The 72,089-nt window shown below is 40.4% G+C and overlaps 2 protein-coding genes and 1 long non-coding RNA gene across 3 annotated transcripts; 1 reads left to right on the forward strand and 2 right to left on the reverse strand.

Moving 5' to 3' along the window:
* Nucleotides 1-22,608: 22,608 nt before the first annotated feature.
* On the forward strand, nt 22,609-23,875 carry LOC121051428 (transcription factor GTE11-like). The gene is made up of 2 exons (XM_040513788.1): nt 22,609-23,643; nt 23,780-23,875. Exon 1 carries the CDS (start codon nt 22,713-22,715, stop codon nt 23,313-23,315), a length of 603 nt encoding a protein of 200 aa, XP_040369722.1. The 5' UTR covers nt 22,609-22,712; the 3' UTR covers nt 23,316-23,643; nt 23,780-23,875.
* Nucleotides 23,876-25,882: 2,007 nt separating this feature from the next.
* Nucleotides 25,883-28,910, reverse strand: LOC112186012 (DNA-directed RNA polymerase V subunit 5A-like). The gene is made up of 5 exons (XM_040513526.1): nt 28,897-28,910; nt 28,287-28,366; nt 28,065-28,210; nt 26,671-26,784; nt 25,883-26,367 (listed from the first exon to the last, which is right to left on the reverse strand). Exons 1-5 carry the CDS (start codon nt 28,908-28,910, stop codon nt 26,365-26,367), a joined length of 357 nt encoding a protein of 118 aa, XP_040369460.1. The 3' UTR covers nt 25,883-26,364.
* Nucleotides 28,911-29,115: 205 nt separating this feature from the next.
* LOC121051538 lies at nt 29,116-30,023 on the reverse strand. Its single transcript, XR_005806042.1, has 3 exons — nt 29,887-30,023; nt 29,639-29,804; nt 29,116-29,479 (listed from the first exon to the last, which is right to left on the reverse strand). It is a non-coding gene; the product is annotated as an uncharacterized LOC121051538 (long non-coding RNA).
* Nucleotides 30,024-72,089: the final 42,066 nt, after the last annotated feature.

Here is a 72,089-nt window from a genome sequence, read left to right on the forward strand (position 1 = left end):
ACCTCAGACGAACAGTACGTTGTAACTGTTTGTTCCAATCTTAAACTCAATGAACAGTTGTAACTGTTGACAACTGTTGTTTGATATTTATCCGAAATTCAAACAAGAACCAGAAACAAAACGCAAAAATTTTTCCTTGTTTGGCCCAAGTCCCAAGTGCCCCAAGGCCCAAGGCCCAAGGCCCATCTATGATATTTAAATATATATATATATATATATATTTACAACAGGGCATAGGTCTACTTCCTCCCAATTTTGGGCATTGCCTCTCTTTGTCCATTTAATAAGTGTTTTAAGAACTCTTATTTAAAGACATAGTCCTTAAACCATTTCTTAGATGTGGGAGTCCCTCCCACATTCTCCAACAAGTACTGCACCTACCACGAGGAAGTAGGCCACCCAACCAATATTTGCTATGCACTAAAGAACGCCATCAAGCACCTCATCTAAAATGATAAACTCTACCAGTATCGCACTCCTACTACAGGAGCCAACGCCATCGAGGTCTATGGACAGATATTGACAATACACGACAACGCATCATGTGCTGAGATCCTTCACCTACCCAAGCAACAATGCCCTCGTGGGCAAGAAATACTGGGACCCAGCTACTGTTGCTATACTCCCCAAGTGGAATGGACTCGATCACCTTTAGTCGTTAGGAAGACACCATAAGGAATCACCACAACGACCCTTTCTTAATCATTATGGTCATAGACCACTATCGTTGCCACATAATTTTGATCGATAGTGGCGCCGCGGTAAGCGTCATGTTCAGTATTTGCTAAGAAGGCTTACAACGAGACAAAAAGAAGCTCACCTAGGATCACAAGCCCTTGATAAGTTTTGCAGAAGAAATCACACAACCCTTGTGATCAGACAACTTACGCATCATACTCGGAGAAGATAACATTATCGCTATAATGACAACACACTTCATCGTTGTCAATTGCCCATCGTCCTACAACGTCATCTTGGGGTGAGACGCCATCTAGGGACCAGGGCCGGCCCTGCCTATGGGCAACGTTGGCGATAGCCCAAGGCCCAAGATTGAGGGGGCACCAGATTTCTCTCCCTTTCTCTATACTACAGTTTTCTCTAATAAATTTTTTATTATCTGTTAAAAAAAAAATTTATTATAAAATACAAAACTATGGCATCCCATTTCTCTATGTCTCTGTCACACCACCGCACTACCCCCATCTTTTCCTCTTTCTTTGTTCTCTTTTTCTTTTTAATTATATTTTATACTATATAATATTTTTTTCTCTAACAAAATATAGAACCTACCCACTACACTCCCATTTCTCTGTCTATCTACCCCCCACACTCCTTTCTCTTTCTTCGTTCTTTTTTTTTCTTTTTAATAATTTAAGACTTTAAGTATACTTTATAGTTTATATTCCCTCTTCTCTTTCCACTTGGCTACAAGCCTGCAACCATATTCTTCTTCATCTCTCCAGATTCTTCATTTCTTTTCCTCTTCCTCCTCTTTCTTCTTCATTTCATTCGTTCATCGTAGCAGCTAGTGAAAAGAATAGTTTCAAGTTCTGATTTTCAGGTATTATATTCTATGCTTTAGTTTTTATCAATTATTATTCTAAGCGATTTCTAACAAGTTGTTGATTCATTGGTTTTCAATTTTCAATAATAGGTGCAGTTGGATTTGCAGGTCAATCTTGATCAGAAAAGAAAAAAGAAGGAAAAAAAACTTAATCCAGATTTCCAGGTTTGTTCTATGCTAAAGTATTTATCATTCAAAGTTCAGTGTTTTGGCTTGCTTTGATTTTTTTTTTATTTAGCCAGTTTCAATAATGTTTCCTCGGAAACAACTCTCAGGTTCTCAAAAAAGAAAGAGAAAGAAAAGAGAAGAAGAAATTATTTAATCTCAAAGGGGATCTTTAGATAAATATTTTGTTAGAGATAAATGAAAACTTTTGAATCTATTTTTGGCTTCTTGTTTGATGCATCTAAGTTAGCTTATTTGGATGATGATGAACTGAAAAGCTGTTGTAAAAATCTTGAAACTGCTTTGAGAAGTGGTGAGAGTTCTGATATTGATGCAAAATATTTGTTTATGGAGTTACAAATTTTGCAGGAGATGTTGCCGAATGAGGCATATGAAACAGATAGACCTTGGACATCCATTCAAATTATGGAGTTTGCAAAGAAAATGGATATGTTTCCAAGTGTTATGGTAGCCTACAGGATCTTATTGACTATATTGGTGACTGTAGCATCCGCTGAAAGAAGTTTTTCGAAATTAAAATTGTTAAAATCTTATCTGCGGACTACCATGACTCAAGACAAGTTGAATGGATTAGCTATTTTAACCATTGAAAGAAATATGTTAGCAAATGTTGACTATGAAAAGATAATTGATGATTTTGCTTCAAGAAATGCAAGAAGACACCATTTTAGATGATTTCTAAACTTTTTTATATGGGGTTTTGGTTTTATGTCTCCCCTATTGTGTAATGTTTCTTTATGTAATAGCCTCTAAAAAACATGTCTATTATTTTTGACTAGTTGGGCACACACAAAAAAATTCGCCTTGGGCATCAAAAAGCTTAGGGCCGGCCCTGCTAGGGACTCCAATGCTTTATGGCAGGACACATGTTGATGATGAAGATACCCACTCCAGGGTGTATCCTCATAATCAGGGGCGACCAAGAGATAGCAAGGCAATGTAACTCTCTGATAGTCGTGAGAGGGTACGACAGACACTAGGTATTCTTGGCCACAGACCTCCCCTCCCCATCCGAAAAACCCGATCACCCTAGGGAGGATCCCTAGACCCAGGAAGATAGCGACACTCGCAGTAAAAAGAAAGATGACAAGAAGCCCCCAAGGCCAAATACCTTAGAGGACCTGATATCCGTATCCATCTTCGACACCCTACCAGAGAGGAAAGTCAAAATTGGTTCCAAAATAGATCCACATTTTCAAGAAGAGTTGACCGCATTCCTCAAGTCTAGGCAGGAAGTGTTTGCATGGTCGTACGTCGACATGCCAGGCATATTGCCGACACTACTCAACCATAAGCTCACCATCTCGCCAGATGCAGCACCTGTCAAGCAGAAGAGAAGGACACAGAAGAAAAATACGAGGCCATACAGGCAGAAGTCAAGAAGTTCCAAGACATAGGGTTCGTCAGAGAGGTATCTCACCCGACATGGCTCTCCAATATTGTAATGGTAAAGAAATCCAATGGCAAATGGCGCATGTGCGTTGATTACACCATGTTAATGTTAGTGACCGAGGGGTGTAATTAATGTAGAGAATGAGAGAGTGAGAGAGAGAGAAGACACAAGAAGTATAGTGGTTCGTCTCCCGCTAAGGCGGGAGACTATGTCCACTTGAAAGCTTAACTATGTGTGTTGGGCCTTACGGCCCAAGAGAATTACATGAGATATAATGGGATGTTGAGTAAGTAGGAAGGAGTCTCCTTTTATAGGGGAGGGAGGCTCCTTCTTTTACATGTTTTCCAATGTGGGATGCTAAAACCACTATTCTAGTGTAGAAAGACCTATTATGGAGGCAACTTGGCAAGGCAGGGAAGGTGGCTTCCCGGCGAGGTATTGGCTGCTTTCGACTATCGTGGTGTAGCTTGGACATTGGGCTACGGGATGCATGTCTCGGTTGGGCCCCACCATGGCTTGTGGGCCCTCCAAGAGGGTGTTACTTATGCTTGGTGACATAGAAAATAGCCTTGCTAGTAGAGGTATCTACACACCAACTTGAACAAAGCTTGCCCCAAGGATAGCTTTCCTTTGCCACGAATTGACCAATTGGTCGATTCCACAGTCAAACACAAGCTCCTGAGTTTCTTCATGGACACCTTCTTGGGATACAACCAAATCGCCATGGAACCTTCTGACCAAGAGCACATAGGTCAGTATTACTACAAGGTAATGCCATTCGGACTGAAATAATGTAGGGGCAACGTACCAAAGGTTAGAAATACCATGTTTGCAGATCACATTGGGAAAATCATGGAAGTCTATGTCAACGATATGCTAATAAAAAGCGTCACCATCGAAGGCCATATCAAAAATTTGAGCATTGTCTTCGACGTCCCACTCCAATATGGCATGAGACTTAACCTTGACAAATGTGTATTCCATGTCCTCGGAGGAAAGTTTCTATGTTTTGTCGTCAACGAGAGGCGTATTAAAGCAAACCTTGGGAAGGTCCAAACCATTCTAGATATGGCACCACCAAAAACAAGAATGAAGTCCAGTCCCTAACATGTAAAGTCGTAGCCCTTGCCCGGTTCATCTCTCACCTAACCGACAAGTGCGCACCATTTTTCAAGCTCCTCAAAAACCCACCACACTAAAACATAAATTGGGGATAGGAGCATGACAAAGCATTCAATGGAATCCGAACTACCTCGCGTCAGTATCTGTCCTCTCGAAGCCCATTCCAAGGGAGATCCTATACATATATCTCGCAGTATCGATCATAGCAGTTAGTACGACCTTCATTATGCGAGAGAGCACCGACGAGCTGCCTGTATATTACACTGGCAAAGGCTTCAACGATGCGGAATCCAAGTACTCCGACATCAAAAAATCTGCCTTAGCACTCCTTACGGCCGCTAGGCGATTAAGGCAATACTTCCAAGCACATACGATCCATGTACTCACCAACCATCCCTTGAAGCAAGTCCTCCAGAAACCACAGTCCTCGGTAGGTTGGTAAAATGATCTATCGAGCTGGGCAAGTTCGACATTCAGTACGTGCTGAGAACAGCTATCAAAGGACAGGTCACTGCAGACTTCATTGCAAAATTCATTCCTCTGGAAACAAGCGAACCCCCAAACGAGAAAAATACAGAAGCCACACACCCCAAACCCGATATGGACACTCCATGTCGATGGCTCATCTAACAGTAAGCTTAGTATGGCAGGCGCGATCTTCACTGATCCAGAGGGGCACACACACGAGTATGCCTTAAAATTCAAGTTTAAAGCCTCCAACAATGCAGCTGAGTACGAGGCACTAATAGTTGGCATCCAACTGGCAAGAGAACTTAGGGTCAAGAATCTGCAAATTTTCAGCGACTCGCAACTTGTTGTCAACCAGGTCGGTGGTGGTTTCCAAGCTAGGGAATTCCACATATCCCATTATCAATCCCTCACAACAATCCTACTCAAGCAATGTCTCGCCTGTCATACAATCGTGTTGATACCAAGAGCGCAGAACGCTAAGGCAGATGCAATCGCCAGAATGGCCACCTCGCCACCTGACACATATATCGAAAGCTTATAGATAGAGGTCCTGGACAAGCCAAGTATAGATAGACCATTCTTGAAGATATTCACTACAGAGGGCCAAAGGCCACCTTCATGGATGGACCTATTCATTGACTATCTCTTGAAGGGCATTGAGCCTACAGACAAAGCAGTCACTACCAGACTCCGCAGGAGAGTGACACTATACACCATCCGAGAGGGCAAGCTATCCAGGAAAGGTAGGTTGTTCCCCCTCCTAAAATTCATCTCCCTCTAGGAAGGACAACGAGTGCTATCGCAACATAGTGGAATCCACAGTAACCATGCGGGAGCTAGGAAATTGGCATTCAAAGCACTCCATATAGGGTACTACTGGGCCACAATCAAACATGATGCAAAGCGAATCACCAGCGCTAGCCTAAAGTGCCACCAATTTGCCAACTCTCCATCATTATCGCTACTTGGGCATACTGCTAGTGGGGACTGGACTTTATCGGTAAGTTTCCCACAATACCAGGATAGCTAAAATTTGTTATCGTCGCTATGGACTACAACACTAAGTGGGTGGAAGCAGAGGCTCTCACCACCATCACAGTTACCAAGGTCATCAACTTCTTATGGAAGAATATCTTTTGCCAGTTCAGAATCCCTGAAACAATCATCATTGATAATGGTTCATAGTTCAACAACGACACACTCAGGGAATTTGTGGGCTAGTATGGCACCAAGATTCGATACGCTTCACCCGCTCACCCCTAGACAAATGACCAAGTTGAGGCAATCAACAAGATTATTAAGCAGAACTTGAAAATGTGGTTCGATGATGCAAAGGGCCTCTGGGCAGCAAAGTTACTTACAGTCCTTTGGGTTATCAGGACAACACCAACATAGGCCAACGACGAGTCCCCCTTTTGCATGTCATTTGGCACTAATGTAATCCCTGTTGAGCAGGAAATCCAGAGCGATAGAGTAGCATGCTTCAACATGCTCATCAACTAGGAAGGTTTGAATCTTAACTTTGATATCCTAGAGGAGCGTCGAGAATGAGCACACCTTTGCAACATAAATAACAAACAGCGTATCGCTCGATACTACAATGCTAAGGTTAGGCTTGCCTCTCGCTGTCAGGGACTGGGTGATGAAGGAAACAATGCTAACTCCAACAGGATTAAAAGCCACTTGAAGGACCCTATGAGATTGTCGAAGCCATTGGGCCAGCCACTTCTTACCGGAAAAGAGTCGATGGTAATATACTTCCACAACCATGGAATGCTTAGCACCTTCGCAACTACCCCAAATGAGGATGAGCACACCTAAGCTCCTAGCACGACCTCTCGCCACCTAAACTCTACTCCAGCATCACCCACATCACCACCACAGTCAGAGGCGGAGCTACGTTGGGGCACAGTGGGTCCCGTGCCCTAGTAAGATTTTAGTATAAAATTCTTCTAGTTTGGCTGTACCATAGATAGCTGGTTTGCTGTAGTGGTAGATGTCTTTTTGCATGTGGATGTGCTCCTGGGTTCGAGTATTACTAGCAACAATGCACTTTTTTTTTTCAAACATTAATATTTTTCTTTGAGTTAAATATTGTTTACTCCCTATACTTATAGGGTTTCATCGTTTCAGTCTCTGACGTTCGAATTTCACCTAAAAACTCCTCTAACTCTCAATTTCCTCCCAATTAGTCCCTGCCGTCAAGTTCCGTCCAAATTGTCCGTTAATTGCTGATGTGGCATCCATTTCACGTCAAAATGTCTATTTTACCCTCATCACTGATTTTATTTTTTATTTTTTAATTTCTCTGTCTTTTTTTTCTTTTTCCTTTTTGTCTTTTTACCCCTTCTTCTTCCACCATGTCGAGATGGAAATGCAGCAGCTGCTAAGCATGGGCTTCCCTACCGACCTCACCGCCGGTGGCAGCAACTCCGTTCTCAAAGCCTCCGATTGGATTCTCAACCGCAATTCCTCCACAACCACCCCACTCCACAAATTCACAATCCCAAAACAAACAAGAACCAGAAGAACAATAGTCCACCCCAACCTCCCAACTCCCCAAGCGCCACAAACTTCTCGTCCCGGAAACCCCGCCGCCTACCACCTCCGATAAACCCGCAACCGCCGCGGCCCACCACCAACCCTTGTCGGAGGGCATGCGGCCCAGGACCCTCAACGATGTCGTCAGCCAAGACTTTCTCTTGCTCCTCTCTGATCTCTTCTCTCTCTACTTCGACCTCATTACTCTTTCATTCGACCTCTTCAAGCTTAACTCCAAAACCAACAACATCCACATAGCAGTACTCGACCCACTTTCTTAACCAAATCCCACACCCCAGATTCTGTACTACATGTTTGGATGGAGAGCGTAGTGGAAAGACGGCGTTAAGGAGGACGACGACGACGACAACCAGATAGGAAATTTCTCCAAGTCGAGATCGGTGAGGAAGAGGCTTTCACTTACTCTGAAACTCTAGGCAAATGGTCGATCAGTGACTCTAGTCTTTCCACCACGACCTCCATGTTCCCCGCCGCTACTTGGATTGCTTCGGCCGCCTCCCCTACAAAGACATATCGGAATCGGGATCGGGCTGGACCGATTTGTGATGGTAAGAATCTGAGGAGTTGTAAAGATTTGGACTTTGTTGGATTTGATCAATTTGGTTTAGGTTGAGGTTGGTATTGATAGGGATTTGATTTGGTTTAGGAGAAGGTAAGAATCTGAGGATGGTTTGGTTTGGATTTTTACTGATTTCATAATCGTCAGTGATGAAGATGGTGAAGCATCCAACAACTTCGAGCTCCATGAGGTGATGGCGAGCAGGTCCAGATTCTCCTCCATTTGAAAGAAGAAGATGGAGAGAGAGTTGGGTTTGTTTTTGGAGGAAGAAGAAGACGGAGAGGGGGAGAGAGAGTTGGAAGAAGAAGTGGTCAAAAGAAAAAAAAAACTAAAAAAAAAACCATGAGGGTAAAATAGACATTTTAGTGTGAAATGGATGCCACGTCAGCAATTTAACGGATAATTTGGACGGAGCTTGACGGCAGGGACTAATTGGGAGGAAATTGAGAGTTCGAGGAGTTTTTAGGTGAAATTCGAACGTCAGGGACTGAAACGATGAAACCCTATAAGTATAGGGAGTAAATAGTATTTAACTCTTTTTCTTTCTTCTCAACAAAAATACATTAAAACTATTCTCTCTTATGAGTTTAAATTCATAGATAAATTATATTTCCATTGTGAAAAATTGTCTAAAATCTAAACACTATAAGTTTGATTAATAAAATATGTAATTTAAAAAAAAAATATTGATCTTTCCGTAATATTATTTTAATTTTTTATTTTTATTAAAATTTTGATTTTGATTTTAAACTTTGGAGTGCCCCACCAATCTTAAATTTCTGGCTCCGCCACTGACCACAGTCGTAAGTTATATAATGTGTTTTTGTACCTGCCTTCAGAGCAGCACTTAATGAATTCCCTTTATTAGTACTACATATATCAATCTCCAAAACACATGCTCCAATGTGATACTAATCGATCATCTATACAGCCACAACGATCCCTCGTAAATCTCGTATCGCCTATCGCTATCAAGGCACAACATGACACCACAACAAAAATGATAATAAAATAAAATTATACTAAAGGCATGGGCACGCTGTATTGCAATCCCAAATCATTGCCTACATGTCGACAACGATACACCGAATCGAAATCACTTATGGTCGGTTCTGCTGATATAGCAAATGCTATCCCTTAGAAACCCTTGTGACATCTATAACGTTCAACTAATAAATCTCAAAGGCATATTGCCAAGGCTACACACCCCAACGCAAATCACAAACCCGGTAAGGATGAATGGCTACGCCAACGACATATTATCGCCAACATCACCTGTCTCCAATGTTAAAAATATGCTATCGCCAAGTCAGTAATCGCTAATGTTAGCCAAGTTAGTAATCACTAATATTAAAAATACACTATCGCCAAGTCAGTAATGGCCAATGTTAAAAATACGCTATCACCAAGTCAGTCGCCAATGTTAAAAATACGCTAACACCAAGTCAGTAATCGTCAATGGTAAAAGTACGCTATCGCCAACAATCAGTAATCAATAATGTTAAAATCACGTTATCGCCTATAGTCAGTAATCAACATCAATGCTAAAATCGTGCCATTGCCAACAGAGTATCGCCAATAATGGCCAATATTTATTACCAATCTATTATTGCCAAAAGTAATCACCAATATCTAATGCTATCGACAACTGATAATTGCCAACAACTCCAATTGGGCAACATTAAAAGAAGCATAAAGTCCAATAAAACAGTTCATTTACTATAAAGGCTTTGCGGCCAATAGCATTACGTCAAAGTCCATTCGTTAGACAATACGATACATAAATATCTTCTCCAGCTAACGTGAGACCACCTCTCCGATAAGACTGATCTTTGAAATTTGAGAAGCCCCGACTCGAGGCCTACCATCAAGCCACACTTTAATGTCATCAATAAGGTTACCATATTCCAAATTTTGGTAGTCCTCTAACTGAATTTCGAATACAGCCACAAGACAATTTGTAATTTGCCATATTTACAACATCTGCAAACCCACTTTCAGAGCTAACAATTCAACATGTTTGGCAGATGTAGCAAAGCTGACATGGTGAGCAAAAGCAGCTATGCAGCTTCCTCGATCATCTCGAACTAGACTAGGAGTACACCAACTACGCCTCATTCAGTTCTGTTAGGCAAGAAAGCCCCAATTCTGTTGAGTATGAGACCATCTCACTCTTCTTTGTAGCTGAGGTTTCTTTATTTGTCCACCATGAGCCTGCTGATACTCACGATACCATGCCATGGTGCTGCACACAATATCATGTGCAGTTTGAGCTTGATGAGACCAAAGTGTAGCATTTCTATTCTTCCAAATACCCCAGATGAGCATGAGTAACTTCTGAAAATCATCAGTTCTAAGATTCATTGCTTGCTCAAGTATCCACTCTTTAAAATTGAAAATTGGAGAGACAAAAACTTGAAGATAGAAAGGAGTACTCGAAATAATAGTCTTCGCAAAAGGGCATGCACAAAAGATATGACCAACATCTTCATTTGGATGGGAACAAGAAACACATTTTAACTCACCCTGATAGCCTTTTGTGGTGAGTTTTGCTCAAGTTGGTAGTAAATTCCGACAGGCCCTCCAAACACAATTCAATACCATTCCTAGCACCTTAGACTTCCAAGTCTTTGCCATAACAGCTTGTATGAGTCTCCAAAAGGTGTGGAAGCTAGAGCATTGTCCATAACCAAACTACTTGCTACCCAATATGCAGTTTTGACAAAGTAGAAACCCCATTTTTTCTGGCTGCCAAATAAGTCTATCATCAAGTACAACAAAATAGAGATATCTTAAGTTTATTAGACATCTTAAGTAAAAGTTTTTTAGCATTTACTGGATCCTTCCAAAAGATGATATTGTAAATACCCAGGTATTTTACAATAGTAGATGTGTGATTAATACCAAGAATACTTGAGATGTAATTCTTTTTGGGAAATCGTAATCTTATTAGAAAAATAGATAGATGGCTTATCTAGGTTGATTTTTTGACAAGAAAAACATTTATAAGATTGTTAGCAACAGTGGTAGTGGCCCTGTCAAAAATCAGACAATCATTAATAAACATTAAGTTGGAGATCCTTGGACCACCAGATAGGATAAATGACCAATATTTTGTTTTTGTTTAAGGAAAACTGAATTGGGAGAGAATTGAGTCACACTTTCATTGATAATAGGGGTCTCTTTATATAGAAGATTACAATCATAGAGAGAGTTGTACATGGAAACATAATCGTACATTTATTGGATATCTCCTAAGATTCTCCGAGAATATCTCTAATATAAACCCTATTTCAACTAGAGAAAGTAACCTCGAGTTTGGGCCAGACACATATTCTGGATTTACTTGAACACTCCCCCTTGTGTGGCCCAAACGTGTTGCTCTTCTCGTTGTCTCATTAAAAACCTTGCCAAGTAACAAAAACCCTGTGGGACAAAAATAACCTCGGTCGAAAGGGAAAAAAAGCACAACACACTCTTCACGTTTCAAGACCATACATGTAGATATCTCCCCCTGATGTCTACATCTCCCCCTGATGACAACGGTCATGGGAGTTTGGATAACTTCCATAAAAGATGCTACTAACATGTTTCTCAAAAGTGGAATTTAGGCAATGACTTAGTGAGCAAGTCTGCCACACTGTCCTCAGATCGAACCTAGTTCACTTTGATCGTAAGGAGAGTCTGTTGTTGCTGATTATCCTTGGTGTTGTCGCTTTTGATGTAGCCTTGCTTAATTTGTTCAAAATAAGTAGCATTATCCCAAATGCTCGTAGGCTCATCTGTGGTAGACTTCAAACCACAATTGTTCGAACATGCTTAATTATGGATCCAATCCATATACATTCACGAACCTCTTCGTGAAGAGCAATGATCTTTGCATTGTTCAAAGATATAGCGACTAGGGTCTGTTCTGTAGACCTCCAAGATATCATGGTCTTTACCCATGGTGAACACTTAACAATTTTGGGAATGACATTTGTATGGGTTAGAGAGATACCCAATATCAGCAAAACCTTCCAAAATACATGTTGTTTTGGGATGGGGATAATGGACGCAGGCCAGTGTTGGCGGCGTTCCTGGTGTGTGATGGGTTCGAATCCATCATCTTTCTATAGGGATAGAATGAGCTCATATCAATCATACATCTCAAGTACCTAAAGATATTTTTTACACCAATCAAATGGCGACGCGTTGGCCCAGAGCTATACCTTAGCTAACAAGTTCACTGCAAATGACATGTCCGATCTTGTGCATTGAGCTAAGTACAATAATGCACCTATTGTACTCAATTAAGGCACTTCTGCCTCTAGCACATCTTTGTCATCATCCTTCAGATGAAAAGGATCATTTTTAGGATCAAGACTACGGACGATCATGGGGATGCTTGAAAGTTTGACCTTGTCAAAATGCCTAAGCATCTATCGACACGATGCTCAAGTTCCAAACCGAAACATAATCGTGTTCTCCCATAATCCTTCATCTCAAAATCGGATTTCAAGTGTTCAGCAGTTTCCCTTAACTCTTTAAGGACTTCTAATGGAGATCATGTCCAACATGAACCATGATGGAATCCCAAACTTGTTATGAAAACGCGCGGGCATATCCCCTCCCAATAAAGTAGTCATCTTAGTGAGCATTTCAACCTTATTGTAAACACGCTCCGTTGTCTAGAGCCACTTGACTTGGGTAAATGAAGTTCACCATGAACCTTCATGTACTTTCCGTATCTAGATCCCTATAAAGATACGTAGTGACCACATTTGTAAGCTGCATTTTCAGTTATTCGGAAACTACCAAACTGACAGGGTAGTGGAGTGCAATGACATCCATTAAGAGAAAATATGTCTCATAGTAGTCAATTCCAGAGCGTTTTGCGAGAAGCCTTGCGCCATAAGGCGAGATTGCCATATCTTTTTCTCATCACGATTTCTAACGAAGATCCATTAGTCAATAGGTTTTATGTCAAGAGGTGTTGGCATTACTGGCTCAGAAAAGCTTCCTCTTCGTTAGAGAATCCATCTTAACCTGGATCGCATCTTTCCATTTAGGCCAGATTTCTCTACGTTGGTATTCATTCATCAACGGAGCGTGGTTCGATATCATCGTACTCAACAAACTCATGCGCATGCGCAACTACATCATCATTATGATGGAGTTTCTATCCCACGTCTCATATACACTAGTGTAATTTTCATAGAGCTCTATATTCTCAAGAATAGGTTCTGACGTTGAGGCGTCCCCCAACGATAACCATAACCCGGAAGATTCTTATGAGACGTATTTTGAGTGTCGATGATCAAAGGATTGGAGTGTGCCAAAGCATCCTTCGAACCTACGGGTCTCCCACGCATCCTATCTGGGGCCATGGTCTGTAACGCCAGAGTGCCACTCTCTTTGGTGTTGGCGCCATGCCTACCTCCGTGTAGGGTTGCGCTACGTCCTCTCGTAGGGATGTCCTTCCTTGCAGGCTTGTTTGCAGCATATTTATGTGATCTCGTCACTTTAACAAGGATCGAGATGAGACATAGTGGGGACATGTCACGACAATTCCTGTCGTTCCTGCTGAACATCCGTGTTCTTATCTCCCCTTGACGATGGGAAGACTGTCTCATCAAAGTGACAACTCACAAATCTAGCAGTAATGAGATCGCCTTGCAAGGGCATTAAGTGGTGGACGACTGTTGGAGTCTCAAATTAAACGTAGTTGCCTATTCGTCTGTAAGGACCCATTAGAGAGTGCTGTGGCGGCGCAATTGGCACATAAATGACATATTCAAATATGCGTAAGTACGATACTTGTACCCAGTCACTAGCTGTAACGCAGAGGTAAATTGAGTGGCGGTGGGTCGTAGACGAATTAGTATTGCTGCATGCGATATTGCATTACCCCAAGCGGATATAAGAAGATTGGTGCGCATTACCAATGTCCTGACTACCATCGTAGTCGTTTTCGCTAGACCATTTGGGTGTGTCCATGAGAATATGATGTCCAACATCAATTCCATTGCAATATCCATCGAAAGTCTTTGATGTAAACTTTCTAGCATCGTCAAGTCTAATTGACAAAATAGGATGATCCGGGGAGTGAGCCCGTTGTCATATGATAGTTGCTAGGAGTGTAGCATAAGTAGCATTACGAGTGAACAATGGCACAACACGTGACCAGCATGTTTGCATGTCAACCAACATCATGAGATATTTAAACGTCCGTAAGTTGGTTGAACTAGTCCACAGAATCCCTACGGATTCTACGTAAAAACATAATGAATATTTTCATATCCTTTGCATACGATGGTCTCAGTGCTAATTTCCCTAAGGAACGGGTTTTGTAAAACGAGTGAGAGGCTTTAGAAGCAACCAATGAGAATTTTGGTTAGGCCTGAGCGTCTAAAACGCTATTTGAAGCAAGTTGGTGATTGCAGCATCACCTAAGGCGCCATCACCATGATGGACGCCATCCATGGCATCATGGATAGGGACTGTGCCAGCCCTAGACTGGTGGTGGACGGAGGCGATGACCTAGGTAGCTGCGTCGGTCACACTTAGTCCAGAAATCAATTTTTGATTCATGCTTTATTTCGCTAAAAAGAAATGATGTCCATGTAAAGTCTTTAGTAGACGGATTATCATATCATGACTAGAATGATCTATCCTATCGTGACAAAACTAATATATGTCTAAATCCAAGAGATCTTCTCTCATAACTTTTATTGGATTAATAGCTCGAATAGTGATATAGAGTTCACAAGAGAGACACATAAACTTCTCTAAGATGCTCCTTTGTTCGCAATCATTAGAGGTATTGCAAAGGAACTCATTTTCGTTCTCTACATGCGTTTTCACATGAAATCCGTTGACTACTCATAGGCGCGATTTGCCCTAGGAGCGTAGAGAGTTTTTGTGACAGTAATCAAGGTGCCTTTTGGCAAGGGGAACTTGGGGATATAGGATGACACGGCTTCGATAATTTGAAAGCTGGTATGGTGTTGGTGATGAAGACGTTCTTGCTTGCTTTAAATATGAAACCCTGAAAGAAAGAACAGAAAGCATGACTATAATGAGGTATTCTAAAGTACCTCTGTTTTGTTTCTTTGGCCTGGATTCACTTGGCTTCTTAACTTCACAATATTTCTCTTTTTTGATTATCTGCATATATTATTGTATTTTATTTATTGGTGAAGGATGTTGGTTCTATGTTATTGGTCTTCAGTACTATGTGGAATGAGGTTTTGATGGAATGAGGATATTTCATACCAATTTTCAAAACCCCTTTTTCACCTGCTTATAAATGAGAATGAGGGTGGGTTTTGTTAGAAGGAAAAACAGTGGTCAAAGTTGGCTGCTGCTTACAACTTCTACTTGTTTTTCTTATAGCTATTGTAAGCTATGCATATAACTATAAGTGAGAGTGTAGATCGACCTGCTACATAATTACGCAAATGTACGTATTATTGTCAAGATAGAGAAGTAGTAAGCCCAAAATTATCGTACCACGGGGATTAGTGGCTAACCCACAATCCTTGGGTAGACAGTTTTGGTTGAGCTTTTCATTAGAGATTTAATGCATTCACATATGCATAAGTGAAGTTGTATAAGTTTACCATAGACAAAGCTTGTCTGGTCTTTGGTTGTAAGGTGCCTACACCATATGTTGTATGTTTCAGTAATCTGAATATCAGAAATAAGATCTAGAGGAATAATATTCTTCCTCTCATATTTTATCAGGTTTCTATGAAATGGTTTGGATTCAGAAAGGTAGAAGTTCGACATTTTACAAGAGGTTAGCCTTTTTCAGTGTCCTAGAATTCAGAGCTTCTGCAAATCCAAAGGTTTTCTTCAGTAGGGCTGAATGACCAATACATTTTCAAAGATGATCATATACCTTACACAACTTTGGAAGGCATGAACTGTGTTTTTAAGTGCATTGATCTAAAGTATATCTGGCATGAGACCTGATATTACAAATACTTGTGTATAGGCTTATCGCTGTATACAGGGGCGGATCCAGAATTTTTTTTCAGGTAAGGCAGGAAGGGAAGGGAGGAAAATGAGAGAGAAGCTGCAAATTTTGGAGGCAATTATGAAGATTTTGCCTTAGTTTTGCCCTGTTTCTGCCTTGATTTTGTCTAATTTCTGCCATTTTCTTCCCCAATTCACCTTGTTTTGCCCTATTTTGCCACTTTCACATCCCTTGCCTACACCAAATCAATGTAAAATCAAAAATCCAGTCTAGGCAAGTGCCCAAGCTGGGCTCTATATGGATCCACCCCTGGCTGTATATAGGTAAAAATTTGCCTAATCAAAGTTCACTGAATTCACTCATTGAGAAATGCTTATATGGAAGCATTAATGATGATGAATTACGTGGCCAATAATGGATTAGTGATATCACTAATCTTCAATCAGTTTTTTTTTTCCTTATGTTCCTATATTAGTAATAGTGACATCATTCACTATAATAGGTCTTGACTACAAAAAGTTACCTTCTGGTATATGTCATGTAAGAGAAAAGAAACAGTACAATTTCCTCACAAGTCGTTGTATCTTGAAAATGTGTAGGGTTACTGATTCCAGAAAAGGGTATCTTGTCTGTACAGTGATTTTGTTTTTACAATTGCATCTGGTTTATTGCAATGAGTAGCTAAACCGTACCATAATGGTTATTTTGACATTGATCCATGAGGTAAATTTTGTATTTAGTGTGCTCCAATATTTGCTGTACTTGGTTGAGTATTGAGGGTACGTACTTTTCAATGTTTCTTCATAGACAGCATTCAATTTAGACTGCTGAAAGTTTACATCTTGGAAATGAACTTATTCTTGGTTCACTTGTGTACAGAATTCTGTTTCCTCCAGAATGCATGGTGGCTTTACATTTTGTGTTTTGAACTTTTGAAGCTAGGAAAACTATGTTGTGAACTTGTGATGTTATATGAGAAATTAAAAAAAAAAAGGTTATCCTGTTAATGATTTTTTGTTTGAATTTCTTTTCGAACTATGTGATTCTATTTCTGTAGTTCCAGGAAATTAGATTTTAAACTTAGATAACCTTTTGTTTTGCCTAGTTGTAAGGGTTTTTTTTTGAATGTGTTGTTTTGGAGATTTTTTCTTCTGTTTTGTGCTTTCAACTTCAGGAGCTTCCTGAAGGTAGCTGGTATTGTCTGCATTGCACCTGTTGGATATATGGTGATTCTGCTGATGATAAAGAGGCTTCAAGCACTTCTGATGGATTTCAATGTTCACAGTGCAAGCAAAAACTTTTTGTTAGACTATCTTTCTTGCACCTAAATAGTTTTCATTACCTGTAGAGAAGGCTTAAAGTTGTTTGTTGTGGACCTGTGCTATGTACATCAGAACTGACAGGTAACTGATATTGGTAAAAGAAAATCACCCTTAGTATAAAGAGTTTCCATGAAATCAAGATTTTCAATTAACTTTTAAGTTGGCATGCTGAAGCTGGTTAAGTTTTTAGAAGGTGTATAGCATTAGAAGCTTATGAGATGGTTAAAGAACAGAAGTATTATGTTTGAAAGCAGACAATTATTTGCTATCATCTTTCAGCTTTGCCTTGTTATGAATTCTCAATTTCACATCCTGTCTATGTGCTATTATAATCGCTTTATCTGCTTCTACTTCTTAGATCAGTCGGAACTGGTTTTCAATTAATTATCTTGGTTTTAAAAATTATTTCCTCTCTGTGTTACTAATGACCTTGTGGAGAAGTTAAATTACCTTTCCATCTTGGTTTCACGGAAGTTCGATGTCTACCTTGATCATGAGTCATGTCTCAATAAAAAATGCCTTTATGTAGGAGCCATGCATACTGGATTCTTGGTTGTGTTGTAGAAGCTGGCAAGAAGTATGTTAGCAATTCTAAATACACTTGAGGAGGATCAATTGATTTTAACAAATGAGGAAAATAAGGATTTCTTTTTTATCCTGGCATGTTTTTATTGGTAAAGCAAGGACTTCATTGACAGCTTGCTAGTGTTCAATCCCATTGTTTCGATATGGAATATTGTGGTTTTACTTTCCTGAAGCTTCATTCTAACTTTAGGCAAATACTTGCAAACTGTTAGTGTCTTGTTAATTATATCAATGACTCCATTTTTTAACAACGAGGTCTAGCTTGGCTGTCTTCTGTTTTTCAGAGTCAAATAAGGTTATTAATATTCAACTTAATGAGTATATTTTTCTCTTGCCAGAGTTCTCTTCCAAGGCTTGACAGAGGGGTGGTAGTGGAACTCTATTGAAGATGTATTTCCCAGGTCAGGCATTTGCCAAGAATCATTATCAACCCTGCCCTATTTGGTGTCTTGTGAATTGTGACAGTACACGTCCTTAGTTCCTTATTCCCAACCTTTTGATTTGAGTCTGTGTGGTTGAAGCGCAAGGTATTTCAATGCTTTGTTCAAGTCCTCCTAGCCAACACTCTAGTTGCTGTATAATACATTAAACTGGTTGGCCTTTTGGCACTTGTTTCATAGCCAAAGAGAAGTTCTGGTTAAGCTAGATTATACTAAGAAGGCCGTAATTTCCAATGGGGGATGTTTCATTTTATCTTCTAGGAAAAAAACTAGCAAATATGCCTTGGTTTTTCATGGCAGCACTTGTTACATTTCAACCTCTGCAGACAATGTAAAGTTGAGTAAATAGCAGCACTAGTTCTGCATCTTCATTCTATTCTTTGGTGATGCCTCCAAGCATACAAAGTCCGATCTTAAGAATCAAAAGTATGCACTTCTACACGCTTTCATTTTCCTCAGATTCTCACATACAGTTTCTGTTTTCAACTTCAATTCTGCTTTGATTTCGTTTTCTCAAGCACTCATTTAGTTCACTTGATTTTCAGATGTGCTCATTCGACAGTGGCAGAAAGAGCAAGGTCCAAAATTTGCACTTGTCTTCTGAGTGTTGCCAGATGACAAAGTTATGGACACTCAAACCGTCTTTAACCACGACCCTTAAACATTACTTTGGTGATTTTTCTTTCTTCGAAGATTTCCAACACAATGATCCCATTACTATATACATCTCATTTTCTTGAATGCTCAACACCAATTGCATGCTCTGCAACTCAGAAAGCAATCGAGTTTCTATGTACTATATACATTCTCTAGATGTTTAATTAGACCCATTTCATCATCAATATGAAAGCACAAGTAAACCATGAAAGGATATTGAGATCTGTTTGAGATTGGTAATCTTAGAACTCTATGACCTCTGCCTTTGCATTTAATGGATACTTCAAGAAAGACTCATGAGACCAAGACTGGCTAAACAAACACTTTGGATATGCCAATCAAAGCATATGGCTCCAAGGACGGACGTACTAATTAACCCAACAGGGTTAAAGGATGAAAGAACTGTACACTAAGAACAACATTGGCGGATCAAAACCCACATAGGCTCCTTGGAAGGATTGAGATTGAGAACCGCCGGTCTCTCTTCATCATGCTCTTAGACAAGAAATGCTCAGAGACAACGTCTATATATAGCAATGATTAGTCGAGTACTGGCTGGGGTTAGCATGAAGGCGACAATAGGGTACGAGGCCCTCGCATATGAAAGCACTTCAACCAAGTAGCATTTAGTCTAGCTAGTACTTCTAAGGTATTCCCCTGCAAAAGGAAGCGTTAGTAAAGATGTCAAGTTCGACATCTAAGGTAACACTAAAAGAAGTTACATACTTAATATACTAATCATTTGACACGATCTTCACACGTGACAATTAGTCTTTTCATTTTATGTTATTTTTGGAACAAATATCGGTCCTTTTATTTGTGTAATAATTTGATTTTATATGTCTCACTTTGTTTGTTGGAGTAATGTGCTGATTATTTGTTTTGGAGAATGATTTATCCTGCAAATTATATAAAAAATTGATATTCCACCTTTCATTTCATTTTCTTGGGGAATGAAAGAAAACAACGCGTTTAGAAACGAGCTAATACATTGCACGACGCCGTATTGACCAAGCGAACCAAAGCACATTTAGTACTATTATTGATTTGATATATTTGCACTTGCTATAGAGCGGTGGCCTCTCGAAAATGGAGGTCTAGCGTGGTTGCACTACTGACATCACCTCAGGGTTCACCGTAGAAACGGATTCTACTATAATAATAATAAAAACCTGCAATCTCAACCATTTAGGTGATCCACCCGTCCATTGTTCATAAATGTGTATTGACGGTCAACGTTAATAGTTAAAACAAATCTTCTTCATCCATTTCCGGCAGCCGCGATGTTTCTCGACAACACTCTAATATCTTAGAGCTGAGCAAGAGGAGCAGCTGCGACCAATCCCCTTTCACTCTTTTTCTTGATGGACTCGGGTTTCGACCTGTTGCTCCACCAATTGACCAATTGCATGGTAGGATCGGAGTTTGAATATAAGTTCTGAAATAACCATCCAAAACCCAGATTTGAATATGAAGTTGTTTTGAAGGAGGTCGAAGAATGAGCAAATGTCTATGGTAACCCAACTCAGATAAAATCAAATTGCATAAATCCTAAACCTGAAGTAATATTATGATTGACATTGATGACAAGCTCAGTGGCCAAGTAGAATGCAACACCTTGCCTCCCTCTCTTCCCCGAAAACCACTCACCTTCATCTTCAACCTCTATCCTTCTCTAGTTCACTTTTTCATACCCGAAAGCTCAGACCCAGAACAGAAGAATTTAGGGTCAAGAAGAAGCGACGGCCAATACGAAGCGATGAGCCGTACAAGGGGATATGGATAGCCGAGATTCACGAGCCAAACAAGCGCTCCCGGATTTGGCTTGGGTTATACTCGACTCCGGTGACGGCTGCTCCCAATGAAGGAGGAGTGCAAGGGCATTTTCGTCAAACCCCCCACGGACCCAACTTGGCTCCTCCCCATTAATAAATACAGCAGATTTAAAACAAAAGGAAAGGAAAAAACCATTCCCCAACGCTTTATTAAATTATTACTAGAAAATGTCCACACACCCGATGGGTGTGAGAGTAGTGGGGAGTTATAATTCTGAGAGTGGAGAATTTGAAATAGTTATTTTTTTTTTTTGCTTTTTACATTTTTATCCCTGATGTTAAAATATAATCCATGATATTTTAATATTTGAGGGTTATAAAGGTAAAAAAATCAGTTTTGGCTAACAACACCTCTTATCTTAATAATAGTATTTAACATTTTGGATATGTTATATATATACTAGAAAATGTCCACACACCCGATGGGTGTGACGGGTGTGAGAGTAGTGGGGAGTTATAATTATGAGAGTGGAGAGTTTGAAATTGTTATTTTCTTTTATTTATTTATTTGCTTTTTACATTTTTATTCGTGATGTTAAAATGTAATCCAAGATATTTTAATATTTGAGGGTTATAAAGGTAAAAACAATCAGTTTTGGCTAACAACACATCTTCTCTTAATAATAGTATAGATTATTATTATTATTATTATCTTTTAAAATTGAAAATGGTTTTTGAAGGATATTTGAGGGTTATAAAGGTAAAAAAAATCAGTTTTGGCTAATAACACATCTTCTCTTAATAATAAACATTGATGACAAGCTCAGTGGCCAAGTAGAATGCAACACCTTGCCTCCCTCTCTTCCCCGAAAACCACTCACCTTCATCTTCAACCTCTATCCTTCTCTAGTTCACTTTTTCATACCTGAAAGCTCAGACCCAGAACAGAAGAATTTAGGGTCAAGAAGAAGCGACGGCCAATACGAAGCGATGAGCCGTACAAGGGGATATGGATAGCCGAGATTCACGAGCCAAACAAGCTCTCCCGGATTTGGCTTGGGTTATACTCGACTCCGGTGACGGCTGCTCCCAATGAAGGAGGAGTGCAGGGGCATTTTCGTCAAACCCCCTACGGACCCAACTTGGCTCCTCCCCATTAATAAATACAGCAGATTTAAAACAAAAGGAAAGGAAAAAACCATTCCCCAACGCTTTATTAAATTATTACTAGAAAATGTCCAAACACCCGATGGGTGTGAGAGTAGTGGAGAGTTATAATTCTGAGAGTGGAGAATTTAAAATAGTTATTTTTTTTTTTTGCTTTTTACATTTTTATCCCTGATGTTAAAATATAATCCATGATATTTTAATATTTGAGGGTTATAAAGGTAAAAAAATCAGTTTTCGCTAACAACACCTCTTCTCTTAATAATAGTATTTAATATTTTGGATATGTTATATATATACTAGAAAATGTCCACACACCCGATGGGTGTGAGAGTAGTGGGGAGTTATAATTATGAGAGTGGAGAGTTTGAAATTGTTATTTTCTTTTATTTATTTATTTGCTTTTTACATTTTTATTCCTGATGTTAAAATGTAATCCATGATATTTTAATATTTGAGGGTTATAAAGGTAAAAAAAAAATCAGTTTTGGCTAACAACACATCTTCTCTTAATAATAGTATAGATTATTATTATTATTATCATCTTTTAAAATTGAAAATGGTTTTTGAAGGATATTTGAGGGTTATAAAGGTAAAAAAAATCAGTTTTGGCTAATAACACATCTTCTCTTAATAATAGTATAGATTATTATTATTATTATTATCTTTTAAAATTGAAAATGGTTTTTGAAGGGTTGCACGACGCCGTATTGGCAACCGACCCTTTCCTTTTCCCTATATAGTATATATTGCCCAACCGACCCTTTCCTTTTCCAATTCGGAGTGTGAGGAGAATAAGAAGATCGCCCTCTGAAATCTGTGTGGGTCTTGCGTTTCATAAGGGATTTCCAATTGCACTCGCTTCGCTTATTTGTTTTCTTCTATCACTCTTAGTGTCTGCGTTATATCCGTCTCTTTCTGGGTTTTGCGCTTCAGAATTGCAGCTATGGGTTGCGATTCTAAAAGAAGGCGTAGAGAGGATGTGGGTGACACAACGATTTCATCATCCAAGAAGCAAAAGCTGATGCCGATGACAGGTTTGGAGCAGACCCAAAAGCTTCTTTGTTGCGGGATCTTGCAGGAGCTAATTGATCACCGTCATGGCTCTGTGGCTGTTCGAATCCCTGATTCTCAGGAGGTTCGAAGGCCTATGGATCTGTCCACCGTCAAATCCAAGTTGGAGAGAGACAACTACTCCAGTATTGATGCCTTTGTGGCCGATGTCAAGCTTACCTTCCAAAACGCGTTATGGTATTACGCTCATGGAGAAAAACAGCGTGCAATGGCCAAGAATCTTGGTAAGGTTTTTGAGGCTAAGTGGAAATTACGGTTTCCTGAAACTAGGTCTTCAACCTTGAAAGCTTCTTGTTGTGCTAGTTTGGATAGGTCTGTGTCTCCTATTAGTCCAGTGAGTCCATTAAGTCTTCAACAACTCAACAACAACAACAAAAGAGGAGGAGGGGCCAAGAGGTCATCCAGAAACCTTGACGAAGTGAAGGGTTCTGCTTCTGCTATCACTTGTGCAGTGGATAAAGATAAGGAACACTGAATCAAGCGCGGCCTTGACGAAGAGAAGGGTTCTGCTTCTGCTATCACTTGTGCAGTGAATAAATATAAGGAGCTCCGAATCAAACGACTAAGGGAACAGGCTCGTAAGGAAATTTTGAGGGTTGAAGAGGCTGCTCGATTGAAAGTCGAGAATCCTTTACAAGATCTTCAACAACTCAACTTGTTGTGCAGTGGTGGCATCAAACAGGATTCTTGTTACAGGGTGTATCGTTGGTTGACACTTGAGAAGTTGGGCATCTATTTGAAGAGGGATGAACTTGAAGATGTTGATGAAGAGGATGAATTTCGCATTGGAGATTGGGAAGAAGGTGAAATCCGTTGATGAAGCTCGAAGAATTTCCATTTTACTTAATTGATTATCACTTCTTTAACTTGAAATTAAAGAAACTGTTTTTTCTTCTCTAATTGTCTGTCTCTTGCATTGTGATTTGTTATGGTGAGCAGATGGAGAACAGAGTCCACAAACAACTAAATATTACATCCACATATGGTGGCATATCATCATCATCAAGTACATACTGCTACGTAGCAAAATTTATTCTATGTACAAAAATTCATGTAATGGTGACAGAAACTTTTGTAGGTGAGTATTTGACTGCATAGCTGGGTGGAGAGTTTGGTGCTGTGTTCCGAATTGGAATAAGTTCTACTATACGTGTTAGGATTTTGCTTCGAAGTGTTGGATTGCTTTCATTACATATGGTAGATTGCCTCATGAGTTGGCAAGTAGTCTAACCACTCTAGTCCTTAAAGTGGTAGATCTGAAGACTATGGTCCCCAAGTGAGGAAACTAATTAGTCCTACCCAAGTGCATAAGGTTCATTTTGGAAAGTTTGTTTCCGGCATATTGCTAGTTTTGCAAGAGATTCTTCACACCTTCAAGGACACTAAGATTTACAAGTTAAGGTCTATGTTAAACTAAAGTGGAAACTGATTGAAGGGGTACTAAGCGGGAGTGCCAATTCTGGGTTACTTGTACAGAACTCTCCATCTTTTCTTTCAAGGAAGACTTTCAGAGGTCTTCTGGCCGGTCTGCATACCAGACAACTTTATATTCAACGGCATACTACTTTCAAAGATTGGTGGAAGGAATTGGGAAATTTCTTTCATCATCAAGGTCATCAACTATGTGGAAACATACCTATCATTGCCTTTGCTTATGAAGAATTTGGAAGTGCAGGACTCAGAAGATATATGAGCGTTGCAAGCTGTGCGTTTATTGATGGCTCAGGTTAACCATCAAGTTTGTTGTTGCTACAGCTCAGCGTAGGAGCTAAGACAACTAAACAGCATTAGCCACTGGCAATTGCCACCACTAGGTTATGTGGATTGCCATGGTCTCATGGAGCATGGATAAAGGGACTATAACTAGCTGGAGGAGCGGGTTGCGTTATATGGAATGAAAATGGTGACTTTTTGAGTGTGGTATGTAGTGGATGAAAGTGTTATGGCGGAGGCTAAGGCTGAGGGTCATTTCCTAGTGGCATTGAAGCTTTGATATGCGCAAGGATGGAAGTATGTGGTGGTTTAGTCAGACGCAAAGGATCACATTTGACCAACTTCAAGGTCACATTCTAGACTTGCCGAGATGGAGCGGAAGGGTTGCTGCATGATGTTACCTCTTTGGTGCAGCGTTTAGAGATGGTATGTTTTTCTTATGTTTTCTAGATGATTAAAAGGCAGCACACTTTTTGGCAACCATTGTAAACTATACGTGGGAAATTGCATGTTCCTAGGATTCTTCTATGCGTTTGTTGGCTACGAAGCTTGAAACTGATCCAGCATTTTTTTGGTTACAAGAAACTGATCTAATTTTGATGTTTAATTTAAGAAAATTTCCACTTGGTTTGAAAAATAAATAAATAATAAACACTTCCATTTTTGAATTCTAACATACTGCGGCAAGGCTTACAAATTTTGTGCAATCCAAGTCTATCGTTTGGCAGACCAACAAACTTACAAACAGTTCCGTTAGCTATATAATGTCACGCCATAATTAGTTAAGAGTTTATTAACACTACTAAAAAAACATGATTTAAGGACATTGAAACAGTGTCCTTAAATACATACAAGGACTCTTTAAAAAAGAGTCCTCTATCTGGGAGTCATCATAAGTCCCAAATAAGGACACTGGAAATGTGTCCTCTTATCTATACGAGGACACAGTTTGTGTGTCCTAAAAACATTATTCTTAGTGTCCTTATATCCATAAGAGGACACTTAAATTGCATCCTCATATTATCTAATATGTGTCCTTTTTTCTATACAAGGACACACAAATTGTGTCCTAAAAACTCTGAAAATGGAGTCCTTAAATCCATAAGAGGACACAGAAAATAGACTCTCATATGTGTCCTCTTTTCTATTCTAGGACACACAAATTGTGTCCTCAAAGATTTGAAAATGAAGTCCTTAAATCAATAAGAGGACACAAAATATACATTCTCATATGTCCTGTTTTCTGTACTAGGACATAGGAATGCACTAGAAATATTTCCCGCGCCTTGCTGCGGAATTTGTTCTTGTGTATAAATTAGAACGATAAAATACAACAGGGAAATAATTACATATTATTGAAATAGTGAAAGAGTTATTATACATTTTACATAAACGTTAGCTGTACAAAAAAGCTGGGTGCTTTAGTTGGAGCTATTAACATAGTAAAAGTAGCAGCTGCATGCAGTATATTGAAAGAGCTAGCTGGTTGAGTTATAAGACTTGGAAAAAGCTTCGTCTGGAGTTTGTTCAAAAGAGTGATTGCTCCAGTTGTCGCTGTACAAAATGCTCTAGTTGATTGCTTCAGTTTCAGCAGCTCAAAATGTTGGAGTTGGTTAGCAAAAGCTGCGCAAAATGCTGGAGTTGTTGGAGCTGGTTCAAGGCATTGGTTCTTCCAGTTATAGCTGTACAACAATAGTAATTTATGTTTCGTCATTTTTCTGCTTGCGAGGCTGTGCTTTAGTTCCTGATGGTGATGATGTTGCTGCTCCATGTTTACCTTGCCTCTCACTTTTTTTTTGGTTAATTGCCTGTCACTTTAATACAAAGAAAACAGAGCTAGAGCTACAGGAAGGAATTTGGAAATTGCAGTTTGATATAAAATAGAAATAAACAGTCAGAGAATTTGATAGCATATTGTTTCTCTGAATGAATAACACAGTTTCAATTAAATCAGAAACCATCAGAGATTGCCAGAGTAGATACAAAGTTAATAATTTTGATTGCAAGAGTAGATACAATTTTTGTATATATTTTAAGGACTAACGATATATCTGAATGATCTTTACAGAAAGTAAATCAGAGACCGACTTTTTCCTTAATTAAGTTAGTAAACTAACCTGCTTTTCTTCTATGTTATACTTCCTCAGAAGATTTTGTTTTGCTCGTTCAGTCAATACCTGATGCTTTGGCTTCAAGACATGCTTCGTTATATTAACAAGCAAATCAGTAATCTGAAAAACAAAGCAAGATATAGAAACATGAGAGTTGTGAGAAGGAGAAATTCTAAGTGAATGACCAACAAGACAACAACCATTAACATGTTAACGCCAAATGTACTGAGCACGAAAACCTCCCAAACTTTAAAAGATGAATACATTTAACTAATAATGTAATATATGGTCCCTCATATTTAAGGTTCAGGATGCAAATCACATGTTGCAAAAACATAACAATAACAAAAAAGTAATCCTATATGAAGGCTCACTTTGAGATTATTGTTAAAAAGCTAGAGACAAAGCGCTAGAGAATCATTTTCAATAATGCACTATCAAATGGGAAGAAAAAAGAAGAGAGCAAGGGTTTCGTAATATATAATATATATAAAAACTAAGCGGCTGTTAATCTTGACGTTCCATAAAAGTCATACTGTGGTCCTCTTTAATTTCATATATTTCAAATTCATCCTATCAATTCCATTACCCAAATTGTCCTTTTGCTTTTTAGCAGTAGAAACTGTCAAAATAGGAAAAGCCATAATCCTTGGATTAAGAAACAAAAATTGATAGCATTGACTGAGAAAGAGCACAGAAACATCAACCATCGCAGCTTTTCTTATAGAAAAATCCATACCAGCTCAAAATATTTTTTTTTCTTAAAGATTTTATTGAGATAAGAAAAAGAAGATACAAAGAAGAAAGTGGACAAAAGGGTCCAAAAAGGATAAGAGATACAAAATAAAACCCATGAAACAACAGCAGCAGGAGGACTAGAAAACACCATTCATCCTAAGAGAAACAAGAAACCTAGACCACTGCTGCTTTCCACTCCAGATGGTTAGGATATATTCAAGTTTTTGTTCCTATACAGATTTAGGGTTTTTAAGTTATGGGCTACTTAAATTTCACCCATATATTTCAGTGACCGAGTGACTGAGATTAATATCTCATACAATACTCACAAGAGAGAATGTCGGCTAACTTAACAGCAAATGGGTAATTTGGGTAAACTGAATAGATTCAATAACAACTGTAAACAAAACTACTGCAAAGAAACACTTGTACAGTATGCTGCTTTGAAATAAAGAAGCCAGATGCATGAAATGCACATTGATGATTAAAAAGCACTAGTCCAATAATTTTATCTTGTGGGAAAATGATATGGCTCTCCATTGTAGGCCATGTATCAATGGTAACCAACTGAGAAGCCTAATTTAATATAGATACAGGGTGTGTAACACTTAAGCGGGAAAAAAAAAGGAAACATATAACATAATTGATATCAGGGAACAAACCTGGAACATTTCCACTTTAAATGGATAAAGATCCAGAGTTTTCAGAGCTTGGCTTGTTATTTGGCTTTGAAGAATTAATATGAGCCCAGTCAAAGTGTCTTTATTAGCAATCTGACTGTGCAGCCCACGGATAACATTAACCTTCACTATAATAAAAATCTATGTGAACTCTGTTTTCTCTTTTTCTTTTGTTACAAGAAGCAAAAGATTATGCATATATACCTATCTTCCTGAAGAGCAGAAGAAGGCCATAGTTGACTTCAAACCAGACCAAGGGAGGCGTGATGTCTCCTCTGTGGAGTCTGTGGGTCAGAAAAAGAACAACAAATTAGGATTTAGTAAGCAAGATGTCCAATAGGAAGCCAAGCAGCTTTCAAAATTCAATTCTTTATCAAAAGAAAATATACAAACTAGGATTTAGAATCAAACAGGTACTGCATACCTATCCTAGCCTCAAGCAAGCCATTGTTGAAGAACCTTCTTCAAGCCAGAGTGAACAAGAAGTTCAATAGGATATGAAACAGAGAAGTAAGTGAATCAAATCTTGCGATTACTTAAATTCACAGAAAATAAAGGACGAAGATTGATCGGAACAATCCAAAAGCTGATGATCACTCATTCAAAAATGTGGCACACTTTAGTTCTAGTTATACTAGTTTTGGAAATCCTGAAACAGCTAGCCTTCCATCTTATCTGTTTATCCTTTTAAGAAATGTGATAATATGCAAAACTTGAGTAGATTTTCCTAAAATTGTAAATGACATTTGAAATAAGATTGTCAAATCCAAGTCAAATTACTGAGTTAACAGTCTATGAATATCTCCACACATACTTTCTCAGCAGCATGGTCAACTTCGAAAATTCACCAAAAATTCATTGCAAATCCAAATGACAAGGAATTAGTTTTCAAACAAGCATTGGGATGTCTAGTTCAATATACAGAAAAACCAGAACTTAAATGATTCAAGTAGAAGTTCAAATCTCAACAGAAAATCAGAGGAACATTTAAAATTCTGGAACTTTCTCAATTACAGACCAGACTTGGAAAATTCACAGAACATTCACTTTACGTCGAAATGCGATGAAACTTTCCAGATCCTTTGTTAACTAACAGAAGTGAAACATATCAAAAATTCAGGTCATTTGGAGGTCAGTAAGTCAGGAAAAAGAAGTACCAAAGAAGGCTGTACTGCAGGACAGTTTCTGCAGATTTCTTTCAAAATACCAGAGTTCTTGGTATCATAATCCTTAAACTGATGGAAGGAAAATGATTATAATCCAAGATCAATACACACTGAACATATCAAACAAATTATATATAAAAAAAAAACCATTAGGGGGGGGAGGGGGAAAAGATCGAGTAACCTGACCTTGTACATGGCAACCTCTTCATTCACTTCCTTCAAATCACGTAACTGAAATTTGGGGATGAGTTTATAACAAACTACCAATAGATTTCTATAAACAATTAAAGGTACTTTATAACAAAGATGATAACTTCAATAGATCTCTAATCTCATCCTTCAAAACAACAAAACAATACTCTGATCTTTGATCGGAACTTCACTGCTAACCTCTCTGTGATTCATCTTCTTTGGCTTCAATGGCTGATTGAAGTACACCACAGTTAAATCATTCAAGTCTTGAACTAGTTTGTTCCTCTTGTTAGGATCTTTATCAACCGTTCAATTCACGAAGTATTAAAGCCTGACTTAACTACTCCAATCACTGCAGAAAAACCTGTTTTGCCAACAAAATCAACACCAAAGTAAACAACATCACCCAGATTAGAATCAAAACCAAATTCAATTCAAGAGCAGACCCTTTTGGACCGGTGGAGCACTGGCTGCTCTGGAGCTCTTCAATGGCATTACGGGGGCGTCGAAGGTAGGCGGCGAGGTCGGAGGTTTGGGGAAAGACGATGATGACAACATTGCGAAGCAGATGAGAGGGTTTAGGTCTGGCATCTGCGGAAGAGGAGATGAAACCAAAATTAAACCTCTAAGATCTCATCCACATAATTAAGGAATATAAATTGAGCCACTGACACATCTAAATTGATTTGGATGAGAAGAAAGCCACTGCCAGTTAAACCTTTTAGATCGGATCCTCGTTAGAGACAACGGAGAAAGCTCGAGACAGATCGAGAAGGAGAGAGAATACCCATCCGTGGTGACTGAATTCAACGAAGAAGAGACAGAGACAGAGAGAGAGAGAGACAGAGAAAGAGAGACAGAGAGGGGTGGGTCAATTGAAAAAATAGAGGCCAAAGTCGAAATTTGTGTGGGAAAAAAAACCGGGAAGTTTAACTTTTGGCAAGAAAAATCGGCGGGACCGCAAATTTTGTCCCTGTTTTTTTTAACCCATCCTCATAAGGTTACTAGGACACTTTGATAAAAATGTGTCTTTGTTTGGTGTCCTTGTATGTGGTTTTTGTAGTAGTGTAACCATTCACATACAGAACAAAGATGTCACTTGATCTCACTTTCCTATTTGCGTGAAGGGTAGATGATACATTTGCATGGAGTACGTGTAAATAGCTTCCATTGCATCTGTGTTTCGATCTTTCATGAGTATAGCAATCAATTGCTTCTACCCGAGATAGGTGCCATGAATTAGTACTCTCGATGGAATTTTGTTTGTGCCTTGAATTTGATTCAAAGAATTTGAGATATCTCTTACAGGATGTAAGTATATTGTGCTATTGCCCTTCAACACATGCTTTCCCAAAGCTATTAGGAGAACAAGTTCTCCTACCTTACCGGTGATTCAAGACAATAAAAGATGATCGCAGGATCGAATCATCAAGAGGAAATCAAGGAGGATCACTCTCACTGATATTGAGTATAAGTGGTATTCATTTCATATCATGCTAGATGATTTAAATTGATATACATGTCGATTAAATTGATTTGGTATACACATGTGCATTAAAGATTTTTGACATGCATAGCAGATAAATAGGAAGTATTGATTTCAGTTTTAACCTCTTTCCATATTTATCTTATTTGATAATTAAGAAAAGATTTGAGTGAGGGGGAGTCTTGCTCCCATATAAAAGGTTTTGAATCTACATTCCTTCGGTAGAGTTTTCGATATCAAAATTGTTTTGCCTATGCATCATATGTTTATATGAATGTTCTTCTGAATAAAACTCTCTTTACATGTTATGTTTTCATGCATATTCTATCATGAACATCACTTATTGTCAAGATCAGTGAGACATTGAGATCAAGGAAGTTTGGTAGATTGGTTCTCATTGATAGAGTGATGATCAAGTAAAAAGTTAGATCAGTTATCAGTCAAGTTAGCATTTGTTGCTAAGTGAATGTGTTTGTTTCAAACAACACTACTTGTATACTGTAAACTCATTTGTTTCATATTGGATTGATTTTTCATGTTGGCTACGTTAAAAGCCACGCAGTGGAGTTTCCTCAGTGGAGAGGTTTACACTGCGTTAGCAATTTCTGTGTCCTTATTGATTATAGTACAATATTGTTCTGTTCGGTATTTTCATTTGGCATCAGAGCGGGTTCTAGAATTTTCGAGTAGATCGCAGGGATGATGGAACAATATAGAGATAGGGCTGCTGGTGGATCTGTTAATAGTCCTCCATGGTTTGATGGAGGATGTGAAAAGTACACTAAATGGAAGATATACATGAAATCATACTTGTATGCGCAAGATGAACATGTATGGAACATTGTGGAAAATGGCTGGAAAACACCTATAATTCCAGCTGAAGGCTCATCAGTCTCTATTCCTAAGCCACGGAAGGACTGGACTGATGTGGAGGTACGCGATCTTCAAGCTCATTTCAAGGTAAAAAATAGCATTTTCACTGCTCTCTCTGAAGGTGAAAAGCTGAGGATCAGTCACTGCGACACTGCAAAACAAGCTTGAGATCTGCTGCAGACATTCCATGTCCTTGAATTAATATTGATGGCGCAGCCATCGTAGTCACAAAGTCATATGCTCAGAATCAAAATGGAGTCATAATGAAAAGAACTCGAAATTTTATTCATAAGCCAACGGAGTTACATCACTGTCTCTTTGACCAAAGAAAATCTAACCCAATATGATAGCTAATGCAAAACAATGGTAGTCGTCTATCTTATTTCGGTAATTCCAAAATAAATGTGACTAGGTGAGTAGAGAGATGTCGGTGGAGCAAGGCTCCCTTAAGTACCACTAGTCTCAGAACCTTCCTAGACATCACACTTCCTTTGAGTGATCCTACTTTGAAGAAAAGCTAAACCATTGGCATTTACTACAAAAATATATGGCAATTGCCTATTACATTTCGTGGAAAAATAAAGACTTAAACAGAATTGGTGATCTATTGATCCCAGCCAGATTTGTAGTCTTCAACCCTTCCCTCTAGATCATCTTCTTGATCTTCTTGTTCCATATAGTGAGCTTTTCTTGCTTCACAATATGCTTTGTAGGTGGTGACAATTTCTTCACGAGCTCTACAAATGTGTGCCCAATGATCAGACACTCCACATCGAGAACATACATCTCTTTGCTCAAACTTCATTGATTGAGGAGCTTTGAAAGCGTCATTTAGATGGCTCTTAGTGTTGATGGCGCCACCAACATGGCCAGAGGCGTTGCCTCCCTCTCTCTTTCCACGTTGACCTCTTCGGTTCCGTGTTCGCCTATTTTGGCGATTACATTCCCAAGTAGAGCAATTATATGGACCAGAACGTCCAAATGTATTCCTAAGATTAGAGTTTCGCTCTTGGCGCCCTTTCTTTGGGGCACGACTATAATTGGATTCCGGAATATGCTCTGTTCCCACGGATCTTGAATTATAGTTCTTCATAAGGATGTTGTCATGCTTGTCAGCGACATTCATAGCTCCAATGAGCTCATGAAACCTTATGATTCATCTTGCAGTAACATCGATTCGATAGTTCTTAGCAACCATCAATGCAGAGATGGGGAAAGTAGAGAGAGTCTTCTCAATCAACATCGCATTTGTGATCTCTTTACCACATAATTCCATTAAGGATTTAATGAGAAGTGCTTCCGAGTTGTAGTCAAGAACTGACTTGAAATCACAGAAGCGGAGGCTATGCCATCTCACTTCTAGGTCAGAAAGCAGGGAGTCACAGACGTTGCCAAATCTATCTTCGAGTGAGACCCACAACCTTCTGGGGTCTTCTTCATTCATACACTCATACTGGAGCGAATCATCCATATGACGAGTCATTAGGATGATGGCTTTCGCCTTATTTGCCTCTAAGGCTGCTCTATTTACTTCCAAAGCTTGAGCTTGCTCAATAGTTAGCACGTCCTGGCTAGGCTCGAGAATCATATCCAAGATTTCATCGGCCTTGAGATGCTGACGGATATCATGAACTCACCTGTGATATTCAGAGCCAGTTGTTCCCAATGGAGCAAAGTCCAATTTGTTCAGGTTACTCATCCTGAAAGAGAACAAGAAATTAGGGTTAGTTTCAGAGCGAAAAAGGCTACCACGAAAACAAATAAAATTTCTGAGCGTAGTCGCTTCCAAGAAATTAGGAATATCCGAGCATAGTCGCTTCCAAGAAATTAGATTCCAAGAGGGGTTGGATTAGATCGAAACAATGATGTTTGCGGTCGATCGTTTTATCTCAACAAACTCTAAGTTTGGAGAACTCTACAAGCTCCAAGTTTGGAGTGAGCACGAACCCCCACAGTTCGGCTTAATTTGGACTCCCCTATGATAAAGAAAGGGGGGTAGATTGCAAGTCCCCAAAAAAGAAGAGAAATTGAATTTAAAAACTGTAAAAAAACGGGAACGTTTAGTAAAAAATACATCGAAATAGGTCACCGGAAAATTTGACAGGAAAAAGTGGTTGAAAAAAGTAGTTGGAAAATGACAGGAAAAGTCACTGGAAAATGGCCGGCGGCGGCCAGAATAGTTGACCGGAAATGGTCAACCAGCGTTGACCGGTGCTGACGTGGCGCTGGGTCCTATGCTGACGCACACGCTGGTGCTGATTGGACGCTGACGTGGCAGTGCAGATTAGGTGCTGACGTGGCAAGTTTCTGTGCTGATGTCAGTGGGTGACTGGTGACTGGTCGGGCTTCAGGCCGATTTCTTCCTTCTAGGCCATGGGCTAGTCCTATGCTTCTGGGCTTAGGGCTGCTCTGTTGCTTGGGTTGGGCTTGTTTCTTTTTTCTGGATTGGACTAACAGAGGCAGAGAGAAAACTCCAAGGATGAATTTCAGGCGGCAGTTCAGCGTGGATGACCTTCTGGTGGCCGGTTTGTAGATTTTCAGGCCAGTTCCGGTGGTTATTTTTCCGGTTCTGGCAATCTGGGTTCAAGGCGCTGCAGGTGATGGAGTATGGCTGTCAAAGGCGGAGGAAAAAGCCTTAAACCGGGCAGAGGGGTTTCTGGTACTTCTGAGGGCCGGTTCGGTATTTTTCCGGCCGGTTCTGGGGGTAGCGCCGCCAGTTCTGGACTCCTGGGGTTGAGACCTTCAAGGTGTGTGTTGGTGGTTTCTAGGATTTGAAGGCTACGAATTTAGGGTTTCAGGGTTAGGGATTCGTGCTGATAATGTGTTTAAGGAAAACTAAATTTGGAGAGAATTGAGTCGCACTTTCATTGTAATAGGGGACTCTTTATATAGAGGATTACAAGTATAGGGATAGAGTTGTACATGGAAACATAATTGTACATTGATTGGATATCTCCTAAGATTCTCCGAGAATATCTCTAATAAAAACCTTATTTCAACTAGAGCAAGTAACCTCGAGTTTGGGTCAAACACATATTCTGGATTTACTTGAACAGTTTTCTATTTGTTGAGGATGTGTTCAAGTGCCTTATCAAAGGTTCCATACAAAGGATAAAAATATAAGGTGACAACTGACAAGGGGTCTCCTTGTCTCAAACACCTAGTAGGTAAGAAATGCCCTTCTGTTTTCCATTGATAAGAATGGAAAAAGAAACAAAAGAAATGCCTTCTAAAATCAAAGAAATCATTTTTGGATGAAAACCAAATTGTTCAGGTCCAAACACAAGTCTAATCAAACAATATTTAATATAATCCCAAGTTCCCAACTTAAGTAATCATAAGCTTTTTCTAAATCTAGCTTTAGTCTTATTTAAATTGGGAAATATCTCATAAGCCACTAAGATATTCTTCAGAATAGATCTTCCAGGAGCTAAAGCACCTTAATTTTTAGAAGTTCATTTGTTCATAAAAGTCATTAGCCTAGAAACCATAATATTAGAAATCACTTTGTAAATAACATTACACAAACTTATAGGTCTAAAATGTGTAGTTTAATGTTATCATTTTTAGGAATTAAAGCAATGTTGGTATGATTCAGATATTTTAACGAAGAGTTGTTTTCAAAAAAATCTAAGACAAAAGAAGAGATGCTTCCCTTAACCAAGTCCCAATGCTTTTGGTAAAAACAGCCTAGATCCCATCTGGTCCAGAGGCTTTAAGGCCTCCAATAGAGTTAATAGCTGAGAAAATTTCTTCTTCGGTGACTGTGTTTAACAAGGAAACATTGTCTTCCTCGATAGTAATTGGATCCAGTACATTCACAATTAAACTGGTTAATATTCTCTATAGAAATTTGATCCCCAGCTTCAAATCTTTTTGGAAATCAAGCACAAAGAAATTAGCAATATTAGTTCAAGCTAAATGCCAAGATCATTCTAAATCCTACTAATTTTTTTTTTTTTGAAATATCTTGTGGTTTTGTCACCCAGTGTTAGCCAATAAGCTTTAGCTCTTTGAGCCCAAAAAAAACTCTTCATTCTTCTGTAAATACTAAATCCAGAATTCTATCAGGAAGTAAAAGGCTTTTATTGGAGAAAGTTAGAATAAGGAAATGACATTAATTGGTCTTGATGATAAAAAGCAACGTCCTTATGCAACTGACTAAGAGTTTTGGAAATATGACCAAAGACCTCACTATTCCATTTTGGAGGCCGATGAGTAAAGACACCAGAAATGGCAGGTATATTCTTAATTCGATCCTGGTCCAACTTAGTAGTAAAAATTTATAAAATTTTAGCAACATAAAAAATAAAATTAAAAATTAAAAAAAAAACCCTCATTTAGCAACATTTATAAAATTAGGAAGAGAAAGCCATACTGCCTCAAAAATGTTTCTTCTAATTCTAGTTAAAGGAAGGGTGGTTAGTACAATAGGGCCATGATCTCTCAATGTTGAAATTAAACCATTAAATAAAATTGATAGCTTTTATTACATTAATAATAATCATAATGTTGTAGAGAAACTGAATTGGAGAGAAATTTTCTATGTGTTCTCATTGATAATAGGGGCCTCTTTATATAGAGGATTACAATGCATAGAATCTCAATCATACAAGGAAAGTAATTCTACATTGATTAGGATTCTAGATCCTTCTAATTAAATCCTATTACCACTAGGTCAAGTAACCTAGAGTTTGGGCTAAACACAAATTAGGTTTTCCTTCAACACTCCCCCTTGTGTTGCCCAAACGCGGTGCTTCTCTCGTTGTCTCGTTAAAAACCTTGCCGAGTAACAAAAACCCAGTGGGACAAAAATAACCTCGGTCGAAGGGGAAAAAGAGCACAACACACCCTTCACGATTCGAGACAAACATGTAGACATCTCCCCCTGATGTCTGCGCCTCCCCCTGATGACTACGATCATGGGAGTTCAGATAATTTCCGCAAGCCAATTCTTGCCACATGTTTCTCGAACGTGGTATTGGGCAATGACTTAGTAAACAAGTCTGCCTCACTGTCCTCAGATCGAACCTAGTTCACTTTGATCTCGAGGAGTGACTGTTGTTGCTGATTATGCTTGGTGTTATCGCTTTTGATGTAGCCTTGCCTCATTTGTTCAAAACAAGTAGCATTATCCTAAATGCTCGTAGGCTCATCTGTGGTAGACTTCAAACCACAATTGTCCGAACATGCATAATTATGGATCCAATCCATATACATTCACGAACCACTTCGTGAAGAGCAATGATCTCTGCATTGTTCGAAGATATAGCGACTACGGTCTGTTCTGTAGACCTCCAAGATATCACGGTCTTTTCCCATGGTGAACACTTAACCAGTTTAGGAGCGACCTTTGTGTGGGTCAGAGAGATACCCAATATCAGCAAAACCTTCCAAAACACATGTCGTTTTGGGATGGGGATAGAGAACGCAGGCCAGCGTTGGTGGCGTACCTGGTGCGTGATGGGTCCGAATCCATCATCTCTTTGTAGGGATAGAACAAGCTCATATCAATCGTACATCTCAAATATCGAAAGATATCTTTTACGCCAATCCAATGGCGTCGCGTTGGCGCAGAGCTATATCTAGCTAACAAGTTCACAACATATGAGATGTCCGGTCTTGTGCATTGAGATAAGTACAATAATGCGCCTATTGTACTAAGTAAGGCACTTCTGCCTCTAGCACATCTTCGTCATCATCCTTCCAACGAAGAGGGTCCTTTTCAGGATCAAGACTACGGACGATCATGGGGGTGCTTGAAAGCTTGACCTTGTGAAAATGCCTAAGCATCTATCGACACGATGCTCAAGTTCCAAACCGAGACATAATCGTGTTCTCCCAAAATCCTTCATCTCAAACTCAGATTTCAAGTGTTCAGCGGTTTCCCTTAACTCTTTAAGGGCTTCTAATGAAGATCATGTCCAACATGAACCGCGATGGAATCCGAAACTTGTTATAGAAATGCGTGGGCATATCCCTTCCTAATCAAGTAGTCACTTTAGTGAGCGTTTCAACCTCTTTGTAAACGCGCTCCATGGTCTAGAGCCACTTGACTTGGGTAAATGAAGTTCACCATGAACCTTCATGTATATTCCGTATCTAGATCCCTATAGAGATACGTAGTGACCATATTTGTAAGCTGCATGTTCAGTTATTCGGAAACTATCAAACTGACAGGGTAGTGGAGTGCAATGACATCCATTACGAGAGAATATGTCTCATCGTAGTCGATTCCAGGGCGTTTTGTGAGAAGCCTTGCGCCATAAGGCGAGATTACCATATCTTTTTCTCATCACGATTTCTAACGAAGACCCATTAGTCAACAGGTTTTTATATTAGGAGGTGTTGGCATCTCTAGCTCGAAAACCTTCCTCTTCGTTAGAGAATCCATCTTAACCTGGATCACATCTTTCCATTTATGCAAAAAAACTCTCTACGTTGGCATTCATTCATCAACGGAGCGTGGTTCGATATCATCGGACTCAGCAAACTCACGCGCAACAAAATGCGTAACTACATCATCAATTATGATGGAGTTTCTATCCCACGTCTCATGTATACTAGTGTAAGTTTCATAGAGCTCTATATTCTCAGGAATAAGGTTTGACGTTGAGGCGTCCTCCAACGATAACCATAACCCGGAAGATACTCATGAGACGGATTTTGAGTCATGATGATTAAAGGATTGGAATGTGCCAAAGTATCCTTCGAACCCACGGGCCTCCCACGCATCCTAGCTGGGGCCATGGCCTGTAACGCCAGAGTGCCACTCTCTTTGGCATTGGCGCCATGCCTACCTCCGTGTAGGGTGGCGCTTACGTCCTCTCGTAGGGACGTCCTTCCTTGCAGCCATGTTTGCAGCATATTTGTGTGATCTCGTCACTTTAACAGGGATCAAGATGAGACATAGTGGGGACAGACTATGACAATTCATGTCGTTCCTGTTGAACATTCATGTTCTTATCTCCCCCTAACGACGGGAAGACTGTCTCATCAAAGTGACATCCGCAAATCTAGCGGTAAGGAGATCGCCTAGCAAGGGCATTTAAGTGGCGGACGATTGTTGGAAGCGCAAATCCAACGTAGTTGCCCATTCGTCTGTAAGGACCCATCATAGAGCGCTGTGGCGGCGCAAGTGGCACATAAATGGCTCACTCAAATGTGCGTAAGTACAAAATACGTGTACCCAGTCACTAGCTGTAACGCATAGGTACATTGAGTGGCGTGAGGTCGTAGACGAATTAGCAAGGCTGCATGCGATATCGCATCACCCCAAGCGGATGTAAGAAGATTGGTGCGCATTACCAATGTTCGGACTACCATCGTAGTCGTTTTCGCGAGACCAATTGGGTGTGTACATGGGAATGTGATGTCCAACATCAAACCCATTACAATATCCATCGAAAGTCTTTCGATGTAAACTCTCTAGCATAGTCAAATCCAATTGACTGAATAGGATGATTCGGGGAGTGAGCCCGTTGTCACATGATATGTGCTAGGAGTGTAGCATAAGTAGCATTTATAGGTGGACAATGACACAACATGTGACCGGCGTGTTTGCGTGTCAACCAACATCATGAAATATTTAAGCGTCCGCAAGTTGGTTGAATCAATCCACAAAATCCCTATGGATTCTATGTAAGAACAGAATGAGTATTGTCATATCCTTTGCATAGGACGGTCTCAGTTCTAATTTCCCTAAGGAATGGGCTTTGTAAAATGAGCGAGGGGCCATAGAAGCAACCAATGAGGGTTTTGGTTAGGCCTAAGCATCTGTAGCGCTATTAGAAGCAAAATGTGTGACTACATCTCCCATCATGGCGTGGGAGCCATGGAAATTAGCATGTATGGCGCATGGCCACAAGGAGGAACAACCATGGCGTTATGCCCATGGTTGGTGCCATTTATGGCAGCATCTTGCTTCATGTTGCTCAAAAGATGATGTCCATGTGAAGTCTTTTGTAGACGGATCATCATATCTGTCCTGTCCTGACAAAGCCAATATGTGTCTAAATCCAAGAGATCTTCTCTCATAACTTTATTGGATTTAATAGCTGGAATAGTGACATAAAGTCCACTAGAGAGACACATAAACTTCTCTAAGATGCGTCTTTGTTCGCAATCATTAGAGGTAATGCAAAGGAACTCATTTCCGTTCTCTACATGCATTTTCGCATGGAATTCGTTGGCTATTCATAGGGTACTATTTGACCTAAGAGCGTAGAGAGTTTCTGTGACAACTGTAATCAAGGTGCCATTTGGCAAGTGGAACTTGGGCTATTCCATATCCTTAAATTAATACTGATGGTCTAGCCATCGTAGTCACAAAGTCATATGCTCAGAATCAAAATTGAGTCATAATGAAAAGAACTCGAAATTTTATTCATAAGCCAACGAAATACATCATTGTTTCTATGATTAAAGAAAATCTAATCCAATAAAAAGGAATATGGCAATCGCCTATATCTCTTGGAAAATAAAAAGACTTAATCAAAATTGCCAATTTCTGGGTCTTGATCCTTGTAGTCTTCCACCCTTAGATCTAGATCACCATCTTGATCTTCTTGTGCCATGTAATTTGCTTCCCTTGCTTCACGATACGTCTTGTATGCGTTTGCAACATTCTGGGGTGCGGTACATGTTTTGGCCCAATGTTCAGTTGATCCACATCGAAAACAAACATCATCATGGTCAGGCTCCCTTGATCGAGGCGCCATTGGGGCGCGATTTGAACGACCTATCCTCTTGGTGTCGTTACCACCATGGTCGGAGGCTCCGCCTCTCTCTCTCTTCACACGTTGACCTCCACGGTTCCGTGCACGCCTCTCTTGGCGATTTCCTTCCTCTTTAGGGCGAACATATGGACCAGAACGTCCAGAATTGTCCCTATCTTTAGGGTTTCGCTCCTTGCGTCCTCCATTGGGGGCGCGACTATAGTTAGACTCCGGAATAGGCTTAGTTCCCACGGGTCTAGCATTATAGTTCTTCACAAGGATATTATCGTGCTTTTCAGCTACGTTCATAGCGCCAATGAGCTCATGAAACCTTGTGATACGTCCTGCATTTACATCAATCCGATAATTCTTTGAAATCATCAGTGCAGAGACGGGGAAGGTAGAGAGAGTCTTCTCGATCAACATCATATCAGTTATGGCTTGGCCACAATACTCCATCAGAGACTTGATACGAAGAGCTTCCGAGTTATAATCAAGCACAGACTTGAAATCACAAAAGCGGAGGCTATGCCATCGCACTTCTAAATCAGGAAGCAGGGAGTCACGAACGTTGCCAAATCGCTGCTCTAGTTCTACCCATAGCTTTCTTGGGTCTTCCTCATTGAGGTATTCATTTTGGAGCGCGTCATTCATGTGCCTTGTCATGAGAATTATGGCCTTAGCTTGTTTTGCTTCAAAAGCAGTAGCTTGCTCGATTGAGAGCACGTTCTGACCAGGCTCTTGGATGGTTTCCAGAATTCCATCAGCCTTAAGATGTTGGCGCACATCTCGGACCCACCTATGGTATCCAGCGCCAGTTGTCTCGAGTGGGACAAAGCTCAACTTGTTCAGGTAACTCATCCTGAAAAACAACACAAGATTAGGGTTAGTTTCGGAGCGAAAAAGGCTACCACGAAAAACTATTAAATTTCTGAGCGTAGTCGCTTCCAAAAAATTAGGAATTTTCTTAGCGTAGTCGCTTCCAAGAAAATCCAATTCCAAGAGGGGTTTTGGATTAGATCGAAACGACGATGTATATGGTCAATCGTTTTCTTCTCAACAAACTCTAAGTTTGGAGGACTCTACAAGCTCCAAGCTTGGAGTGAGCGCGAACCCCCACAGTTCGGCTTTTGGTCTCCCCTATGAAGAAGAAAGGGGGGTAGAAGAAGGGATGTTGGAAGTCCCCGAGAAAAGAAGATGAAATTGAAGGAAAAACTTCAAAAACAGGAACTTTTAGAAAAGTTTACCTTAAAAGATGGCTGGGGAAAAATGTCACCGAAAAGTCGCCGGAAGTACTGTAGCTGACAGAAAAGTTGTCCAGAAAAGTCGTCGAAAGTACTGTAGCAGTCGGAAGTTACTGTAGCTGACAGAAAAGTTGTCCAGAAAAGTCGCCGGAAGTCGGTCGGAAAAGTCGCCGAAAGTACTGTAGCAGTCGGAAGTACTGTAGCAGCGGCCCTGCAGCACGTTACTGTAGCTGCAGAGGTTTCTGGGATTTGAAGGCTACGATTATAGGGTTTCAGGGTTAGGGCTCGTGCTGATAACGTGTTGTAGAGAAACTGAATTGGAGAGAAATTTTCTGTGTGTTCTCATTGATAATAGGGGCCTCTTTATATAGAGGATTACAATGCATAGAATCTCAATCATACAAGGAAAGTAATTCTACATTGATTAGGATTCTAGATCATTCTAATTAAATCCTATTACCACTAGGTCAAGTAACCTAGAGTTTGGGCTAAACACAAATTAGGTTTTCCTTCAACACATAAGATGATTTTCAAAATCACAATCTTGCTGAAAAAGCTGCTTGACATTGTAAGGCCCGGTGGTATTTGTTGTGCCACTCCATATTAGCTCTGCATATTGGAGGTTTGCTCTCTCAGTCGAATGGGCTCCATCAAACCATACATAGTCGCTTGGGTTTGGGCATAGTTCATATCGTTCAGTTCCATTATCTCCGCCGCAATCAATTCCTCGGTATGGTCCTATACCACAACATGCGCCCAACCCATTTGTGTACCCTGATTGCAATTATAGCATAACCCAAAAGAATTAACAATGCTACGTACATACATATTGAGTAATAAACCAGTATACCTAGAGTCGGTCATAATATATAGAAAAATTACCATATTTCGTTGGGTTATGGAATCGGTCCATAGTCACATCATAGTAGTTAGATATTGAATATTTGAATCCTCAGAGCTCTAGCTCTAGCTCTTCGAGGACTTTTGCTAGAGCTGTATTGTGTAGCCTTTGCCAAATTCAGAAGTCGTTCAACACAACCTCCATTGACACCATATGACTGTCTACCCCCAAGATCCTTTTTTTATATTTTTTTCTCTCTCTTTTTTCAATTTCTCTCTCTTTTTTTATTTATTTTTTCTGCTTTTCTCTCCCTCTCTCTCCATAGATCGATCTTCTCTCTCTTTTTTCAATTTCTTTATGCTTTTGTCTCTCTCCCTCTCCACAGATCGATCTTCTCTCTCTTTTTTCAATTTCTTGTCGCAAATACATAATTTAATAGGCCCAAACATACTATGATAACCAGCATCATGAAAATACCTTCATCATCGAAGGCACGGACTTGAAGAGTGGCAAGCCCATCTAAGTCAAGTTTAACATAATTATGAAATATCTGGATTCTGGAAAGTTTGTTGATAAAAACTTTGCATCGAATCACAACTCCAGTATTTACGTCGGTAGCATAAACAACAGTCTCCTTCCTACCACTATAAGAAGCAACTGATCTCAACCGCGCACTCGTTGAGCAGTGACTAGTTGAATTATATTCAGGCAGAACAGAGAGAATATCGTGACGATCCCATGACCTGCAACAATTAATATTGAATTTAGGGAAATGAAAAATATTAACAGTAATGTATATCTTCCAAGCACTGGTCAAACATAAGGGCAAGGAAAATACAGCTGCATGAAACGGCATTGAAAGGTTTGTTACTTGTTTGAATAACAGAGGAAATCGAATTACATTTCAATCACAAAACCGAAATCAAATATCTAGACGAGAGGAAATATTCTTCATAGGGTTCAATATTTCTACTCTTATTTAATATTTTTTCAAAAAATTCTCACTGACCAAACAGAGCTTCATGGTTTGTCAATCCGATCAAAAGGTTATCAATCCCAAACTCAAAAGGAGCAAGTAAAACACAGCTTCATGAAACCACATCAAAAGCTTTCCTACTTTCTTGTCGAAAACCAGTTGCATGGCAATTTCAAGTTTTGTGTTGTAAGCTTTTACGATCCTACCAGATTACAAACAAAGAGAGAGAAATTGCCACCTCACTGCTTCCGATCATCGCTTTCTTTCTCCTGATTCAGCTGAAGCTTATTGTTCTTCTGTGTAGTACTAGTACTAGAAGTTGAGCCGAGCTAGTTAGAGCCAAAGAAGGCGGTGGAGATTTGACTGAGTTGGTGGTTGGGTTCATTAGAGTAGTCGTCGGAGGCGGCGGTGCTGCTGAGCCTGTTGAGGGAGTTGAATCGAAAGATAAGGGCGAGGAAGACAAAGACCCATTTAGTGGCGAGGGCGAGGGAGAAAAGCAGAAAGAAGTTGAAAAAAGAGAGAGAAGATTGATCTGTGGAGAGGGAGAGAGACAAAAGCATAAAGAAATTGAAAAAAGAGAGAGAAGATAGATCTGTGGAGAGGGAGAGAGAGAAAAGCAGAAAAAATAAATAAAAAAAGAGAGAGAAAAAAAATAAAAAAAAGGATCTTGGGGGTAGAATAGTCATTTTAGACCTGTTTTGGACCGGTTGTGTGAGAATTTGAAAGAATAAGGACTATCCAGTTTAATTTGAAAGGCAATGGACTAAACTGTTTTTCAGGCAAAAGTTTGGGGAGTAACAAGTATTTAATCCTAGTATTAATTAAGCAAATAGACATTGTGGTTAAATGTTCAGAAATTCAGTATTTTCCCTTTGCTTAATTAAGTTTTAACAATATGTAATTTCATATATGATTATATGAAGAATATAATGGGAAAATAGAACACAAATAATAGCAAAATGGAGTAACTGCTTCCAACCTTTAACAGCAACTGCAATTTTATTTATTTATAACTGCAATTTGCAAATGAAAAATGAACTTATTGAACAAAAACTATTAAACAAAAAGAAAAACTCAGACACATATATCAAAGGCAATTGACACAAACTTGGAAGCCAATTGACACAAACTTGGAAGCTGCCATATTTCACTCCATTAGGAAGGGACCATATGCCCTAAATAAATGTACATATTAGGATATGCAGATGAATACAATGACGCACAGTACTCCAATATGCTTCTTTTGTTGCAGCTAAGTTTGCAAAGCTGCCTATGCTTTCACCATACCTGCAACCCGGTCAACATGATTTCATCGATGGATCTAACTTTGCTTCAGCTGGAGCTAGAGTTCTTGAAACGTCTGACTCTGAGGTGAGTATTAATTATATATAGATGGGATTTCTAACATAGTAAATGTTCATTGGGGAAATGGCTAGATACTTTTACTTTTACTTCCAATGTACATAGACATTTTTAGAGTGTCAAAAAAAAAACTTTTTTTTAATTGTTTTTCTAAAGGGGTTTGGAACACAGTCTAACTGGGAGGCTCACCCCCACGCCCGGTTCCATTTATTATATTAATAGTAAAATTTTGCAACGGGGGAACATAAAACCTGAACCCCGTGCTACATCAGAATAATTACAATAATCCTCATAGAGTACATCCTGAATAATAGCAAGAGTCTCAACTAACCATACTTGATCAAGTAAACCAACACTAGCAAGGTGTGCTAAGCGATCTGCTGCACCATTTGCTTCTCTATATATGTGTCGAACCTGGATAGACTGAAAAACCGACATGTAAGCTTTACAATCTTCCAAGACGCGAACCACCTCGGATAAATCCTCCTCATCCCTACTCAGGGCAGTAATCAATAGGATAGAGTTACTTTCAATATCAACATCTATCCAACCTTGGTGGATACCAAGTAAAAGACCCGCTCTACACGCTTCAACCTCCATATGTAAAGCGGAGTGAGCATGTAAAAGAGGTCTAGCTAAAGCTGCGACTCCCACACCTGCATAATTTCTAACGACTACCCCAATACCTCCACAATTATTTTCATTCCGAAACGCCCCATCAATATTAATTTTGAGTCTCCCACTTAGAGGGCATTCCCATTTTGTCTTCAGACGCTTCTGCTTCACACTAGGCTTGTAGTGATATTTTTGGAAATCTCCCAAATATTGCCCAACCCACTGAGCCGAGTAAATTGTATTAAGCACAGACCCTTGCCACAAAACCTTATTTCTTTCAGCCCAGACGGTCCAAAAAGAAGTGCAAAACAAGCCTCGCTCCTCAGTAGACATTAGACAACATATTAATCATAGACCACATCCATTCACATAAATTTAGAGCAGCATGATTATTGGGAGCTAGCTTCAGTGGGCCCTCCAACCAAAAAGATTTAAGGGCAGTACATTCTTTGAAAAGATGTAGACTAGTTTCTGCCGTTACAAAAGAGTCAATTATAGTCTACTATACATACCTTGCGACAAAGTAGAGCAGTACAAGTTGGCAAAATGTCACAACTTCCAGACAAAAACCTTGACTTTAGCTGGTACATGCATCTTCCAGACTGCCGCCCAATACCTACCCATCTACCAACCATTCGCATTGCTAGAAGAAGAGGCAGTTGACGAACCTTCTCTAGCTTCCCTCTAGGCAAAATACTCACTTTTAACATTGTAATAGCCCTTTTTGTCAAAATGCCAAACCAAGCGATTTTCTGTATGTCTCAAACTCAATGGTATACTGGACAAAAGATGAGCAAATCATTGTTCTAAGAGATACGATATTTAAGAGATCGAAGATTTGCTCTCCATAACCAAAATAATGGATAATTGGATGTCAACCCTTTTATAAAACCAATAGTAGATAACGACCAACATGACTTATCCGCAAGGGCCACAACAATATTAAGTCATGTTAAGCTATCCTAAAGCAACCTAAATGCTATGACTATTGTAATAAGCACCAAGAACCAAAAACCTAAACAATGTTAGGGCAAAATACCACCCCAACTTATTCTACAAACCCTGAACCTCCCTATGCAGAGGGGGCTTCCCCAGGGCCCAGGTTAAAGTAAAGAATAGACCAAATACTATAAAAGAAAAGGCTCAAGGTTTAGTGACAAGCCCAAGCCCAAAAACAAGGCCCTATACTCAGAGAGAAACCCTCTGAGCCCAACCTTCCCACAGGCCTCCTAATCAGGCCGCTACTACATATTCTAGAATTCCGACGGGCCGCAATGCATGTTTCCAAGACTTGGCAACCCAACCACCTTGAAGATGGACCCCAGGTCCAAATCCGCAGAGACTCGATCCTGGTCAAACCCGTCAAGGGCGGACCCTAGCCTTTCCTTGCACTGCCCACCTCCAACCAGCCTGGGGCTGACTACTACTGCAGACTGCATGTCTACCATACGCATCTACGCCACCTCTATAAATGGAGGTGAGACGAACTGAATAGGAGCCAATAGTTCATCTACCAATGTAGACGACACCTACCACCGCCACTGGACGCTGGTCACACACCGCACCAATTGAAGAACTGCCGCCTCTGTCAGAAATGGTGCAAACAGAGAAAAAGAGGCCGAAGACCCCTAGTGCCAGAAGAAGCCCACGCGCAACGCCATGACCTTCAATCTCATGAGGAAGCAGAACCTCCATCCCAGATCAAATTAGCCCAGCCGCCGTGAATAAACCCCAAGGGAAAACACACGGAGAGAGAGAGAGAGAGAGAACATATCGTTGTTTTACTAAATCAAGCTAAATTGATTAAGATGAAATAGATTATATGGTATTCATATTTGAGTACTAGAGATCCCAAAAAAAATTACCAAATTTCAATCTCAAATGATGTGGCATCTTCTACTTCTTCTTATAATTTTCATGTATTAATATCAAGAGATAATTACATATAAGTGCATTTTAAACAGTTATTTTAGCCTAAAGGCCACCAAATATTTTCTTCCTTCATAAGGCCATCAGATATAAAATAGGGTTAAATTTTAAACATTAAAAGTAAAAGAAATTACAGCTATGCCATTGGTCTCTAAGCATACCCAATTTCACGTTCTAGGTCATTTTGAATCAGAAACTGCATCTCTCTCTCTCTCTCTCTCTCTCTCTCTCTCTCTCTCTCTCTCTTGATCTCAACCTCGACCTCGTCATTGCCGCATTCCTCTCTCGTCGCCGGTGCTCTCTTCATCACCGGCGCTCTCTATCTTCGCGGCGACAACAACCATCCGCCGTGGTCCCCCGTCACTTGCTCTACCCAAGGTGATTACTAAGTCCTCACTGAGTTGTAAACCACTTCTTAACCATTCCAATTTTGATTACCGGAGAGTATTCGGTTTTGATTTTGGAGTGGCTTTCTCTTTCGATTTGATTTGGAATAGCTTTCTCTTTCGTTTTTGAGAAGAATTGTTTTGTTAAATAATGTAGTTGATTGGATTGTATTACTGTTGTTGTATAGTAGTTTTGATGGTTGGGATTAGATTCTGTATTGGTTGATAGTAGCTTTCTCTTTGGTGGAGAGTAGTTTTTGGTTGGTTGGCAGTTGCTTTCTCTCTGGTTGACAGTATGTGTTTCTCTAGTTGGCACTTGGTAGTAGTTTTCGTATTCATTCGCTGTAGCTTTTAAACATATTAGCAGTAACTTTTGTGTTTCTTGGTAGTAACATTCATAATTCATGATAGCAGATTTTGTGTTGGTTGCTAGTAGGTTTCATAGTCTTTAGCAGTAGCAATTGTTTTGCTTGACAGTAGCTTTTCTAGTCTTCGATTAAAAACCTGCCAAAATTTGTAGTACTTGTGTGCAAATACATTCTTGATTCCTGCAAATTGCTTTAGGTATATTTTAGAATGTCTGGAAGTAGATTTAGATTTTTTGATGCATGTAGTAACTTTTACAGTGTTTGGTAGTATGTTTAATGATGCTTGACAGTAGCTTATCTTTAATAGCAACTTGGCTTACCAGCTTGCATGTTTAGTAAGGCTTTCTGGTTCTATCTCATAGCTTTATGGTTCTTTGACAGTAGCATTACATATCTATTACAATAATTTTTTATTATTTGACAGTAGCTTTGCTATTCATTAGATCTAGCTTTGAAATACAGGTACTGGGTTTTGTTTCTTTGGTGGTAGGTTTTGTATCTTGGCACGTAGCATGTAGTCTTTCGAAGTGGCTTTCATATTCCTTAACAATAGCTTTTTAATCTTTTCTCACTCTTTTCTCTAATTACTTGTAGTAAGCAAAGATTCTGAAGAAAATGAACAGAGATCTGTAGTTGGGCAATAAGTTTTGTTTCTTTGGCAGTAGTTTTCTTATTTTTTGGAAGTAGCTTTCAAATTCCTTGGTAGTAGGTTTTTTTTCCTTTTGCAGTAGGTTTTGTATGCGTTGGTAGTACATTTTAAGATGTTTTGATAGTAGCTTTCCCAATAGCTTTAAAGATAATGATATGTCTATCTAATTAATTGCAGTTTGACAAAGATGTCCGAAGAAAGTGCACCGAGAGATAAGAACTCAAAACTACAAAGCAAACCTGCACAGATTTTATGATACTACAAAGAAGTCCTGAAAAGGCATTCATTGATGATATTGCAATGTTACTGCATAGAAAGTTTCAAAAAGAAGTTCAACTGTCAAGTAGCTAAAACAGAACGAAAGGAAGGTGATAAAAAACTGGGTGTGCATGTACGACTAGATTGAAGGCATATCATTAGAAGAAAGAGGGAAAAAGAGAACAAGAAGAACCAAGAGGACTTAGTTGATGGATAATCTGTTCTTTCCTTTTAAAACAATGACTGTGGCTTCTTGTAATGGTAGTAATAGCCTTATGTGGTGTTGCTAGTAGCTTTCTTAACTGTTAGCAGTAGCTTTTATTGTTTTACACAAATTTCGTATTGTTAGTTAGTGAATATATTTTGAATTTACATAACGGAATATATATTGTTTGATTTCAGCTATAAGATGGAAATTGAGTTGTATTTAAGCTATTGTATTGACTTGAAGTATTGAGAGTGATATGGTAACTTTTGCATAGTGGTAACTTTATATTGCTGTTTGAATAACCATAACCATAATTATAAAGATTGATGAGAGCACCCTAAGATAACGATATCTCTCATAAATCAATTAGTAAAAGAACTAGATTATTCAACAACTCTGAAAAATGTGATGAATACAACCCATATAATCAAGAAAAGCTACAATCCAATAGAATTCTCATAATGTATGCAACTAGCTAGGTTCTAAATATGTAAACTACATAGAATATATTGTCGTAATTATCAAAAAGTTTAAAGCAATCTTAAAACCTATTGCTAATGTTGTGAAAAGTACTACTGATGCTGTATAAAGCTACTACCAAAAATGTAGAAGACTAATGTAGAAGCTATAAAAGAAGAACCTACTGCCAATACTATAAAAGCTATTCCAGATGATTTGAAAAGCTACATTCAGTGTTGTAAAAAGCTACTTCAACTTCTGTAAAAGATACTCCAACTGTTGAACTGCTATTGTCAGTTTTCATATCGGCGTCGTACATGTTTTCTTGTTGTGACGCTTCACGTCACCACAATGATCACACTTGATAGGACTGGTCTTTCCATCTCCACCAGCAAACTTCATTCAAATACTTCTGTCTTGCCAAATGGCCTCATGGTCAATGGAGGCTTCACAATAGGAGTTGAACTTAACGGATCCTTATAGTATTTAGATGGAAACAGCAGTGTGCTGCTGCACCGCCAACTTGCCACTCTATCAACTAGAAAATAGAAAACACGAACTGATATGTCAAAATACAAAAAATAATGACAACACCTTCGAAAGCTACTGAGGTAGTTATTATAAGCTACTATGGCAGTTATACAAAGCATAGATACTGACTGCAATAAAAAAACACACATTGAATTACAGAGAAAAAATGATCAGCTCACAAATAATGCATAGTATGTTTGCTTAACAGCCGTAGTAGCTTTATTGAAGTGTGTAAACTTTTCTAAATACATGAGTAGCTTTCTCTAAACTATATCAGTTGTCCACAATCCATAATAAGCTTCGATTGAAAATTGTATAGCATTGAAATTTGCTTCAGACAGAGACCCAAAATAAAATGAAAACACACTTTAGTTTCCATTAGCACAAATTAAGCATGTATTTATCAAACTTTCTCTTCAAATGAGCAACATCTGTAAGTGAATAATGAAACTTTTACCATACTATTGTAGCACGAAGCATCCAATCTATTCAGTAATGTCATTGTTCTTACCAGCTGGGCGATGGCAATAGCACTGAGTAATAGTAGTCCAAGAAGTTCTAAAATGACCAACTTCGTGATTGAGTGACAAAAATAAGAGTCTGGCTCACAATTTTGACTTGTAGGTACAAGGAATCCATTAGATCCTCATGACTATCTCTTATAGATCTGAAACCAAAATTTTCCTACAGAAAAAGCATATTGCCAATATTAAACAACATTGAAGAAAAGTTTACGTAAAATATAAGTACTCGTAAATATAGCAAACTGTAATTTACATCAACCATGATTAACAATCATCAATGCCAAATAACCTATAAGCACAATCCCAGTAGCAAATATCTCTTTCAATTTCCAGCTACCATCTATCAATAGCAAATACCTCCACCTCCATTACTGATTCTTCACTCTCAAAACTCAAATAATTGAAAGAAAAAGACAACGGATTAGTAATACCTGAATGGCCTTCAAGGAATTAGCTCTAACTGACTCACCGCAAATCCTAATCAAAACCAGTACAAATACCTAATTTCATCTCCATTATCAAAAACTACTAATCAAAATCAAACACAAATCCACATCACATTACCTGTTCAGCAGAGAGAAGGTAAAGGTTTCTTTGGATATTAGGTGCCAACGCGCAAAACCGCTGTCGATGCCAAGCTCAATGAGATTCGCCAGTTCTCAAATTGTTCAACGAGATTTGCAGAGAGATGATCACCACCATGACGACGACTAGCCACGCCTTCGTCTTCAACATCGCCAGCGAGCTCGTGAGGTCTGTAATGGCGTCCGTTTTGATTTGTGAGGGAGAGTCATAGTAGAGATCTGTAATGTAGCCAACGGCCAATGCAATTGGTTTTGTCAGGTGAAAGGGTAAAATCGTCCGAGATTAATTAATTTGAAGATGTAAGTGGCCTTATGTGTACAAAAAAAACTAGGTGGCTTTATAGTTAATTAAAGTTTCAAAATGACACTTATGAGTAATTTTCTATAATATCAATTAATTAATCTTTTAGCAAAAATTGAAAAATTAATATTGTGAATTATCCCTTCCCTCCACTTTTAAAATTGATCTACAAAACCATGGCCGAAGGCCATCATCGTCATCTATCAAAATCAATCAAAAACTCTTGAGATAACATCACTGTTTATATATTATCTAGGAACCAATGGTATATATTAGAAGGATGCCTCAAAATTATAATATGAGTAGTTGAGTACTACTGCAAGTGGAGGAGGCTATACTACATAGCGTCGGAAATCAGAATATCAAAACGATTAAGGCGAAACTACTGCAAGTGCCCGCTGTAAATATGGAAGATTGGATCCTAGAAGATTTTTCTCTTACACTTGTTGTCTCTTATTGATTTCTATGATTAGTTGTGCTCTTGATTGTTATTGATTCCATGGGTAATTGGATCAAAACTATCATAAGATAAACACTTTAATTTGTTTTATTGTGGATGAATATTGGAAATCGCTTTAAGGAAGAAGAAGATTGGATTTTTATTTTGTGATCAAAATTTTAGGATTTTTTTTTTCAATTACAGTTGATTCGAGGATGTTATCAAACTTTAAGCTTAACCATATTTTATTAATAATTTTTAATAAGCGAAGGTGGAAATATTATGTTAAAACTAATGACGTGGATCAAACCACCTCATTTGGGATTCCAAATTTGATACAAAAATTTGGGATCTCAAGCATTTTCCTTCATATAAGTTTTTCTTTTCCTATCAAAAGTTAGGTCTAGGACTTTTGAACCCGGAACCAAAGAAACTGCGCCGAACCGAACCGGAATAGATGGTTCGGTCCGGTTCTTCATATTAAAAGCATCATTTTTTGTTGGAGCTGAACCGTTTAGGTGCTTGCAATTCGGTTTTGGTTCTGGCTTTTTAAAAATTCCAAGAACCGGAGGAACCGGTCATAGTCCCATTATCACATATTCTGATATTCACATATATATGGCTTATAAGCCATTAAGCCCATAACGTTTTACTCTTTTAGAAGCCCATATCATAACCCTACACCCATATTCGATCAACCCTATTTTAAATCACCATTCGATCAGCCAGCCACATCAAACTGTTCTTCACATCTTCTTCTTCGTTCTTCCCCAATTCGATAACCCATAAAACCTAACGTCTTCGTTCATCTGAAATACCAAATCGGCCAATCCCAAATCCCCAATCCTCATTCAATCATCTAAAATCCCAAATCCCGGATCCCTTATTGCAATTTTTACAAAACACCTGACCGTTAATCAGTTAATCCCTTATTGCCAAATCATCGATGGCTTCAAATTCAAGTACTCCTGGTCCAGGGCATGAGATTATCCCTCGAGAAGAAGTTCAGTCACATCATCCTAGCACCTTCAGAGAAGAATTGAAAGCAGGAACTTCATCAAGGGAGAAAAGTTGGATTTGGGGCTTTGATTCAGTTGAACTGTCGAAGTGGTTTTGATTCATTTGATTTCAATGTATTGATTAATTGTGTAGTTGTGTACTGCATTATGATTTATGAAGTTATGAACTGCATTGAAATTTGAAAATAGAAGTCGGAGTCGATCTATCTATGTACTGCTTTACTGCTTCTGTTTCTGTGGCTGGGAAGCTAGGAAACTGCAAAACTTTGTGTGTTTTCTTGCTATGTATAGGAACCGGATACAAGCTATAACCGAACCGAAAAATACTGTTTCGGTTCCAAAGCGGTTCCAGCAAAAAAAGTGACATAACCGAACCGTAAAAATCATACCGATTCAAGCAAAAAATGTCAACAAAAAAAAAAAAAAAAAAAACGATCCCAGGCCTATCAGAAGTAAGTAGGAACTTCCCAATTTGAAAATTAAAGTGGCTCTATTCATATCTTTAAAGTTCGTCCTCGACTCATTAGACCAAGATAGTAACAAATAGTACGCTGAATACACCTCAATTTTCTCAAAGACCTATATCCAATAAATCTAAACAATATTTACGGGTCTTCGACAAAAGCAATTAAAAGTAACTACATTGTCGAAAATCTTAAACCCAAATCCACAAATCAAACCATCTCGGTTGAGGATCCATCAAGATAAAAGAATCTACTAATTTATCAATATGCTTAAACTTGGAAAAAATTAAATGCAAACCTACCTTAAGATTATGGCAAGTTTTAGATGTGTAATAAGAATATATATATTTTTTAGAACAAATTGGTGAGAGAAAAGTTATGCTAGGGTTTCTTTTTCTCTCTGCATCTTGCCGTATTTCGTTGAACCATCGTGCATGAGGTCTCAGCAAGATTAATAGCGTCATTGGTTTTCTCTGAAAAAGGGAAGGTGACTTTTGGTGGCAGTGGTGTGGTGGTGCTCTCAAACAACCACTACGTGATGGGAAAGCTGCTGTCTTCCAAGTGCAAGCTCGATGTCGGGGATTTCATGGGTACCATCTCCTCTGTTCAGAAACTGAAAAATAGATTGTCTGTGCGTGAACAGGGTTAGATATTTGTGATGAAATTCATGATGGAAAAGAAGAGAGATCAAATTGTCAATGCAAGGCCTTCGTTTTATGGCAAGTCTCTTCTTACCCTAACTGTATTTGACAGTCTTGCGGATTTGACTAGGGTTTCGATCCTCAATATCCCTGTTTTGGTTAATGACGCAGTCGGAAAGATCACCTAGGTTTACAAGCAATAAACCTAAAACAAAAGGTTCTGGAGTCCACCAGAGATAAAAGAGATAAATCTCAATTTGATTAAAAATATGATAAAAGATAGTTCTGCAGCTGTTTAAGGTTGCTTATATATGAGAAAAAAAAAACCCTATGGCGACTAACAATGAAACCCTAAAGCCCATGGGTAAAAATAAAACAAACCCAAAAAGAACTAGGAAACCGAAATTTCAAAAAAAACATTAAATTGCAGTTTTGAGGCCCTAAACGACGCTGAAAGCCCGAAAAAGCCCACAAGTTGTGGCATAGCAACGAGTTTTGTTCCTAGCGCGATTCCCTTTCTGGAAAGCTATGGTGCGCTCCAATCGGACACCGAGCTATGGCGTGGGTACTAGTAACTTTTCGTTTTCCTCCTTTTGCACAATCAAACTGCTCTTCGAATTGGGCTGCCATCCGTTCTGCATCAGTCTCCTCCACCTCCGAAGAACTCGACCCCGAGTTCACTTCAGAATAAAGAACCTCATCTTCACGAAAATCGTGCAGAACAGCCACATTAAAGGTGTTAGAAATGCCCATGGAATCAGAAAGGGCAACAACATAAGCATTGTTGTTGATCTTCCTCAGCACCTTAAAAGGACCATATTTTCTGGGCTTCAGCTTGTTGTAGGTACCAATAGGAAATCTCTCCTTCCTCAGAAACACCATCATGTCATCACCCTCTTAGAACACTTTAACTTTTCGATGCTTGTCAGCTGCAGCTTTATACTTGGCATTAATTTCTTCCAGCTTGGCCTTAACTGCTTCTCTAACATCCTGCACATCTCTAGCCATACCCTCAGCAGCAGTACTAACACCAAAAACTTTAGGAAGCTTCACCAAATTAACCAAATGTTGAGGAACCGTAGTATAAACTAATAAGAATGGTGACTTCCTTGTTGCACTATGCACAACACTGTTATAAGAAAACTCCACCTGTGGCAAAGCATAATCCCACTGTTTGGGCCTATCTCCACAAACTCTCCGAACCATGTTACCCAAAGTTCTGTTAGTAACCTCTGTCTGCCCATTAGTTTGAGGATGAGTTGTGCTGCTACGATTCAAAGCCGTTCCAATCATTCTCCACAATGTAATCTAGAAGTGACTAAGAAACTTTGTGTCTCTATTAGAAGTAATGGACTTGGGCACTCTATGTAAATGAACCACCTCCCTGAAAAATAGTTTGGCTATATTGGACGCATCAGCAGTCTTCTTGCAAGCTATAAAGTGCGCCATCTTGGAGAACCTGTCAACTACCACAAACACAGAATCCACACCCCTTTGGGTACGGGATAATCCTAACACAAAGTCCATAGCAAGATCCTGCCAAATATCTTCAGGAATAGGTAAAGGTAGATAAAGACCTGTATTTTGGGACTGACCCTTAGAAACCTGGCAGGTGTAGCACTTCCTCACAATAGCTCCTACATCCTTCTTCAGATGTGGCTAGAAATACCTCTCCTCAAGGCTAGCAATAGTTTTGTCACGGCCCAAGTGTCTACTCAAACCCCCTCCATGCAAATCTCTAATCAATTTCTCCCTCAATGAGGAACTAGGAATACAAAGCCTGTTGCCTTTGAATAAATAACCATCATGCACATGGAAATCTGCAATTGCATGATTGCTACTGCACTTGGCCCAAATTTCCTTAAAATCAACATCTTCCTCATATAAGTCCTTCAAGAGATCAAAATCCACAACCTCCTGAGCTAGAGTGACTAGCAAGAAAGCTCTCCTACTCAAAGCATCTGCCACCCTATTAAGAGTACCAGATTTATGTTGAATCACAAAAGGAAATTTTTACAGAAGACTCACCCATCTTGCATGCATCTTGTTTACAGTTTTCTGACTGCTAAGGTACTTTGATATGAGCATTTTAATGCGACGTTTTAACTGCATTTCCCTACATTTCTTACGTTATTTCCTTATTAAAACCCTGTTTAGGAAAGTTTCCATTCTTTGATTGGGAAAGTTCCTATTTGTAGAAAGTTTATATTTTTGTAGTTTCTATTTATCATTTTTAGTAAGTTTCCATTTTCAGTTTAGGAAAGTTGCATTTTTTCATTTTAGGAAAGTTTCTATTTTTCTTATTAGTTTCTATTTTTAGGACCTCCAAGCAAGTGGAAAATCTTGAGGAGGAAAATCAAAGTTGCAACCAAGTGGAAAATCTTGAGGAGGAAAATCAAAGTTGCAACCAAGTGGAAAATCTTGAGGAGGAAAATCAAAGTTGCAAGCAAGTGATAAACAAGTGGGAAGATATTTTTTACAAATTTGTCTAACATATCTAGCCCTTCATTTATGTTCATCTCCACCCTCCATTCATCATTTTTTGGGCTATAAATACACTTCTCCTCTCACTCTCAAAATACCAATTCCTTCATCCATCTCATCTTCTTTGTCTCACCATTTCCTCTCCATTTTCCTTAGATACCAATTCCTTCATCCATCTCATCTTCTTTGTCTCTTCATTTCCTTTCCATTTTCCTTCTCCATTCTCTAGTTGCAAAGTTCTGCATTTTCAAGCAAGGAGAGGAAGAAGAAGAAGGAGCCGTGAAGATCATATCCTCCATCATACACCTTGAAGGCTTGCTTCCAAGATTCAAGATCCAACCATCTAGCTCTCCATCTCCATCTCCACTCACGGTGTAATTCGTTCCTTTTCCTTGTAACCTTTTTGGTTCCCTTGTTTGATTTCGTATGAACTTGTTTCTAGTTAACAATAATGTTTAGGGCAAAGTTTAAGCCCAATTTCTATGTTTAAATAAAGTTTTCGAATTCTATAATTGTGATTCTAAGTTGCTTATGTGAGTTTGTTCGATTAAATTTGCTTTACAGAAAACTTTTATATGTTTATCTTATTTGGGTCGACACTTATAGGATTTGCATGTAATTGGTGCTAGGTTTAAGAACATGAAATCGACTTTTCGTTTTGTGTAACTTGAATAAAAAGTAGTAAAGGTTCTGGACAAGAATCGAATTTAATTGAAGAGGATTGCAATTAGGTGGACTTTTCCATAACTAAGTTGTACACTTGAGTTGATAGCCTTTCTCTATGTCTAATGCGTTGAACATGACATGATTGACTAGCTTTCTAGGGTTTGATTGCATGTTTGATAGGATTAATCTAGGTGTTTTCGCTTAGGTTAACTAGCATTGAAAAGTAAAATATGGGAAATCATTTGCTTTCGAATGTTTCACATGATCAACTCCTCTCTCATGACTTGGAAGAACAATTATAGGGTTTGAATCGAATTTGATTACATGGAATTGATTTTGATCTTTGTTCCTTGCGTTCCACCCTTGTATATATGTTTTTACATTTTCTTTATTTTATTTATTTTTATTTTAATTTTAAGAATCCTAATCCCCCCCCCTTATTTGTGTTTACTTGTATATATTTATTCTTTATTTTATTTTTGTAAATAATACTTTATTATTTTAATTCTTTATTTGTTTATACAATTGTATATATTTATATTCTTTATTTTATTTCTGTAAATAATATTTTTCTTTATTTGTTACACAATTACAGGTGTACCCTCAATCCCCGGAATAGAACGATCCCTATTTGCTTATACTACTAACGATATTTCAGGGTTAAATTGCGCGCTTGCTTTTGAGCGCGTCATACTTCAAGGCTTGATGATCAGTGAACAATGCAAACTCTCTCTGAATAAGGTAGTGCTCCCATTGCTTCAATGCTCGGAACACTGCATAAAATTCCTGATTATAGTTTTAATTTTGAGGTTTTGTCATAGTGGGTGTAATCCCCTTTTCCGCATTTCAACTACTTTATTATAGCATTTACAGAAAAAAAAAAAAAAAGTTGGAGAGTTATGCCTTCTTTTCTGCCATTTGCGAGAGAACCTTCTCACCTATGTCCTCCTTCGATTGGCGACAACGTTGCGCCTCCAATCAAGAAGGATGGGTTCATCCTCCTCTACGATCCAAACCTTGATGGCGATGGCAGGTATTTCCGTCGATCTCTAGAATTTGCAGTTGTTGGTTTACATTTTTCTGTTGTTTTTGACGATGGTACGGGTGGAGCATATCTGATGCTGACCGGATCTGGAGTGGGAGAGAATCTTGGTCCTCAATTGATCTGATTATTGAAGTCCTGAGGGCTGTTGAGTGATGGAGGTCGTGGAGGCCAGGGATTGGGTTGGTGCCAATGGCTCTCACATGGAGGTGGGGTGGTCTACAACGGCGGCTGGTGAATAGGAAAGGATGCTAGGGTTTCCTTGTGTTAAGCTTAAGGGGCTTAGGCTGTACTGGGCCTGTCTTTGCTGGAGTTGGGCTGCCCATATGTTGTGGGTTTGGAAGATTTGGGTCTCTATGGCCCATATTAGTGTGTAAATTTTATAGGTCATCACAAAATATAGTGCTCAGTTGTATCTTTTATGTAAACAACTTTTGAGTACTTAGGTTTTGTTAGAATAAGGGTGCGTAAACTTCCTAAAAGGTGGGTGTACTCAAGGTATGCGGAATTCTATTTTTTAGAATAGGATGTTTGTATGTCCTAAAAGACAGCTCTTTCTGACGGCCGCACTAGGGTGTGTCGTCTTTTGTACTGCATGCTAAATTATAAAATGGATTAAATACTTGTTACTCCTCAAACTTTTGCCTGAAAAACAGTTTAGTCCCTCGCCTTTCAAATTAAACTGGATAGTCCTTATTCTTTCAAATTCTCACACAACGGGTCCAAAACAGGTCTAAAATGACTATTCTACCCCCAAGATCTTTTTTTAAATATTTTTTTCTCTCTCTTTTTTCAATTTCTCTCTCTTTTTTTTATTTATTTTTTCTGCTTTTCTCTCTCTCTCCCTCTCCACGGATCGATCTTCTCTCTCTCCCTCTCCACAGATTGATCTTCTCTCTCTTTTTTCAACTTCTTTCTGCTTTTCTCCCTCACCCTCGCCACTAAATGGGTCTTTGTCTTCCTCGCCCTAGTCTTTCGATTCAACTCCCTCAACAGGCTCAGCAGCACCGCCGCCTCCGACGACTACTCTGATGAACCCAACCACCAACTCAGTCAAATCTCCACCGCCTTCTTTGGCTCCAACTAGCTCGGCTTCAGCTTCTAGTACTAGTACTACACAGAAGAACAATAAGCTTCAGCTGAATCCGGAGAAAGAAAGCGATGATCGGAAGCAGTGAGGTGGCAATTTCTCTCTCTTTGTTTGTAATTTGGTAGGATCGTAAAAGCTTACAACACAAAACTTGAAATTGCCATGCAACTGGTTTTCGACAAGAAAGTAGGAAAGCTTTTGATATGGTTTCATGAAGCTGTGTTTTACTTGCTCATTTTGAGATTGGGATTGATAAACTTTTGATCGGATTGACAAACCATGAAGCTCTGTTTGGTCAGTGAGAATTTTTTGAAAAAATATTAAATAAGATTAGAAATATTGAACCCTATGAGGAATATTTCCTCTCGTCTGGATATTTGATTTCAGTTTTGTGATTGAAATGTAATTCGATTGAAATGTAATTATTTTTTTATTCTTTTTATTTATTTTAGGGACTTTTTTGCCCTCTCCTTCTTTCTCACTTAGAGAGAAAAGTCATCCTCCACCTTGCTGTGCTCCGGTGACCAGTAGCCGGCCGTGGACTCTGGCGACCGATGACAGAAATCCGGTGACCCGTGACCGGAATCCGACTACCGGTCACTGAAATCAGGAATCCGGCTACCGGATTGTTGACCGGATTCAGACATCTGAATTTATTGCCCCCTAATAATACCTAGTAACCATATTATTGCCCCCCAATACTCATATTATTGCTTCTCAATAATCATATTATTGCCTCCAATAATCATAGTATTGCCCTCCAATGAATTGCATAAACTCTCAAAACCAAAATGAATATACTACAGGCACAATTGATCAATTTATAGACATATTATTACCCCCCAATACTCATATTATTGCCCCTAGCTAGTAATCATATTATTTCCCCTAATAATAATATTATTGCTATCCAATAATCATATTATTGCCCATCGGTGAATTCCACAAACTCCCAAAATCAAAATAAATACACTTCAGGCACAATTGATCAATTTATATGTTCAATTTTACATATATAATAATAATAATAATAATAATAATAATAATAATAATAATAATAATAATAATAATAATAATAATAATAATAATAATAATAATAATTATTATTATTATTATTATTATTATTATTATTATTATTATTATTATTATTATTATTGTTATTATTGTTATTATTGTTATTATTATTATTATTATTATTATTATTATTATTATTATTATTTATTATTATTATTATTATTATTATTATTATTATTATTATTATTATTATTATTATTATTATTAAAAAATCTTCCCGGTGGCCTACCCCCAGATTGTCCTTCGTCCCCGCCAACCGATAAGGAACTGCAGCACCAACCACCTGCAACACCGATCCCAACCGCCTGCATGCCGGCCTTCGATCCAGCCTCCTCACCGGAGCCTCCCAGCCTTTGATCTAGCCTCCACCCACTCCTAGTCCCCCTCCTGCTTGCACAGCAGCATCCCATCGTCCTCCTACCCACGTGGCCAGCACACCCGCGCAATCCACAGCGCAGATCCGAACACAGATCGCTGTAGAATCCAGCAGCCCTGCCCCGTCGCCTGCGTAACACAACACACCCACGTCTTGCGTAGCCCAACGTCTGCTCATCCAGCGCCACCCCGCCTGCGCACGCCCAGCACGTTGCCACAGAGAGGGAGAGAGAGAGAGAGACAGAGAGAGATCAGAGAATGGGGGATGAGAGAGAAAGGGCAGATCGGGGAGAGTGGAGAGAGACAAGGAGATGCACATGTAATTAAATAATTGAGTTAAGGGCAAAACTGTACTTAAATATTAAATTGGGTAAATGGGGTTAAAAAACTCTTAGTAGAGTAAGTTGACAATTTTTAGCCTAAAATCGGGTAAGTGGTCACGGCCCCTTATATTTATATGACTGTTTGATAATATGTGGTGGAAAAATATATAATTTATTCCGGGGTTTTTTATCAGATGAAAATGGAGTTTCAACTTTCAGCAATTATGGGAACTTCTCAAACCCAAGTACCTTAAGAGCAGGTTCATCCCAACATGGAAAGCACCTCCTCGCATCCACAGATTCGAATTGAGTAACAACCATATTCTTTTTCTCTTCCCCATCCATATAAGCACTGTGAAAATCGTTGAATGCTTTCATTAGAAATCTAGTTTGTTAGCAAAGATGCGACAGGGAGAGAGAATTAGATAATAGCATTCCCACTTGTCTAGGACTTTTAGTACATCAAAAATTTTCAACTCGATCCACATAGCATAACTTGTTTAAGTTTGGCCGAGTTAGAGTGTTTACTCTAATATCTAGTATCTGCATTTATCTACATTCTTATATTTTATCTCCTTTTTCCTTGGCAACCAAACAGACAAGAAAGTGGTAACAATGAAGACTCCATGTAACTAACTAGATAGCCTGACATACATTTCTTCTTTTCTAAACACCTACTAATTACTTCATACATTTAAGAACTATATCATTTCATTGCTGCAACTGATAGTTTATCTGGAAAATCAAACAAAATTTATTACCATTTATATAACCCCGTGTAAGAAGGGATAAGAGTGATTTACCTTCATGTTGAGTAAGCCAAGGAAATCATCAGGCACTCCTTCAAATCTCTGGTAGATTGGAGCAACAATATTGATCATAGCAAACTCCACAGTCCACACAATCGATCTCAGATGCCCCAAGTTCTTCTTCGCGTACTCGTACAGATTCAACACAAACATCATTATGTAAATCACTGCCATCCTCAAAACCTTTAGGTGCTTCAACTCCTTCAGCAATAAAATTCAACCAAAGGAAGAGAATCAAAACACACCGTTTGGGATATAGAACAATGAAACTATCAATTTCTGGCTACACAGTTTTTCAGAGATAATAAATCAAACAGTTCATCATCAATTTTGGAAAAGGCTCCATTACTAGACTCACCTTAGCTCTACTTGTCCCAGCATTCATAGGCTCCATTCCCCAGCAATCTAGTGCAAAAGAAATTCAGAAAAATACCAAATTTGACACAACTTAAAGTGTAACATTTAGGCAGGAACAATTTCGCTTTGAGGATTTACGAAAAATTCATTTGTGCAACAATGAAGTTGAAATTTTCCAGAACGAAAGCTAACATATTTAGGTACAACATACTTAAATTTCAAACTAAGCGGAGTTCAAGAAATAAGGGAAATGATGGACACAAATAGACTGAACTGTCAGGTTTCAGAAAAATATAGCAGCAGCAAAATCAAAATAGAAAATTCACCAAAAATACATTTTACAACCAATTGACAAGAAATCAATTTTGAAAAAACTATTGGAATGTCTAAATCAATATATACAAAGCCATAGGTTAAATGATTCAAATAGAATTTCAAATCTCAACAAAAAATTAGAGGGTACACTAAAAATTTTGGAACTTTGCCAAAGCAGACAAGACTCAAAAGAAAAATCACTGAAGATTCATTATACATAGAAATAAGGTGAAGCTTTTCAGATCATTTTTTAACTAGTAGAAAAGAAATATATCAAAATTTCACCACATTTGGAGATCAGTAAGTAGGGCAACACAAAACTCAAAGTTAACAGATCAACAGCTTTCTCAGAAAATTCAGCAATGCTGTTTCAACCACAATATGAAGTTTTGATTTTAAAGTTGGTTTGTTTTTAGAGTAAACAAGAGAGACACAACAAAAATAACTAGCTTACAAGCCAAAATAATAGCTACTACATTGAAGAGCAGACAAGGGAATACAAAGAGGATGCATGAAGCATTAATACCCTATTTTGCTTTTCATATCCCATGTAGTAACTAAACTACACTACTAGAAAACTTGTCTTTTACGACGCGCAAATTACGGTGTGCATGGAATGCACGCAGTAAAAGATTGTCTTTTACGGCGTTTCTTTTTGTGCGCTGTGAAAGACTTCTCTTTCTGATCTTTTATGGCGTGCATTCCGTGTGCGCCGTAAATGCTACATTTCATTTACGGCGCATATTTTATGTGCGCCGTAAAAGACTTATTTTCTGATCTTTTACTGCGTGTTTTTATTGTGCGCCGTAAAAAAAATTACATTATATTTACGGCATGTTTCTATGTGTGCCGTAAAAGACTTTCCAATTTTTTCTTTTACGGCGCATTTTTCATGCACGTCGTAAATGCCAAAAACAGTTCGAAACCCCGCTATTATTTTAGCACAAATTCTAATTTCCCTCCTTTTGAAGTTTGCTATCAAATACCAAGGGATTGAGCCGAGAAAAGAAATTAAAAAAAACTCTCCCAAAGCTTGTCTTTCTCGTCCTTTCTCTCTATATATCCATCATCGCAAACACTCTTTCTGTCTCTTAGAACTTGGGAAACAAAATGGGTCAGGGAACTCCGGGCGGTTTGAACCGGCAAGGCCTATCGGGCGACCGAAAGCCCAACGGCAACGACAAGAAGGAGAAGAAGTTCGAGCCGGCGGCTCCGCCGGCCCAAGTGGGCCTCAAGCAGCCGAAACAGAAGGGTCCAGGAGCGGCGGCGAGGCTTCCGACGGTGATGCCGCTGACCAAGTGCAAGCTCCGGCTACTGAAGCTGGAGCGGATTAAGGATTACCTGCTTATGGAGGAGGAGTTTGTGACGAACCAGGATCGGTTGAAGCCTGAGGAGGAGAAGGCCGAGGAGGACAGATCTAAGGTCGACGATCTACGTGCCTCGCCCATGAGCGTCGGCAATCTCGAGGAGCTGATCGACGAGAACCACGCGATTGTTTCATCGTCGGTGGGGCCCGAGTACTATGTGGGGGTCCTCTCCTTTGTCGATAAGGACCAGTTGGAGCCTGGGTGAGCCATTTTGATGCACAATAAGGTAATTGGGGTTTTGGGCTTGCTAGGGTTTTTGATTGGGTTGAGGTGATTTGGTTGGTGATGCTTTGTTTTGTGTGTTTTGGATTGTGGTGATTTTGGTGGAATTGAGATTGGTTTATGGAAATGAGTTGTGGTGCAGTCGGCGAGCGAAGATGTGAGTTGGGTTTTTGGTGGAATTGAGATTGGTTTATGGAAATGATTTGAGATTTTGATTACTGGGTTTGTTATGGTTTTTGCAGCTTAATCTTGGTGTGGATGAGAGTATACTCTGTTTGTATTGAAAGCTAGTGTTGGGGAGGCCACCATTGAGGTCAGTTGGTGTTTATTATAGTAATTTGTTGCTGATTTGAAGATTAACATTAAAGTGTTAGTTTTGTTGTCTTAAAGGCTTGAGCTTTTTGTAGAATGAATTAGCAATGTGTATCAAGCTAGAAACTTTTCTTTATATGAATGTGTTAGTTTTTGAGTTCTTTGGTGTTTGATGAAAATTTTAGAGGCAGATGCATAGTTCGTTGCTGATGTGAAGATTGGAGGGTTAATTTTGTTGTCTTAAAGGCTCAGGCTTTTTGTAGAATGAACCACAATGTGAATCAAGATGTCAATTTTCTGTTCTGTTAAATTGAAGATAATATATATATAAGAGTAAAGGTCTCCATTGTATCTTGCAATTTTGTGGGACTAGCTACCTCTGGCTCTGACTAGTACAGTTTAATTTTAGATCATGTTTAATTAATCTGGACTTGCATTTAGACTAATTTCATAACAATATGTTACGGTTATGCTGTGATGTTGATTTGTGTTTGCTTTTTGGTTGCAGGCAAACACGGTGTATGGTGCGTTGCAGGGGTTAGAGGTATGTGTGACTATTACATTGCATTACTAAATAGGCATGTTGATTTGTAATACAAAATCTCTCATTTTGCTTAATATATATTATGTATTGTGAAACCTCATTGATTCTTCTCTTCTACCATGTGCTAGACTTTCAGCCAATTGTGTACTTTTGACTATGAAACTAAATCCATGCAAGCACATAAGTCACCATGGAACATACGAGACAAACCAAGGTTTGCATATCGAGGGCTTTTGCTTGGTAAGCTACAAATTTCAAACATTTTGTCTTTATAGGCTACTAGCTATTTCTCTGAGCCAGGATTGATGCATCAGTCAGTAGATATTTGAAAAAATAAAGCTTTACTGCCCTCTGGTTTCTTCAGTACTTAGCTGCAATATGCTGCCCAGATTTTGTTTGATAGGAATCATAGAATTATAAAACTTTGATTAAATGATTCAACTAGTTAGGCACTGATTTGATGGAGGCTTGGAGCTAAAACTTTGATTGATATACTTAATAGGCTTAAACTAGTTTGTTTAATTGATATGCTGCCTGTAATATAATCAATTTTTTGATTCCTGACAGTTTGCAGTGATTTTGTGTTTTAGCAATTTTATATTATACGTATGTTAATGTCTGAAAGTCTAGCGGTGGCCAAACCTTAGTTAACGCTGATCCGGTGGGCGGATCGATACTTGTATTTATGTCGCAATTCCCGTTACCTGTCAAGTAAAATACAACGGGCGTCAGAGGGAGACCGCGCTGGGCGGTCTTCAACTCTCCGATGCCTAAGTTAGTCAATGTATTTATGTTGACAAAATAACCGTAGGTAAGTATTGAATGCGTCCGTAATGAAGAGAGAGGAGAGAACCTTTTATAGGTGAGACAGAGACTGATCTTGTCTTTGCTTTCGATGTGGGACTGATATGCTTCAGTTCCCAGTTTCAGAAGCTTCTGATGCTTAACTTGGCGCGGCGCGTGGCGGCGCGTCGGTGGCGATCTGGAGGCGGTCCGACGCCGAGGCTGTAGCCCGCCTGGCAGTGTGTTCGCATGTCATTCCTTTGGTTGGAATTAGTACCTTTGGCGGTACAATGAGCATGGCCCGTTATAGCTAATTATGCTTGCAAATGTACACGTATGTACAAGTCCCCCAAGTCCCCAGTCAAGGAGGGCAATCTTGGTTGGGGAGTTGTTCGGCAGTTTGAAGCGTTGTCCTCCGCTAGACTTGCAAGAGCATAATTAGCGTCAGTGCGTTGTCAACCGTTGGTTTTACTGAGCAAACGCTTTATACCCTTTCGGGTGGGCCCCTGCTGGGCCCCCCAGGGAGTCCCCCACTCCCCGGCGAAGATAGACCTCCGGATGGTCGTTGAATTGTTTGATGAGGGGGAGCTGCACGGAGCAGAGGGTGTTGGGTAGCGAGCCCAATGTTTTAGCACCCAAATGACGGGGGTCAAATTGCCTGATCAGGGCAGTCGTAGACTGTGACTAGTCCCCGTGTCCCGTAGGGACGGTCTGACGGTAACGCCGCGTAGCGGTCGTTGTCAGTGAGGCGTAGCCTCGGGATTTTCCGTTTGACGGACATCCCCCCGCTGGATGCAGCAGGAAGCAGCGTCTGATAGACGTGCCTGGCGTTTGTTTTTTGCAAGATGAAAAAGGGATTCCGCCAGAGGTGTGTAGCGACAGACATCGCGCTTGCAGGATGGCAAGGGAGAAGTTCCGCTGGCGGGGTTTCGCTCAGCGGAGACTTCGTCGCTTGGAGGATGACAAGGAAGAAGTTCCGCTGGCGGGGTTTTGCTCAGCGGAGACTTCGTCGCTTGGAGGATGACAAGGGAGAAGTTCCGCTGGCGGGGTTTCGCTCAGCGGAGACTTCGTCGCTTGGGGGATGACAAGGGAGAAGTTCCGCTGGCGGGGTTTCGCAGCGGAGACTTCACTCCTTGGAAGGTGACAAGGGAGAAGTTCCGCTGGCGGATTTGCTCAGCGGAGACTTCACTCCTTGGAGGATGACAAGGGAGAAGTTCCGCTGGCGGGGTTTCGCTCAGCGGAGACTTCGTCGCTTGGAGGATGACAAGGGAGAAGTTCCGCTGGCGGGGTTTCGCTCAGCGGAGACTTCACTCCTTGGAAGGTGACAAGGGAGAAGTTCCGCTGGCGGATTTGCTCAGCGGAGACTTCACTCCTTGGAGGATGACAAGGGAGAAGTTCCGCTGGCGGATTTGCTCAGCGGAGACTTCGTCGCTTGGGGGATGACAAGGGAGAAGTTCCGCTGGCGGGGTTTCGCAGCGGAGACTTCACTCCTTGGAAGGTGACAAGGGAGAAGTTCCGCTGGCGGATTTGCTCAGCGGAGACTTCACTCCTTGGAGGATGACAAGGGAGAAGTTCCGCTGGCGGGGTTGCTCAGCGGAGACTTCGTCGCTTGGGGGATGACAAGGGAGAAGTTCCGCTGGTGGGGTTTCGCAGCGGAGACTTCACTCCTTGGAAGGTGACAAGGGAGAAGTTCCGCTGGCGGATTTGCTCAGCGGAGACTTCACTCCTTGGAGGATGACAAGGGAGAAGTTCCGCTGGCGGATTTGCTCAGCGGAGACTTCGTCGCTTGGGGGATGACAAGGGAGAAGTTCCGCTGGCGGGGTTTCGCAGCGGAGACTTCACTCCTTGGAAGGTGACAAGGGAGAAGTTCCGCTGGCGGATTTGCTCAGCGGAGACTTCACTCCTTGGAGGATGACAAGGGAGAAGTTCCGCTGGCGGGGTTGCTCAGCGGAGACTTCGTCGCTTGGGGGATGACAAGGGAGAAGTTCCGCTGGCGGGGTTTCGCAGCGGAGACTTCACTCCTTGGAAGGTGACAAGGGAGAAGTTCCGCTGGCGGATTTGCTCAGCGGAGACTTCACTCCTTGGAGGATGACAAGGGAGAAGTTCCGCTGGCGGGGTTTCGCTCAGCGGAGACTTCGTCGCTTGGAGGATGACAAGGGAGAAGTTCCGCTGGCGGGTTTGCTCAGCGGAGACTTCACTCCTTGGAGGATGACAAGGGAGAAGTTCCGCTGGCGGATTTTCTCAGCGGAGACTTCACTCCTTGGAAGGTGACAAGGGAGAAGTTCCGCTGGCGGATTTGCTCAGCGGAGACTTCACTCCTTGGAGGATGACAAGGGAGAAGTTCCGCTGGCGGATTTGCTCAGCGGATACTTCACTCCTTGGAAGGTGACAAGGGAGACGTTCCGCTGGCGGATTTCTCGAAGTTGCCCCTTCGGTGGTTAATACGTGTCGCGCCCATAGCGGGTTAGCGTGCGTAGGCTTGTCTGCTAAGCCTGTCCGTCTTCTAGCCTTTAATGATAGTAACCGTAGGTTTTGTAACCGAGATGACGCTTCGGGCAATCCGGAGAGTGAGTGGAGATGTACGACACGTGTACGGCTAACAAGGGATGTTGGTATGGAGCGGACGGTCGAGGACGCGTTGGGGCCTATATAAAAAGGGGGGAAATTCTGGGGGATTCGACACTTCGTGAAAATTTTGAAAGCTTAGCCATCGTTTGTTCGAAACCGGAGAAGGAGCCTACCGAAGTTTGGATAAACTACTCCCAGAGACGTTGGTCGTACCTTTGCACCACCGTGCCGGAGATTGCATCACTGAGGTTGGTATTCGGATCTCTGTCTTCTGCTAGTTTCTGGGTTTTGTAGTGTTTGCTTTTCTGGGTGTGCTCTGAGGTGTGAGATGGGGGTTTTTTTGTGGGGGATTGAATGATGGTTGGCCAATGCGTTCATTGGTTTTAGGATTTGGATAGTCGAGTCTGGGTTGAGTGTGTTTGTTTACACTTTGGGGTTTTCTGGGTTTTGTTCTTGATTATTTTTACTATAACTGATGCGAGAATAGGCTAGATCTATGTTTGTGCTAACTGATGTGGGTTTTAGGGTTTTGGGATGGCTAGCGTTATAGAGATTTCGAGCAGTGAGGATTCCGGGTCTGACGTGTCGCTCAGCGCGGCGGATGGGGTTTTTATTGATTCGTTGCGTCCGTCTGCCCATGCAGGATCCTCACTGCCAGAACCGCTAGAAGTTGAGCCGTTACAGACTATCCCCTGGGAAGCAACTATGGCCCGCGGTTCGCGTTCAGAGAGCTCTAGGGCGGGTGAGGCCGCTGCCGCCAAGGTTAGGCGCGACGAACGCTTGGCAAGCAATAGTGCTGCTAGCGGCTCCGCCGGGGAGGAAGAGGCAGCGGAGCAAAATGTTGAGTCGGCGTGGTTCCTCCCGGATGGGACAGCCGTTGACGAGGCGGGAGGGGGGATGAGCGGTGCTGCTGTCGCTCGACTGAAGCAGGCGTTCCGCTTGCCGGGGTCGGTGAAGCTGCGACCACCGACGGCTGATGAGAAGGCGTCGATTCTCCCGACGGGGTGTGCGGCCGTGCAAGAGGCCATATTCCGCCAAGGGGTGACACTTCCGCTAGTGCCCAATCTTCAAATCCTTGTTTGTGAGTTTGGCCTTGCCTTCGGCCAGATCTGTCCAAACATGTGGCGGTTGATGTTGGCGATGAACTCCTTGTGGCGCTTGTCGGGGTCCGAGGGGCCTACCGTGGCGGAAGTGCTCCATTTCTACGAGTTAGTATATGTGAAGCGCCAAGGTTGCCACGGGCAAGTAAATTTGAGTCGCCGGCAGGGAGCGCCCAAGCTGATCGAGAATCTGAGGGACTCCATGTCCTATTGGCGGGGGGCCTTTTGCGTTGCTACCGACGGTTGGGAGTACCACGCTAGGTCTAACGAGGAAGGGCCGTCATTTAGGATTAAGTCCGAGTTCCAACCTATTCGAGGTTGGTGGCCTATGTCCGCTGAAAATGTTTGGCGTGCAAACATGCTTAAACTTGTATTCTTACGACGTGTTTGTCTTGTGCAGCGGGACTCCGGTATACGCTGACGCGTGCAGAAGAGTGCCGGGTGGCGAGGATCAGAGGTTGCTGGCGGAACCGAAACCTGCTTGATTTCCGCTTGCTAACTGGTTGGGAGTTATTGGTCGACCTGCGACTAACACGCTCTATTGGTGAGGATCCTACCCTGTCGTTTCGTTTAATAATTGAATTGTGTCTGACTGGTGGCTGGCTTTCCCTTCTCTCTTTTATTTTTATAGAAACTCCGCCGGGCAACAAATCAAGTCGCGACGCGTTCGAGAAGGCGATGGATCGGGCGGAGATAGAAAACTTTTTGGAGGCCATGTATGCTGAGGGTCTGGCGGCCCAGCAGACCGTGGTGAACCCGGAGACGTTGGCGTTGAGTCACTCCGAGGTTCCGGTGGAGATGGCAATGCCACACCAGTCTCACCTTGGCGAAGATGGTCTGCCTACGGTGCAGGCGGGGACTCAGGCGGATGGCGGGGAGAGGGGAACCGTTGCTACCGGGCAGCGGGAACGGATGCCTGCCACCAGGCGCGGTCCTCAAAAGAAGGCGGTACCTTCAACGGAGACTGCTACCGAGGCCAGGGGTGAGCCGCCAGTGCGGGTGACGAGGACCGCTGCTGGCACATAAAGGGCGCTGGAGAAGAGGCGCCGGCAACCTGACTCCCCCGCCGAGGAAGAGGAAGAAGAGGTGGTTATCGGGGTCCGCCAACAAAAGAAGGCCCGACAAACCGCATCGAAGGTTGCAGTGGCGGACGGAGAGGCGCCCCCCGTCAGTGATCTGGACTCCTTTGCCGAGTACGCGCCGTTCATGACAGAAGGGGAGCGAGAGTTCCTCTTCCATCTGTGTGAGCGGCTGGGGTTCGGGGGTCTGGCGGGCATATCGCGCCCGACGGCAATTGACCAATCGCCCTTCAGCTCTGCGTTTGGTCAAGTATCGGCGGGGTTACACGATATGTTCGTGGCGGCGTCTAAGCAGCCCCGGATTGAGGCGGAGCTCAGGGGAGAAATCGAAGGTCTCCAGAGGGAGTTGGCGGAGGCCAAGGAGAGAATGGCGGAGATCCAGCGGGGATTGGTTAAGGCGGAGTGCGATTATGCGGACGCCCGTGGCAAACTGAATGCGGCTATCCGGCGGGATCTGGAGAGGAATGAAGATGTCTCCAAGTTGGAGCAGGAGATTGGGCTGCTGAAGGAGAAGATAGCCGCCAAGGACAAGAAGCTTATTATAGTGCAGCGGGAGTCTGCCGCCAGACTGGATGAGATGAAGCGGCTGGATGGTGAGGTTGGTCGCCTGAAAGCTGAACAGAGTGCCTCTGCAGCCGCCGCCGTTGAAGCGTACAAGCTGTCGGCGGAGTATAAAAAGGCGATGACTGAGGCGGCGAAAGCTGGCGCCCGAGCAAACGTAGACATGTTGAAGCAGAAGGGTGCCATTGATTTTGTAAAGGCCTCACAGCCTGACGTGCCGCTGGTCCAGAGTGCCCCGGCGGAGCCAGAAGTCGTGCCTGCCCAAGCTGCAGGTACTCATTCAGGCAGCGGGGAAAGTGGCCCGCATCCGACGGAAGGGTCCCAGCAAACCCCCCAGCAGACCCCGTCGGAGGTGTCACGTGCCGGGTTTCTGGAGGCACACACCCGAGCCGACGGCACCCTAGAGACACCCAGTCCGACAGCCCGAGGGTCCGATCAAGCGAGCCGATCGGTCGCGCCGCCAGCCGTCGAAGCAGCGGAGGCCGAAGCCAATCGCTGAACCTATCTGAGATCTCCGAAGTTATTTTTTTTTTTGTGTAGCCGCTGAGGCATACTAGCTTGTACCGAATTTTGTGAAATGAAGTACATTTCTGACTTGGTTTGCCATGATGTGTGTGTAGTACTATTGAGTTATATTTTCTTTTGTTGATCAATGGAACATTAAAGGAATTAAGATTGGTCCAAGTGCACCGCGTAGCGGACGG

Source organism: Rosa chinensis, chromosome 2, assembly GCF_002994745.2.
Source record: "Rosa chinensis cultivar Old Blush chromosome 2, RchiOBHm-V2, whole genome shotgun sequence".
Taxonomy (NCBI): Eukaryota; Viridiplantae; Streptophyta; class Magnoliopsida; order Rosales; family Rosaceae; genus Rosa; species Rosa chinensis.

Coding starts and splice junctions, on each gene's coding strand:
- LOC121051428 (XM_040513788.1), top strand. CDS start 22,713: ATGGGTTGCGATTCTAAAAGAAGGCGTAGAGAGGATGTGGGTGACACA.
- LOC112186012 (XM_040513526.1), bottom strand. Junction 28,211..28,286: donor TCTGCTCTTCAGGAAGATAG/GTATATATGCAT, acceptor TTTTTATTATAG/TGAAGGTTAATGTTATCCGT. Junction 26,785..28,064: donor TTAAAGTGGAAATGTTCCAG/GTTTGTTCCCTG, acceptor TTTGTTTTTCAG/ATTACTGATTTGCTTGTTAA.